Source organism: Myodes glareolus, chromosome X, assembly GCF_982192425.1.
Source record: "Myodes glareolus chromosome X, mMyoGla1.1, whole genome shotgun sequence".
NCBI lineage: Eukaryota > Metazoa > Chordata > Mammalia > Rodentia > Cricetidae > Myodes > Myodes glareolus.
In genome coordinates this window covers 32045602-32117690 of record NC_142053.1, presented here as the reverse complement: position 1 = coordinate 32117690, position 72089 = coordinate 32045602, and the positions used below count along the sequence as shown (strand labels likewise).

Below are 72089 nucleotides of genomic sequence, written 5' to 3'. Positions count from 1 at the left end.
TAGTGTTAGGTATGGATTCCATCTCGAGGAGTGGTCTTTAAGTCAAATCAGACTGGCTGGTTACTCTCACAGGCTTTGTGCCACCACCATCCTACCATATTTTGCAGGCAAGATAAATTGTGGTTCAAAGGTTTTGTGGCTGAGTTGATGTTTATATTTCTTTTACGGGAGTCTGCAAAGTTTCTTCTCATAGTGAAGACAATAGAACATAGGAGTGAAAGTACTATGCAGGTAACAACTTGCACTCTCCATATACAGTGAGTTGTGTGTGTGTTGTTTTCCTGTCAATTTGTGGAGAGCAAACGTTTGTCTTGGCAAGAGCCTGGGTTGTTTGGGAATTTCCATGGAACCCTTTTGGCCCCACAACTCAGTTGGATATAACTCAGTTCTAGTATTGGAAGCTTTGCTTGGTGAGAAGACATGACCAGCTGGGACTCATTGCCGCCATTATTTGGGGACTTCATTAGGCTCACCTTAATAGAAATTTCCACTGTACTAGGTTTCAATACCACCCCTCAGACACCCCTCAATTCTAGCTGTCTCTATCCATATTCCCTCACCCTCCCTACCATATCCTTCTGTTCTAGTATTCTTTCCCCTTGGTTCACCCATGAAATCTATTCTGTTTCTCCCTCCAGGGATATCCACCCTGTTGCTCTATAACTAACCTCTTTGGGTCTATGGGTTATAGCTAAATAGTTATCATTGCCTTCACAGATATTATCCACATATAAATGAATACATACCATATCTATCTTTCAGTTTATGCATTAGTGCACTCAGGGTGATTTTTTTCTAGTTATGTCCATTAGCCTAAAAATTTCATAATGTCCTTTTTTTGAACAACTGTGCAATCCTTCATTGTGTAAATGTACCTCATTCTCTCTATTCATGTTTCTGTTTAGGAACATCTAGGTTGTTTCTAGTTTCTGGCTATTTTGAATAGAGGAACAATAGACATACTAATCAAGTGTCCTTGTAGTAGGGGAAAGTTTCCTTTGGGTATATGACCAAGAGTGGTATAGATGGGTCTTGACGTAGATTCAGTCGCATCTTTCTGAGGAACTGCCAAAGATTTCCAAACTGGTTGTACAAGTTTACACTCCCACCAGTAGGGAAAGAGTGTTCTCCTTGCTCCACATCCTTGCTAGTATGAGCTGTCACATGTGTTATTGATCTTAGTCATTCTCGCAGGTATAAGTTTGGCACAAAAGAACACTCCCTGAACAGAATGCCATTAGTTCAGGCACTCAGATAAACAATTAATAAATGGGACCACATGAAACTCAAAAGCTTCTGTAAGTCAAAATACAACATTGTTTATTTTTTTTTATAATTTTTTACTAATTTTATTGATTCTATTAAAGGTTAGCTAATACTGATAATCTTTTTTTTATTTTTTTCCATTCAAAAATTTACACTTCCTCCCCTCCTCCCATTCCCCTCCAGCTCCCCCACTCACCTCCTCCCTCCCTCTCCCTCCTTAAGAGAGGGCAGGGAACCCTGCCCTGTGGGAAGTCCAAGGCCCTCTACTCATATCCATGCCTAGAAAGCTTTGCATTCAAATAGACTAGGGTCCCCAAAAGCCAGTACATGCAGTAGAAACAAGTCTCAGTGCCTTTATCAATGGCTTCTCAGTGAGCCCCCATTGTCAGCAACATTCAGAGAGTCTGGTTTGATCACATGCTCATTCACCCCAGTACAGCTGGATTTGATGAACTCCCATTAGACCAGGCACACTGTCTCAGTGGGTGGGACAACCCCTGGAGCTCCAGACTTCCTTGCTCATATTCTCCCTCCTTCTGCTCTTCAGCTGGACCTTGGAAGCTCAGTCTGTTGCTCTGATGAGGGTCTCTGTCTCTATCTCCATCCATCGCCAGATGAAGATTCTATGGTGATGTTCGAGTCAGCAGTGTGATAGTGGGGCAAGGCCAGGTCAGGTACCCTCTACTCTGCTGTCCAAGAACCTAGCTGAGGACATCCCCGTGGACACCTGGGATTCCTTCTAGAGTCAAGTCTCTTACCAACCCTAAAATGGCTCCCTTAATGTAGATATCTTCTTCCCTGCTCCTATATTTGCTCTTCCTCCATCTCCACCCTCCCATTCCCCCAAACTCTCTCCAGTCTTTCCTTTCTCCTTTCTCTCTCCCCTCTCCCCTTTCCCCAACCCCACCTCCACCCCCATGCTCCCAACTTTTGCCAAGCAATCTTGTTTGCTTCCAATTTCCAGGAGGATCCATATATGTTTTTTCTTTGGGTTCACCTTGTTATTTGGCTTCTTTAGGCTTGCGAACTATAAGCTTAATGTCCTTTGTTTATGGCTCGAATCCAATAATGAGTGAGTACATACCATATCCATCTTTTTCGGTCTGTGTTACCTCACTCAGTAAAGCGTTTTCTATTTCCATCCATTTGCATGCAAAGTTTAAGATGTCATTGTTTTTTACCGCTGAGTAAAATTCCAATGTGTATATGTTCCACACTTTCTTTATCCATTCTTCCATTGAGGGACATCTAGGTTGTTTCCAGGTTCTGGCTATTACAAGTAATGCTGCTATGAACATAGTTGAACAAATGCTTTTGTAATATGATTGGGCATCTCTTGGGTATATTCCCAAGAGTGATATTGCTGGATCCTGAGGTAGATTGATTCCCAATTTCCTGAGAAACCACCACACTGATTTCCAAAGTGGTTGCACAAGCAATGGATGAGTGTTCCCCTTACTCTGCATCCTCTCCAGCATAGGCTATCATTGGTGTTTTTGATTTTAGCCATTCTGACAGGTGTAAGATGGTATCTCAAAGTTGTTTTGACTTGCATTTCCCTGATTGTTAAGGAGGTTGAGCATGACCTTAAGTGTCTTTTGGCCATTTGAACTTCTTCAGTTGAGAATTCTCTGTTCAATTCAGTACCCCATTTTTAATTGGGTTAATTAGAATTTTCATGTCCAGTTTCATGAGTTCTTTATATATTTTGGAGATCAGACCTTTGTCTGATGTGGGTTTGGCAATGATCCTCTCCCATTCAGCAGGATGCCTTTTTGTCTTAATGACAATGTCCTTTGCTTTACAGAAGCTTCTCAGTTTTAGGAGGTCCCCTTTATTCAGTGTTGCTCTTGTTGTCTGTGCTACTGGGGTTATATGTAGGATGTGGTTTCCTGTGCTCATGTGTTGCAGACTACTTCCCACTTTCTCTTTTATAAGGTTCAGTGTGGTCAGATTAATATTGAGGTCTTTAATCCATTTGGACCTGAGTTTTGTGCATGGTGATAGATATGGATCTATTTTCATTCTTCTACAGGTTAACATCCAGTTATGCCAACACCATTTGTTAAAGATGCTTTCTTTCTTCCATTGTATACTTTTAGCTCCTTTGTCAAAAATCAGGTGTTCAAAGGTTTGTGGATTAATATCCGGGTCTTCGATATCTAAAGAACTAAAAAAGCTAGATATCAAAAACCCCACACATAATCCATTTAAAATTGGGATACAGATCCAAGCAGAGTTTCCTCGATAAAGGAAACTCAAGTGGCTTAGAAACACTGAAAAAAATGTTTGATGTCCTTAGCTATGAGGGAAATGCAAATCAAGACCAACTATTTGTATGCATTGTATCTGAAAACTCTTAGTTTTTCCTAACGGTAGTTTTACAGTTTGGCACTAGGAATCATAAAGGCCTTTTTACATATACAGAAGAAACAGATCTGAAAAAGAGGAAAGCCCTGTTCCAGAATAGAAAATAAATGAGAGCGAGCCAGCAAAATCAAGTAAACCCTGAATGCACGTACACATAAATTTCTTATATGAAAATACTTATTTTTCAGGAAAAGCCCATAGAACCCAGTAAAAGACCTTCAGAAAACAGCATCTAATCTTATGGTACCATAAAGTCAGGATCTATTGCAATGTATATGCTGAATTTCTCTTCTCCAAAGGACCATCTATCTAAATGTGCAAAAATGAACCTCAAAATTCTGCCTTTTGTTATTCAATCAACAAGCAGCTTCCTCCCTTTCTTCCTATAAATATTTTATAAAACAAACTAGTCAGTATCGTAGCAGTTTTTCTTATACTCTGGCTTTCATGCTGAGCATAATAAAATAAAGCTCTTTCTTCTTATAAAACCTGGTCCATCATGTAAGAAAGAGTACTTTGAAAATTGAGACTTAAGGGAGTTCCCAATCACTGCCCAAATGACTTCATTGTGCTCCTCAGGCCTACTTGGTCTATGAGTCACTTTTTCCCTGCTATCTCAGCTGCTAGGAACAGAGAGCCTTGTAAGTAGGTCTCCCTGATGGAAACTGAATGGTTCCCTTATAGTAATAAAAATTTCCTGGATGCCATTGGGGTCTCCTTATAGAACCAGATCTATGATAATGATCAACTGAAACAGTATTTTAAAGACTCTTTGTTCCCCTTTCATCCTTATCCATCCTCGCTATTATCCTTCCACTGTACAATACAGAAGCTCCCCTAAGTGCCTCTAGAACAGAATGTAAAATGCTGCTCAACCTGTTCTTTTGCAGTATAGTCACAATGAATACATTCTTTTTTTTTTACTTTAGTATGAACTGTCAATCTGACAGAACTCACAAGGTGGCAGGTAGTAGAATGTGGTGTAGAGATGCTGTAGGGGTGCCAAGAGTGAGGACTATGACCTAAAATTCTGGTAGTAACTTGTCCACAACTCCAGCCAAAGATGCTGGTTACAATCTTAGCTTCTATGCATGCCAGGAAGCAAGTCTGAGTTCAGTTTCATCAGTAGTACTGTACAGTCTTCATATATGACTAGTACACTGCTTCTTATATTAGGTGTTTCTAATCTGATAACCACATATAATCACTTTGTTAGACAAAGAGGACCCTAGGAAAATAGAAACATATTTGGAAACAATGAAAGGGGAACTGGTATTGCTCATATGATGAGCTCAATGACAGAAAGAAGAGAGTGAAAAGAGAATGTCTTGTCTAGAATATGGGGTTATTAGGAAGGGAAGACTTGTGAAGTCAGTCAACATTTTATAGTGAGTAGGTTTGGTTCAAGTAAGCAAACACACCCAGGGAGGTAGCTTTAATAAAAATAACCTTTTGAACTGTAGCAATGGCTCAGTGCTTAAAGACCTTATCATATAACTGTCAAGACCAAATTTTGAATCCACAGCACCCATGTAAATGCTAAATGCATGTAGCTGCCTGCCAGTGGTTTCCATTGTTTAAAATGTGGAGAGAAGTGATTCCTAGAGCCAGACGGTCAAGTACTTTTTACATATTGGAGAAATTTGGATTAAAGTCAGAGGTGCCAGTCAAATAACATGGTGGAAAACAATGGGAGAAGGCACCTGACATCAGCTTTGGGCTTTCCATGCATGCATGCCTGCAATTAGGTGTACATACCTGAACACATACCCATGCCCACAGGTGAGCCCATACATATTTAAATATGCTTACACATGTCACACAAACTTAAAACAAAGCTCCTTCCTGTGTTCATCTGTCCATATCATCTTGGGTCACTGAGTAGCTTGGCAGAGAATCTTTTAGGGAGTATGTTCACCAAAAGTGGACAGCCTCGGGATGGTAACCACCCGAGTTGAACTGACTGACAGGCTATACTTTATGGGCACTAAAGCAAGAAGAGTTCTGTCAGTTTGTACTTCCCCTGAATCTGGGTCCCATACTGAGAAGATCTGTGTCCAATGAACTGAGGCAAAATGCCAGAGGAGCTGGACTTGCGTTCTTTTCACAAAGGGAGCCAAACATGGGTGTCACAGTTCATTTACATCTGAAGAACAAGTCACCAGTGGAGTAAATGTAATCACTGTTATTTAGAGTGGGCCTAATTAGCACATTTGTTAGTAACTAAAGGAACTTTACAATTACGTCTAAATTAATGAATAATATCCTTCGTATTCATAGGGAGGCTGTGAATAAAATCCAAGCTGCTGCTAATGGATAACCAGGACTCCAACTGCACATGAATCTTGCTGATAAACAAACAGCCCATCCTTTCACCAGGGTAAAGCCAGTGTGGTTCATATCTTATTAAACATCTTTCTTGAAGTCTAGGGAATGATACATGCTTTCAAACTAAGTCAGCGACAAGGCAACAGTAGCAGGTTTATATTATTAACAATGTTTACTGTGGCACTTTAAACAACCATAACTACAGAAAAATATAAAACAGTCACAAATTTTATAATCATAAAGGATTTAATGGGTTTCCCTTAAAAGCAATATTATCTGGGATTCTCAAGGCACTTACTATATAAGGATACGCTATTTTTTTTATTATGATTGTCTATTGGGAAATGACCCATTTTTAAAGCTAATGGCAGAATGCAATAGATTTGGTTTGACACATGAGAAGGGTATAATATTTAAGTAGAAAGAAATAATTTTCTATTTGCAGATGAAAGAATAACGTAAGGGAAGGGCTAATATTTTTATAGATTTAGAAATAGTACATTCCAAGTCTTTTGTGTCATATCTGGAAGGTTAAAATACATTTAATCTCTGAAATATTTTGCAGCATATTTATGAGGACAATATCATGCTTATTTAGCTGGAAATAGGGAAGGGAAAGAAGGGATCATTGTTTCACTACAACAAAGGCAAGGATTGAAGAATGTGGAGGATCTGTTGGAGAAGCTTGGGGAGGCAGTAAAAAGGCTGTGATTAGTACTGTGAGTTGTTTTCCTGTCTACTGTGCAAAGGATTTAGACAGATCTCAGCTCACTGGAACAAGTCCCGAAGTGACAAGTGCTGCTATTGTCACCTGCATTTCGTTTCCAAGCAGCATGCGCATTTCCAACCTCTTCTTTTATGTAAAATCTTTTGATATCTCATAAAATGATTTCTTTCTTTGTTGTTTTATTCTTTGTTAGTTTATTTGAATTCATTTGTATTAGTTCTTTGAGCGTTTTGGGCAATGCAGTTTGATCATATTCACCATCTCCACAAACTTTTCCCAGATCCATTCATCTTCCTGACCCACCCCCATCTTTATGTCCTTTTCTTTCTTTTGAAATCTTTTAATAACAATCTCCACTGTCCCAAATCTTTTCCAGTTTACCCCTATTCCCTCCTTACCCAAATTTCTGTCCTTTACCCCCTCAAGCCCTTCAAGACTCGTTTCGTGCTGCCCAAATATTGTTGGATGCACAGGCTTCCTTTGGCACACTGTTCATTTATCAGGAAAGATTCTTAGAGGAAACTGTCCCTTCTTCTCTCGGTAGGTAACAATTGTTGGTAACGTCACAGCTATGGTAAGATTTTGTGCTTTAGTTCCCTGCTGCATGCTAGGATTTGGTCAGGCTCAGACTTACACAGCTTTAGTGCATGCTTTAAGAATTGCTGTGAGTTTATATGTGCAGCTGCCCTGTTGTGTCCGGAAAATGTTTCCTTGTAATCAGCACATCTGCCTCTTAACACTCTTTCTGGCCTCTCTCCTGCAATGATCACCGAGCCATGGGAAAGGTGTGTGTATGTGTGTGCTATATATGTTCTCTTTATGGCTAAGCATTCTGTGGTTCCTATTCTTTGCACTTTGGCCAATTTTGAGTCTCTATGTTAATTACCAGCTACTACAAATATAAGCTTCTAGGATGAGAGCTGAGTAATGCTTTTTTCTTTGAATTTCAGAAATTATATTATTTGAATTTTTATTAATTTTATATTTTAAAAACTCCATAAATGAATACTGTATCTCCATCACTCATGCGCCTGACCCTTCCAGCCCCTCCCTTCCCACTCCCAAATTTATGACCTCTTTTATTACTATTGTTACCTGTATATACATATGCCTCTGTAAATTTGTACCTGCTGTGTCCATTTAGCTTTTCTGATATGTTCAGGGATGATCAGTTTGGATTGGACAGTTTATGTGGGAGTTCCTTGGAGGTGACTGATTTTTTTCTTCGATCAGCAGCCATTGACCTTCTGTAGATTTTCATCTAAGGGTTGGACCGTGCAAAATTGTCTGGCATGTGATCAGTGCTTCCATTGTGCTGGCTGTGCTGGTCTTGTTCATATTGCTGAGAATTTATGGGTGCATGTTCTCTGTTAAGTTTAGGGAACATGATTTATCCACAAGTGCCATGGCTTTCTGGATTTTAGAATTCGTTTTTTTGTTTGTTTTGTTTTGTTTTGTTTTATTTTGTTTTGAAGACAAGATTTCTCTGTATAACAGCCCTAGATGTCCTGGAACTAGCTAGCTCTTTAAACAAGGCTGGCCTCAAACTCACAGAGATCATTCTTCCTCTGCTTTCCAAGTGCTGGGATTAAAAAGGCATGCACCATCACTGACTGTAATGGATTTTAGAATCTAGAATCTTCACACCTCATCTTGCATGATTTTCTCAGAGCATTTGATTTGGGGATTACATTATAGATGGAGATCAACACCACAGAGTTACAAGTTCTTTGCATTTTGACTACCTGTGTATCTCTTTAGTAACCTCAATCTGTTGAAAAAGAAGCTTCTCTGATGAGGGGTGAGAAGTACATTTATCTGTGAGCATAAGGATAGATATTTAGAAAAAATGCATTGCTTTAAAAAGTAGCAGTAGCAGATTCTCTTCTCAGTGACCTCATCAGCCACAAGCAGTTGTCTGGATTTACATTGATATACACAAATTTCTTTCAAATGAATGAGCTGTAAGTCCAATTAGAGGGATGTTATTTACCCATGATATAAGAATCACTGTTCCACACTTGGAACTATCTTGGCATGCTGCTCATTTTGGTTTGTAGGCTTTACAACTAGATAAGACAATTGAAGACTTTTTGTGTCACATTTTCTGACACTATGAAAACAATTGCTTAGGAAAGAGGCTTCCAGATCAGTTTGAGCTTGGCACCTGGAAGTCACGTGTCTAAAGAGTATGGTAATGTGGGATTCCCCTCTGTATGCTGTGATTACTATTGATTAATAAAGAAACTGCTTTGGACCTATAGCAAGGCAGAACACAGGTAGGTGGAAAAATTAAACTGAATGCTGGGAGGAAGAAAGCAGAGTCAGGGGATGCCATGTAGCCCTGCCAGAGACAGACACCAGATGGAACTTTGCCAGTAAACCACAGTTACGTGGTGATACACAGATTAAGAGAGATGGGTTAATTCTAAATGTAAGGGCTAGCTAGCAATATGTTTAAGTGATTGGCCAAGTAGTGATTTAAAAATATAGTTTCTGAGAAATAATTTTGGTAGTCTGGGCAGTGGGAAATGAACAAGTAGCCTCCTACAACAAATTGGTTGGAACATGGCTGCCTATATCCATATAAAACTTGAGAAAACTTAAGAAGAAATTCTAGACACAAAAGAACAGAGTTAGGCAGAGCTTCTTGGTAGCCAGCATTTTTCTGGCTGCTTGTATATGCCACAGCTCCTTTAAGATCAGTCTTCCTGATTCAGTGATAGCAAAAATAGAAAAAAAAAACTGAAATGGATACAAAATAGAGATCCAGCTATGGAGCATTTAAATGGGTTTTGTGAGCAGAGTGCTGCAGCTTGCTTAATGGCAACATAGATATGCTGTGTACCTGAAAAAGGGGCTGTGAGCCTGGCTCACACCAAAAAGACCTCCTCACTGCCATTTTGGACTGGGAAGAGCCAAAAAAGCAAAGCATTCTTAGTCTTAGCAAGAATGTTTACCTGCTTAACAAATTAAGAAGTAATCCTGGAAAGAAAAGGATTTCAGATACACAATAGGACAGATTCAGACATAAATAAGGCACATTGTGTTCAAAAAATATTTATAGGCTTGAAAGAGAGAAAAAAGAATATAGAGGGTTATAAAAAGAAGTAAATTGTTTTAAAAATAAAACAAAGTATTTAGAGACAGAGTAAGACAGTCATGAATGAATTGAGTAAAGATAATAAAATAAATATTAAAAAGTAATAGAGTAAAAACAAACAAGTCATGTAAATATTGAATATACACAGAGAGATTGGATTGTGTATATTATTGTCATTTTTTAATTTTTTTTTACTGCAGAGAAATATTTGTTTCTTGAAGCTCCTAAGCTAAATCCACAAAAAGGTGTCTTGACTTCAAAATTTGGGTCTAAGGATATGTTGCTTTGAAAAAGATGTTCTTTTGTTTCCACAGAGAATGATAACCTGTGGATCTTTTCCAGACTAATGTGGTTTTATGGACCAAGAGCCCCTGAAAGGTCACTGTGAATACCCCTCAAAATACTTTGCCCAACAAAAAGCAGGAAGCAGCTTGGAGAGAGCTATGCCCATATTCCCAAATATTGTGTATAAATGTCTGTTTGCATTTAAAGGGGGATATGATAAAGAGATTTTCATTGATATGGATCTTTGTGTATTCATACAAATTTCAGGTCAATTTTGTTTTATGTATATTTCTGCTCTTGATTAAGGTATTGTGTTTGTGCAGCTCATTTAAAAATGTAACGTAGAATTAAGAAATACAGGTTAATAGATAGTCATAATAGTCAAGCTTTTAATCATGTTAAGTTTTCTAGATATACAAAGATATATTTCAGTTAGGTAGGTATTCTTCAAATCATTCAGAGATCTTCAGAACATGACATTTAAAACATTTTAATAACTTAGGACTTTTCATGATAATGAGATACATCTGCTTATGGCAGCACCAATTACTTCAAGAGGATGATAGGCATTGAAGAGACTCCTTATGGCATTGGTTAGTCATTTGGGTAAGAAACTGCTCTTGCCTGGACTGCTCGATGTTATTCTGTATAAACTGGACTCGCAGGACCCACTGAAAAATGTCTGCTGAAGTTTCTTAAAGAAGATGAGACAGTCCTTCAGGGTTCCTGCTTTATGAAAGAGTCTGCAAGACATTCTGCAGGACACAGAAGAAAATGACTGAAAAACTGCCAATATAGGTGGAACTGTCTTTGAAATTTCCTGCTTTTATGGAAAAGTCTGCTGGATATTATGGGTCAGTAGACTGAAGATGGATGCTCCAATGATACAGAAGAACTTTGGGTGACTGTCCAGGAAATGAGATGTCTCTGTCTATTCTAGAGTTTGGAAGTTGCCTACAATGCACTTCCTGTTTACTTAGATAATATTATATCCTTCTAGGGTCTTTGAAGGAGTTGAAGAAGTTGAAGAATAGATAGTTATAATTATAGATTTCCTTAGCCATGTTAAAAGATATAGTAGATATACATATTATAACTGTAATTCTTGCTTGACACCTGTCTTATTATATGTGATTTTACTATGTTAAATTAAAAACCTTTCTGTTTATTTAAACAGAGAAGGGGAAGTAATGTAGGATTCCCCTCTGTCTGCTGTGATTATCAATGATTAATAAAGAAACTGCTTTGGACCTATAGCAGGGCAGAACAGAGGTAGGCAGGAAAGCTAAACTGAATGATGAGAGGAAGAAGGCAGAGTCTGGGGATGCCATGTAGCCCAGCCAGAGACAGACACTTGATGGAATCTTGCTTCCAGATGAAACCTTGCTGGTAAGCCATAGTCATGTGGCAATGCACAGATTAAGAGAGATGGGTTAATTCTAGATGTAAGAGCTATCTTTCCATATGCTTAAGTGATTGGCCAAGCAGTGATATAAATAATATAGCTTCTTTGTGATTATTTTGGGAGTCTAGGCCACTGGGAAATGAACAGATTCCCTGCAAGGGTATGGTGTTGTAACACGAATAATAAAAACACGGAGACTGATAGTGGGGCTCAACCCGAAGATCAGAAAAGCAAGCAACCAGTCACTGGCTCTTACCTCTACCTCAGACTGAAAATGGGTGATTCTGCTTCCATGAATCCTCAGAATGAAACTGAGCCTGAGACCTCCTGTTTTATATTTCTCTCTAGTGTTGGGATTAAAGGTGTGTATAACTACTCCCTGGCCTGTATGGCTGACTAGTGTGACTGCTTTGCACTAATTCTTGGTGTGACTGCTTTGCACTAATTATTGAGCAAGATTGCTTTCTTAAGATCCAAATAATATACCACTATATTTCCCTGTTTTGTCTAAAATAAAAAGAAGGCTATAACTAACATAGCAAAAACTATAAAGAATAAGATATATATATATATATATATATACTATAAACAGGCAATAAATACATCAACAATATCTACTCCATTTTTATTTGACCAATTCAGAGAAAATACACCATATCTATCCTGTCTTGGTGAGTCCAAAGTCTTGTGCCTAATTTATTTTCTATCGTAACTTGTTTTCTGTATCTGATAAACAAATAAAACTGCAACTATCTCGTCTTCAACTACATCAGAGAACCAAGAAGGAAATATTATTAACTGAGTAAGCAGGAAGGGAGAGAAAGGGACTTTCAAAACTGTGAGAAATGACAAAACAAATGGCTACTTGGACAATCACTCAAAGTTCCTCTGCAATGTTGGAGCATCCATCTTATGTCACAAGCTTAGCATATTTGAAAGACTTCTGTGAAGCAGGATGTTCTGAATGGCTATCCCTCTTAGTCTTGACAATGTTTGGCAATCACCTTTTTTTGGTGTCCTGCTTGTATTAGGACAGCATACTGTCAATAGTCGAGGCAAGGGCATTTTCTTGCCCAGTTGCTTACTTTTGTTATAAAGAAAGTAAACTCTATATGGAGTTTATTTGATGCCCATTATCTTCTCTGACGTAGATTGGTGCTTCCAGGAGTAAATATGTCTCATTGTCAGAAAAAGGCCTATATTATTAAAACATTTTAAATGCCATGTTCTATAGATCTGTAAAGTATTTGAAAATGACCTGTTTAAAATACATCTTTGACATTGAAAACATAACTAATGTGACTACAAGTTCAATTATGATAGACAATTAACTTCTAATCTGCAATTCCTTATTATCCTAAACAGTAGGTAATAATAATTTTCAAGGACTAGAAAGTTGATTTATGTTGTTAAATGAGTTGTATAGATACAATATCTTGAATAAGATTAGAAATATATGTACAGTATAGTCAAACAAACTTAATCTCATATTTGTATTAATATATAAAATTTGCATACAGTATTAAAAGTCCAATACAATGTAAAACATTTAAAATTAGTAGTTATTTTTAAAATGTAGGTTCAATAATTTACACTTCTATCTTATCATATCTATATGCTTCCTTATTTCTTTTCAGAGTAGATTCATTAGACTACCCTTTTATCTATCATATCTGTAGCTCCCATTTTCCTTTTCAAAACAAGAATGTTGAATCTCATTTCCTTTGTTTAGCTTATTTCCTGACCATTACCAACAGTAACTTGTAACCAGTTTGATCCCTAAACAATGGCAAATATCCATAACCCAGTGAAAGACCAAAAACCCCACCTCATATCTTGAGAATGTGGGCATTGTATTCTTAAATTGCTTCCCATTGTCTGGGGTGAAGGAATCTTTAGGGGATCCTGAAAAGAGAAGTTAATTGTCAAGTCCTGGGAGAGGTAGCTATTTTATTTGTTGTCCAGTCTCTCTGTAATGGGAAAGGTCAGGGCTTGTCTCAAGTCATGACTCAAGTAGTCTGTTAGGCTGGATCATCTAAACTAGTCACCTTAAAATTGCTAGTAATTCAAAGTTGATCTTTAGATAGTGTTTTTTTCAAGTTTTTTTTGTTACTATTATTATTATTAAAAAATTTTTCACCTCCTCCCATTTCCCTCTCCCTCCCTCCATTCCTCCTCCCGCTCCCTCTCCAGTCCAAAGAGCAGTCAGGGTTCCCTGCCCTGTGGGAAGCCCAAGGTCCTCCCCCCTCCATCCAGATCTAGGAAGGTGAGCATTCAAACAGACTAGGTTCTAACAAAGCGAGTACATGCAGTAGGATCAAATACCAGTGCCATTGTCCTTGGCTTCTCAGTCAGCCCTCCTTGTCATCCACGTTCAGAGAGTCCGGTTTGATCACATGCTCCATCAGTCCCAGTCCAGCTGGCCTTGGTGAGTTCACATTAGATCAGTTCCACCATCACAGTGAGTGGGCTCACCCCTTGCGGTCCTGACTTCCTTGCTCATGTTCTCCCTCTTTCTGCTCCTCATAAGGACCTTGGGAGCTCAGTCCAGTGCCCCAATGTGGGTCTCTGTCTCTATCTCCATCCATCGCCAGATGAGAGTACTATGGTGATATGCAAGATATTCATCAGTGTGGCTACAGGATAGGGCCATTTCAGGTGCCCTCTCCTCAGCTGCTCAAGGAACAAACTGGGGACAAATCCTTGGACACCTGTGAACCCCTCTAGAGTCCAGTCTCTTGCAAACCCTAAAATGGCACCCTTAATCAATGAAACAAAGAGCTGGTTCTTTGAGAAAGTCAACAAGATTGACAAACCTTTATCCAAATTAATCAAAAGGCAGAAAGAGAACATGCAAATTAACAAGATCAGAAATGAAAAGGGGGACATAACAACAGACATGGAGGAAATTCAGAGAATCATTAGGTCTTACTACAAAAGCTTATATGCCACAAATTCAGAAAATGTAAAAGAAATTGACTTGTTTCTAGATAAATACCATTTACCAAAATTAAATCAAGACCAGGTGAACAATTTAAATAGACCTATAAATCATGAGGAAATAGAAGCTGTCATAAAAAACCTCCCAACCAAAAAAGCCCAGGACTAGATGGTTTTAATGCAGAATTTTATCAGAATTCCCAAGGAGAGCTGATACCTATATTCCTTAATGTTTTTCACATAATAGAAACAGAAGAGTCATTGCTAAACTCCTTTTATGAAGCTACAGTCACCCTGATTCCAAAACCACACAAAGACCCAACCAAAAAAGAGAATTATATAGCAATCTAACTCATGAACATCGATGCAAAATTTCTCAATAAAATTCTGGCAAACAGAATCCAAGAACACATCAAAAAAAAATTATCCATTATGATCAAGTAGGCTTCATCCCAGAGATGCAGGGCTCGTTCAACATATGAAAAAGCTATCAATGTAATCCATCATATAAATAAACTGAAGGAAAAACACATATGATCATTTCATTAGATGCTGAAAAAGCATTTGACAAAATTCAACACCTCTTTATGATAATAAAGGTTTTGGAGAGGTTAGGGATACAAGGATCATACATAAATATAATAAAAGCAATATATAACAGGCCAACAGTTAATATCAAATTAATTGGAGAGAAATTCAAAGCCATTCCACTAAAATCAGGAACAATAAAAGGCTGTCTATTCTCACCATATCCCTTCAACATGGTGCTTGAAGTTCTAGAAATAGCAATAAGACAACATAAGGAGATCAAGGGGATTTGAATCGGAAAGGAAGAAGTCAAACTTTTGTTATTTACAGATGATATGGCAGTGTACATTAGTGACCCCAAAAACTCTATCAAAGAACTCCTACAGCTGATAAATACCTTCAGTGATGTGGGAGGATACAAGATCAACTCCAAAAAATCAGTAGCCATCCTATAGAGAAAGGATAAAGAAGCAGAGAGGGAAATCAGAGAAACTTCAGCTTTTACGATAGACATAAATAGCATAAAGTATCTTGGGGTAACTCTAACCAAGGAAGTGAAAGATCTATTTGACAAGAACTTTAAGGCATTGAAGAAAGAAATTGAAGAGGACACCAGAAAATGGAAAAACCTCCCCTGCTCTTGGATGGGTAGGATCAACATAGTAAAAATGACAATTCTACCAGAGGCAATCTATAAATTCAATGCAATTCCCCTTAAAATCCCAAGAAAATTCTTCACAGACCTTGAGAGAACAATAATCAACTTCATATGGAAAAATAAAAAACCCAGGATAGCCAAAACAATCTTATACAATAAAGGAACTTCTGGAGGCATTGCCATCCCCGACTTAAAACTCTATTACAGAGCTACAGTAATGAAAACAGCTTGGTATTGTCATAACAACAGAGAAGTCAACCAATGGAATCGAATAGTAGACCCAGATATTAACCCACAAACCTATGAATACCTGATTTTAGACAACGGAGCTAAAAGTATATAATGGAAATAAGAAAGCATCTTCAACAAATGGTGTTGGCAGAAGTGGATGTCAACCTGTAGAAGAATGAAAATAGATCCATATCTATCACCATGCACAAAACTCAAGTCCAAATGGATTAAAGACCTCAATATTATTCTGAACACACTGAACCTGATAGAAGAGAAAGTGGGAAGTAGTCTACAACATATTGGCACAGGAGACCACTTCCTAGGTAGAACCCCAGTAGCACAGACAATAAGGGCAACATTGAATTAAAGGAACCTCCTAAAACTGAGAAGCTTCTATAAAGCAAAGGATACTGTCATTAAGACAAAAAGGCAACCTACTGATTGGAAGAAGATCTTCACCAACTCTGCAACAGACAAAGGTCTGATCTCCAAAATACATAAAGAACTCAAAAAACTAGACTTTAAAATGCTAATTTACCCAATTAAAAATGGGGCTCTGAACTTAACAGAGAATTCTCAACTGAAGAAGTTCAAATGGCCAAAAGACACTTAAGGTCATGCTCAACCTCCTTAGCAATCAGGGAAATGCAAATCAAAACAACATTGATATACTATCTTACACCTTTCAGAATGGCTAAAATCAAAGACACCAATGATAGCTTTTGCTGGAGAGGATGTGAAGTAAGGGGAACACTCATCCATTGCTGGTGGGAATGCAAACTTGTGCAACCACTTTGGAAATCAGTGTGGCAGTTTCTCACGAAATTCGGGATCAACCTACCCCAGGATCCAGCAATACCACTCTTGGGAATATACCCAAGAGATATCCTGTCATACTACAAAAGCATTTATTCAACTATGTTCATAGCAGCATTACTTGTAATAGCCAGAACCTGGAAACAACCTAGATGCCCCTCAATGGAAGAATGGATAAAGAAAGTGTGGAGTATATGCACATTAGAGTACTACTCAGTGGTAAAAAACAATGATACCTTGAATTTTGCATGCAAATGAATGGAAATAGAAACCATTATCCTGAGTGAGGTAACCCAGACCCAAAAAGATGAATATGGTATGTACTTACTCATTAGTGGATTCTAGACATTATAGTTGAGCCTATAATTCTTGATCTTAGAGAAGCTAAATAGGAAAGTGAATCCAAAGAAAAACATGTAGTTATCCTCCTGGATATTGGAAGTAGACAAGATTGCTAGTCAAATATTGAGAGCCTTGGGTGTGGGCATAAGGGGAGATGGGTAGAGAGAAGTGAGAAAGGGAGTATGGAGAGACCTTGGGGGAATGGGATGGTTGGGATAGAGGAAGAGTGGAGCAGTTTAGATAGTGTTTTTTAACTTAGTGGTGTTATTATAGCTGTTGAGGAATCATGTTTGTGGAAACCTATCTTCCTTTTGGAGACCTCAAATGTCACTGGTAGACATCCTCATAGTTCACTGCAGAAAATTAATACTCAAACCTGAAATTATGTACATGAAGGTAGATGAAACATTTTTTCTTGAATTAGTTAGTACTCTTTGTGACCATTAATATTATGACAAAAATTAAATATATATATATATATAGGTGTGTGTGCTTATGTTTGTATTAATCTTATAAAAATATTTAAGAAAAATTGTTCAAGATTCAATATAAAACCAAAGGATTATGAGATTAGTGGCAATAAAATAATCCTTACATATTTGTTTCTCTTCTGTTCCATATCAGGTGGCTCTTTGAACATGAGACAAAGATTATGCTTGAGTTTAGAGAAGGAGAGAGCCATACTCCAAATTCAAAACCAGCTTGATTTTTAATTAGACTGGAAATTTAAAAAGGCTACTTGAATTATATGTCTGTAGAGAACAGAAGAAACAAACATTTGGGAAGATTTTTGAAATATTATCCTGCTGAAAATGTGATATATCTATAGGTTAATTTACTATTTTTCTTGAGACATATTTTCTTGATGATTTGTCCTTTTCCTTCAGATGTATCATTTATCTAGTGGTCTTCAGATTCCTTAGCTGGGTATCTTTATCTTTCTGAAAAGACAGAAACAAACCCTTCCTCAACCCTAATTTTGGGGAGATTCCCTTTTGGCAAGTTATATCTCATCAAATGAAAAAAAAAAAACATTTGTTCATTTTATAGTATCATCTGGTATAAATTCTGTGGTTTCAATATGTTAAACTACTCTGTCTTCATATTGTGAATTGGTAACTATGTTGAAAGGTTCTTTAAAATCTCTTAGTACCATGAGAATAACATTATGACTTTTTGACAGAATAATAAGGGCTTTGATGTATTTTGCCTAAATTTTCTGATTTGTAACTTGCCTTTCTGATTTATTTTCATCATAATAAGGGCTTTGATCCACTTTACGTAAATTTTCTGATTTGTAACTTGCCTTTCCTGATTTTTTTGCATCAGTACAGGATGTAGGGGCTCCAGTTATTGGTGTGTCCCATATAATGCAAGTAAGGATCCAGTTAGTTCTCGTTATAAGTTAAATTTTCTTGCTTTTGGTATAGTTGTTGTTAATATCTTCCCTAAAATTACTACAAGCTCTTTTCAGGGTTCACTTTCTTCTCATAATTTTTCAATTTTATCATTATTAAAAGGAACCTATAATTTTTGCTGGATCTATTCCAGCTAATTGACAAAGTCTCAATTTTCCCTTTAGAATTAACTCAGAGATCTTTTTTGACCTAAGTTTTTAATTTTTTACTTGGTTTATGTCATAAAAAATCCATTCTAAGTTAATATCTTCTTTCTGCATTAAAATTCTCATAGGAGAATGATTGGAGTGTAATATGATCAGAGTGCAGTTAAGATGTGGATCCACATGATCCACAAGTGCCTTCTCTAATTTTTCTCTCAGCTTCAATTGATAATTCTCTGGGATTACTTAAGTCCTTTCTCACCATCTAAGGCTTTGTTTAAATTAATCAACTCATCAGGATCTATCATAATAATGTGTCCTAGATGGGAAATGTTTCTTTTCCTAGGAATGCTTAGAAGTCATTAAGAGTCTGTAATCCTTCTCTCCTAACTATAAGAGGCTATCTTTTAGTCAATAACGCAGGAAAGAGAATGCCAGACTGTTGAGAGCCCATTGGCTGAATTACATTGTTAACAACTCAGATGTGTAACCATTCTTCATTTTCCATATTTCTTTTAAACAACAAATACAGGAGAATTCCAAGGGCTGCTTAATTCATCAATATGCTAAGAATTTAGTTGCTTCTGCACCAGCTGTTCTAAAGCTTGTGATTTCTCTGTGGTTAAACGCCATTATACAACACATACAGGTTTGTCATTCAACCATATTAAAGGTAGGACTGTTGGTGCCTTTGTAAGATCAGCAGCCATTGTGCCCTGCTCTTGTACAACCTAAATGGTCAGTGACTGTTTTTTATAATATCTTGTAATATTTGTCTCAGAAATGTATGTCAATTTATGGTTTGCTTCTAAGACTGGGGGATTGTTAATTTGAGTATTCCATTGCTTTAACAAATCACATCCCCACAAATTCATTGCTATATTGGCCACATATGGTTTTAATATTCCTCTCTGTCCTTCTGGCCCCAAATATTTGACCCATTTCACACTCTGCTTTATCTGAGGTAAAGTTCTGATCCCTAAAACCTGAACATTTACATCCTGAAGAGATCAATTTGGATGCCAAGATTATGATGAAATTATTGTTATATTCACACCTGTATCTAGAAGAAATTCAATTACAATGAAATTTATTTGTATTTTTAATTTTGGTCTTTGCTCATTTATAGAAGTTTGCAAAAATACTTGCTTTATGTTTCTCCTGAATTTTTGTTCTCTCTTTTGTAACTGTTCTATTATCCAGAGGAGTATGGTTTCTCATAATAAGCATTAGGCTCTTTAATTACTCTGGGAAGGAGTTTCCCCAATGATGTCAGGAAATGACTGAACTAGATTTGAAATAGGGGCCTGCAAGAGGATCTTCACAGAGTTTCTTGACAGCAAAAGATTACATTGAATAACCCTTGTTGACCTACATTATTTAGCCCAATGCCTGCCTTTGCTATACCTTCTGCATAATCCAGAAGGGAGGGGCATTCTGAATGGATTATATTTAGGAAAAACATTATTTCTAGGAAGGCTCTGTTTACATTACAATCCCTTGAAAGGTGACCTTGTTTGCCACAATTGAAACACTTGACATTTCGATTTTTCTTCAAACCTCTGGAAATCACTTCTCCTATCCAGGCATCATCATGGTCTTGAGATTCAATAATAATTGTATCTCGAATCCATTTCTCCAAAGGTGCTGACCTTGCCTTTAATGGTCTGATTATCCTTTTCCATAGAGAATTCTCATTTTCAAGAGCCAGAGATTCAATTACTGTTTGTCTCACTTCTGAATCATTCTGAATCAATCTGAATGAACATTCTGAATCATTGGGATCATTCTTTTACAGCTTATATCAATTTTTGTAAAAAAAAAAAATCCATGCCGGTTTTTTTTTGGGGGGCCCTGTATGACTTTTGTAAATGAATCAATCTTTTTTCCTACTTCTTCTGTTCTGTCCCAAGCATTCATTGCTGTGGCATGGCAATAAAGCCAGGATGTGACCATCATTTAGAGATTGCTTTTCTCAGTAGCATAGTTTCCTTCTCCAAGACTTTGATCTTGGGAGATTTTCCTACCTCAAGCTTTACTTCATTGTTCAATAGTCATTGCCTCTTCTCTGGACCAGGTACTCCACTGTAACTGTGGACCAAGCTCTCAAACGACTTTAATCAACTCTATCCAGTTGTTAGGAATAATTCTATTACAAACTGACCATGAATTTAATATTTGCTTCACTAAAGATGAATGCATACCATATGAGACTATTGATTCTTTGAATATTCTTAAATCTAACATTGGCACAGGGGTTCATTCAGCTCTTAATCATTTGGCAATTCCTGTAAAGCTACAGGCAAATGTCTTGTTTTGTGAATTTATACCTCAAATGTTGGGCAAAATATAGCATGAATAATAAAAACTCAGACATAGATATTGGGTTTCAACCTAAATATCAGAAAGTAAATCAGCCAGTCCCTGGCTCTTACCTCTACCAGAGAGTGAAAATGGGCAATCTTGCTCCCAAGAATCTTCAGAATGAGACTGAAAATGAAAATGAGATCACTATATGTTGTTGTCAATAACAGATCCTTACATTCATTATAGCAGGCAAAAACTATGAACTTCCTTTTCCAAATACTCAAGAGTAGACTTTTTATGCATGATACCAGGGTATTTACTCTTGTAGAGAAAATTATTATGCCAAGTGATGTAACTTCTATACACTATACATGAATCTATCTATACAAATAACTAAATAAACACATTTTATATGGACTTTTAAGCATAAAATAACATGATTCCTTATATATTTTCAAACTTCTCAGTATCATTATTTATACCTCCTTCCCTATCTCTCAGTGTTACCATCTATTTCCTTTCAACAAATAATACTTGCATCCATGTTTCCCATTTTTTACTTCATATCACCTGTGTCCTGTTGTCAGCTACCCTTGAACTCCCCTATCCTTTGTCCCTTTTTACTCTCCTGCTTTCTATGGTTCTCTAGGTAATATATTCACACCTAAAGATTTGGATTTGAGAGCCACAACAGAATAGAACATGGGGCATTTGTCTTTCCAAGTCTATGTTATTGTACTTCATACAATATGTTCAAGTTCCACTCATTTACCTGCAAATTTGATCATTTCATTATTCTTTTTTTTAACAGATGTGCAAAACACCACTGTGTATAGGCACCATATTTTCATTGTCCATAAATCACTTGGTGAACATTTAAGTTGTTTACATTTCCAAACTATTGTGAATAGAGCATTAATGAACATGGATGAACAAATATGCATAAAGAAGAAAACTGAGTCTTTCAGCAAATGTCAAACAGTCATATAGTTGGGCCATATGGCAGATTTACTTTTAGGTTTTTGACAAATCCCAATTCTAATTTTAATACAAGCATCAGCTTGCAATCCTACCAACTATGAAATAAAGTTCCCTTTGCCTCACAACCTTCCCAGGAAATATACATTGTTAATTGTTTTTCTGATCTTAGCAATTCTAATTAGGTCACAGTGAACACTCTGAGTAGTTTTAATCTGTATTTCCATAATAGAGGTTATTTCTACTTTGTACCCATATTTGACTTAAAATAAAGAGGGAAGCAAGAAGCTACTTTAAACTATCATGTTAAGTCCTTATAGACATGTATACAACCACAGAAAGTACTACATAATCTTACTTTTATATGGGCTATAAAAAGATTGCTTTAATAAAACTTGACAGTAGAATGGTGATTACCAGAGGCTGAACAGCATGGAACGGGGAAAAATTTATTAATGGATACCAAGTTAGTTAGATTAGGCAATAAACTCTGGTATGCTATTGCAGATTAATGTGATTGAGTAGAGATGACTATATTGTACCATTAATTGAAAAACAAGCCTATAATGACTATGGAGATGCTTTGTTTTATGTCAACTTGATGCAAGTTAGAGCCATCTGAACCAGGGAATCTCAAGTGAGAAAGTGCTTCCATCAGATTGACCTGTAGATAAGTCTGTACAGCATTCTCTTGATTAATGATTGATGTGACATGATCCAGCCCACTGTGAAAGGTTCTAACCCTGGAGAGGTAATACAATTCCAAATTGTATATATAGTAAAGCAAGTTGAGCAAGTCATATAAGAGGTTTTATTGCATGCCTTCTGATCAGTTCCTGTCTCCATGTACCTGCTTGATATTTTTGCCTTGAGTTCCCTCAAGGGATATGTAAGCCAAATAAATCTCCTTTATCCCCAGTTTGCCTTTGGTTTTCATCTTTGTTATAACAATAGAAATCAAACAGAGATAGAGATAGCATAAATGGTGAAGTGCCCTCTTGTAGACTATTGTTTTAACTGGGCAAAGATATGTTACATTTGTTTATGTTGTGAAGTATTTTTTAACTGTATAAAGGTGTGTTATATTCTATTTGTTTAATGATGTAAACTGTGTAGTGCATTTGTTTCATCTTTCCTGCCTAAGGCATCTGATTGGTCTAATAAAAAAGCTGAATGGCAAATAGCTAGTTAGAGAAAGAATAGGTGGGGCTGACAGTGAGAGAGAATAAGTAAGAGGAGAAATCTAGGGCCCCGAAGAAGAATGAGAGAATAAGAGACACACCAAGGACAAGAAGCCAAGCAAGAAGCCAGCCAGATGTGAGAAGTAGTTAAAGAAAGTTATACAAAAATAAAAAGTAAAATTACTCAAGGCAAAAGGTGAAGATAAATAGGTTAATTTACGTTGAAAGAAATAGTCAGAAATGAGCCTAAGCTAGGCCTAGCATTAATAACTAATAAGAAGTCTTCATCTCATCATTTGAGAGCTGGGTGGTGACCTGAAAGAAAATACCTGGTACAGTGCCCTATGTACATATAAGTTTGAGGACTTGAGTTTGGATCCCTAGTACCCACAAAACTTGTGTGTAGGAGCATGCATCTATCACTCCGGTGTATGGAAAAGGTGGAGACAAGACTCATAGAGAACATTAGCCCACAAGTCTAGTTGAATATGTGCTCCATATTTATGGCGAAACCCTTCCTCAAATAAATAATGTAAAGATCTATTAATGAAGACCACATGATATCTACCTGTGAGTTCCACTCAAACTGATACAGATTTACACACACCCAAGTGCAAACACCTACAAAACAAATGAATACCCCTCCTATCACACACACACACACACACACACACACACACACACACATACACACACATACACACCAAATGAATGTTGAAAAATTTAAGAATAGTTCCATTCTTGTACTTTCCATGGTATAGCTTTCTGAGTGTTTTCCTTTGCCTAAATCTGGGGGGAGATAAGACTGAAAGGTTTCCCCCCAAAAGGTGCATGTGTCTGCAATACTTTCAGTAGTTTTAAAGGGAGGCATCACAGGCTAGGTTGGTATAGATATTTCTAATGCTTTTGTGTGACCTTTCTAGCTAGTCATGATAGATTTTAAGTACTCAAATCCAAAAGCTAAACTAAATGGACTCCCTTTTGTTATTCGAAGGATTTATAAAACAATGTGGGTTTCAACCACTTTCTTTTTTTTTGTTTGTTTTTTTTTTTTTGTAAATTTTATTAAATTATAAAAGTTTCCATTTCCGCCCCCCCTCCCAACACCCTCCCACTCCCCTCACTCCCCCCCTCCTTCCCCTCCGTCCCCCAGGGCAGTCAGGGTTTCCTGCCCTGTGGGAAGCTCCAGCTCCCTCCCCCTCCCTCCAGGTCCAGGAAGGCGAGCGTCCAAACAGACTGGATCCCCAAAATCCAGCATATGCAGAGGAAACAGGTCCCAGTGTCATAGTCAATGGCTTTTCAGAAAGACCCCGGGCCAGCCACAGTCAGAGAATCCAGCCAAATTCCGAGAATCTGGCTAGATCACGTCCTTGTTCAGTCCCAGTCCGACTGGCCCTGGTAAATTCTCATCAGATCCGTTCCCTTGTATCAGTGGGTGATAGCATCCCTCGCAGTACTGATTTCGTCTTTCATGTTCCTCCTCCTTCCGCTCCCCCTCCGGACCTCGGGGGGCTCAATCCGTTGCTCCAATGTGGGCCTCCGACTGCATAGCCGTCCTTCGCCAGACGAAGGATCTATGGTGATAAGCAAAATATACATCAGTATGGTCATGGGCCACGGCCGATTCAGGCACCCTCTCCTCTGTCCAGAGAGCAATCTGGGGGATTTCTCCTTGGACCTGGGATCCCATATATAATCAAGTCTCCTGTAAACCCTAAAATGGCTCCCTTAGTTGAAATATATTGTTCCCTGATCCCATATTCATCCTACCTCCCTCCCCCCCCCCATCCCCGGCCACCAAGCTTTCCCCATTCCTCCCCTACTCCCTTCTCTCTAGCCCTCTCCCCCTCCATCGACCCTCCCACCCCCCCATGCACCCGAGGTTACCTGGGACTCTTGTCTATTTCCTACCTCCTGGTGGATAGCTAAATAATCTTTATCAGGTTCATCTTCTTATTTAGCTTCTCTAGGATCACGAATAATAGGCTCAAAGACCTTTAATTATGTTTCAACCACTTTCTAATGTGACTTAGAGTTAAGCAGTGAAAGGAGGGAAGAAGAGATAAAGAGATTACAAAATATGTCCAACTGAAGATAGTGCTTAAAACTTACTTCAACTTATTATCTCATTCTTATTCTCTCATTAATCAGTTGCAAAAGTTAACTCTGATTTTTTTTCACATTATATACTGCTGTGTGAATAAATAGTATTGGGATAATATGTTAATTCAAAGCTTTATATATTCTTTTAAGTTAAGTAAATAATGTGGTAATTGGAGAAAACATCAGTTGAGTTGTAGAATGGGAAAATGAAATGAAGAAGGTTTGATTTATAACTAGCAAAGAAATAATAGATGTATTTATATCAATAAAGTATATGAGCTTAATGACTACCTAATTTATCTAAAACTACTACACCTAATTTATGGCTACTGAGTGTTTATGAGGTATACTAAGATACTAAGGGTTTTGTTGTATGTTTGCTAAGGCAATATTAATAAACTAGTGCTAGCTGTTAATAGATATTGTTTTATAATACCATTTCATGAAAAAAGACAACCATTACCAGAAGTTAAAGGGAAGTATATGGTACCATTGTCAGAAGCCAAAGTGAAGTATATAGTAGTCCCTATGTTTATAATGACAAGTCTCTGCTCCATATGATAAACTCTGGTCTTCCATGATATGAGAATTTAAGTTTATCAATACAAAGTTATATTATCAGGAAACATACTAACTGTTCACTTAACCTTTGAATATGTAATATGAATGCTTTGAAAAGTAACACATTTCACTCTAAATGTGTTTCAGTGTATCTGGGTAGAAGGAAAATTTAGACAAGATTTCATGCTTAAATCCAACTATATAGTTTTGTAACTGTCACCTATCTTTAATTGAACACAAAGAAATGCCATATTATTGAATATTTTCCTGTTCTTCAAAGCAACATCTCCTCTCTAGTCTTCCCCACATAAGAAAACAGCATCAGATGCCATTAAAATCCTGAATATTGAGTCTGGTGAGATGGCTAAGTGAGTATACATGCTTGTTGTCAAGGTTTAACAGCCTGAGTTCCATCCCCCAATCATGTGTAAAAGGTAATAGAGAGAAACATTTTTACAAACTTGTTCTCTGACCTTTTCATACATTTTGTGGCACACATTAGACACATACACATGCACACACACACATGTGCACACACATGCATGAACATATGCATGCAAACACACAGTACAAAAAGAATAAAACATTTTTAATTAAATATAACCTAGATGACAACTCACTTAATACATAATCTACCAACAGGTCCTGTTTATCCAAGTCAGTAATATATATTCAGTCTGACTGTTTATCTTGATCTCCACCATCTAATCCAAGCCATATTCATTTCTCATTTGGGTGATTAAATGAATAAAACCTAAATAATCTCCTCAACTTCATTTTAAGTCCATTTATTCTATTTATGGAGTGAAACTAATATGATGTTTAAAATATTAAATTACACTAGTTTGATTTAATATATAAATATAAAAATATTCTTATAGACTACTCTAGGATATTTCAATCTATATGTCTATTTTATTATATTTCAATAAGCTTGAAAATATTCATCTCTTCGATTATATGCAATTTTATTATGGTACAAAAGTTCACAATCTTATTTTAATGTGTGTTTATGTGTATATGTGTGTATGTTCAAGCACACATGCATTCACGAGCATGTGTGTGCATGCATGGAGGTGCATGTAGAAGTCAAAAAACAGTTGCAAATCTCTTTAACCACATTAGTTTTAGGGATTGAACTCAGCTTGTCAGACTTAACATCAAACACCTTTACATTCTTGAGTCATTTTGCCTTTCCAAGAATGGAATTGTTAACAAGCAATTGCCACATGTCTGTAAATAAAAGTTGAGCATTTCACATTTGGGCTTGGCTTGTGAAGGATGTAATTTTGAATTAAAAATAAACATACTGGAACATACATCCAGATCAGAAACATTCATATGCACAGCTGGAAACAGATACTGCAATCTGAAAGTATAATTAAGATTTACCATCTCTATTTATAGGGTATGAGCTTTGCAAATTTATTGTCTTTAAATATGAAGGTTTAGAAAGTATTAGATAGAGGAAGATAAAATATTCACTGAGTACAATGTAATTTGATATATAAAGAGGTATGTTTAAATTCAGTATTGAGGATGGCAACATGAGAGGGAAACAGAAATATAAATTAAAATAACACACTCAGAAAAAAATGCATAGCATTTCAATGAAAGACACAAAACACTCCATATTCCTTGAAAATAAAGCTTCTCTTGAGTTCAGTAGATATGCCTGCTAATGCACACATTATTAATGTGTAAATGTACGAAACAAGCAACTATGCTAATGGAAGGTTGGATGGTGTCTTGCAAATGGGTGATTTGTGACAGCAATGAAGCCCCTTTCCATGGGAAATCTTGTCATTTAATCATGAAGTAAAAGATTCCTACAAATAAGACAGTCAGGCCAAACTGAAGCTGTTGATAGGCAAAGCTTTCCAAGTGAACACATTGCTGTTCTGACAGAGTTAAAGGAATGTAAATGCTTCATATTCTTAATCCTTTTATTGCAGCATTAATACTAATCAGATAAAGTAAATTTAAGTGATTCAGCAAATCCACTTACCTTTAAAATGTAGGAATTATACGGCTGAACTACTGGGATCAGATAGCTATAAGATTAGTGCTTTGGAATGTCTCTGGAGGAGATAGTAACTTCTTATGTTTTGTGTGTGCTGTATAAGATTTGTTTGTCTGTGAGTAGGCTATCTCCATATTTATGTTCTATAGGCAGTTCATAAAAATGTAGAAGAAAAAAATAAATTATAGAGGTATATCAAAAGAGATAAATTGGAGCTTTTAAGTAGTTCCTTCTTTAACAAACGGCTTTACAAAGAGCACTATAGTGCAATCACTATCTTCTTCCATAAAAGGGCCTGGCATGTGAATTTGTTATTAAAGGAGGTGATCACTTGCGGTCAGGATTACAGGAAATGGTAAACATAAATATCTCCTTCCCACTCACCTTCAGTGGCACAGGTGTTCAGCTTACAACAGTTACTTGTCTTTCTAATGTGTCTAGCTCAAGGAGAATCACAAGATTTATTTGATATTGTCCCTTTTCTCTTTTTATTTAAAAAAGAGCTGCATATTTATTTTGCTTTCTGACTCTGTACTTGTGCCTTCAACACTTTCACAACATTTTTATGCTCCTCAATAAGGAAAGGCCTTTTGATCCTGCCATGACACAGTTGGCACTCATGGAACCACCATAGACCCTGCTGACATGCTTCTTTGTCTTAGACAATATCATAAAAACTTTCCGTCTTATAACATGAACCCCTAAAGTCTGCCTTGGCACACACCCCATGCCAGGTTAGGTGCTTTCCCAACATTCTTGATATCAAGGTAAACAATCCTGTTGCCAGGGGTTTAAGATAGCCTAGCTTTGTTAGAGGCTGGACTGTAGGAATGCCTATGATAGTATGTCAAAGGCTGGACTGTTCTACGAACCTCTAAAGCACTATCCCTGGAAGACAAAATTGTCACATGCCTAACCAAACACTGTTACCAGAATTGAATGAAATAAGAAAGTATTAGCATAGTCATTTACAGTTAAGCACTAACACTCTTTAATAATTTGAGTACTTTAGGGTAATTTGATGCTTAATTGGCATTCAGTATTTGCTTCCCACGTTGAGTTCCATTATGGCAAATGGAGCCCTACAAGGTCCTATTTACTTTCCCTTCTCATTCATTAAGATCTTCAAGCATATAAGAAAGCAGTAAAAACAAAGGGCAGCAGATATCCTGGTAGAGGCTGCCCAATACATGGTGTTAGGGTGCATCTAAATTGAAAGCTTACTGTAGGCAGAACTCTTGCTTCCAAGATTTTCCTCAATTTCTAGAACTGTTGTATGTACCTTATATACATACCTTTCACAACTAGACAACATGGACTTGGCTGTAGCTGTTCGTTGAACAAAACAAGGGGTTTTATTATGACATATCTATGCACACATTTAATATATTGTTTTCATATTCATCTCCTCCATTACCCTGCTCTGTTCTCCCTCATTTGTCCCTTTCTATATGTCTAATAATACCAGTTTTACTTCTCTGTATTTAAAAAATACCTAACAGCTATATTCTATATATTACATTGCTGTGTGAGAGTATATATTATTTGCATTATCTGTGGTTAGTATGTATTATGTGCATCTTTGAAATGGTCATGGAAATTTAATATATAAAAATTTAACTGCTATTTGTTGCATCCATGAAAGAAAAATTTTGAAAGACCATATTGACACTAGTCCCAAATAGACTTGTTATCAGTCACAAGTTATATGGTCTACCCCCCTGTCTAATGCTTTTTCTTTGTCTGATAAGGGTAAACCTATGCAATGAATATCAGAGTATGGGTTTCTGCTTCTCCATCATACTTGGTATTTTTTCAGGGATACTTCTTACCTAGCTACAGCACTTTCTCATGATGTAGTATATGATGTTGATGTGTCAGGTAAATGTATTACATTCATTTACCACATCTGTTCCCAGCCTCTCTTTATGACCATTAGTTTAGTATACAACAAATAAAATTACTTCTCCATGATATTTAAAGGAAAGCTCTGAATTTATTTTTAAAAGTATTATCTCAGTTTTGTTTTTAATTTAAGAATTTTATTCTGAAACATCTTTAGACTTTTTAGAAAAGCTATAAAGATGGTATCATTAGTGGATCATTTAGAAATGGATTTTGAAGACTGATTAAGCATTTAAGTGTTGGCTGATCAGTTGGACTCAGATCACAAAAATCAACTGACTCCCGCTACTAATAAACTATTAGCTGACCTAGAGTGAATGAACAGAAAAGTATGCTGTTTCACTTCCATAAGCTGTTTCCATAGCACTAACAGAATTACCCTCACTTGCACACTGTTATTCCGTGCAACAGAGCATTAAAGACAAGATTAGGAAGGGAAAACAAAGCAACCTCAGGTTGCTTAAAATGTAAATTAAAAAGGAAAAGCAGATAAGATACCTAAGCACACAGATTTAACTCTCTTAAGTAGATGGAAAGAAGTCTTTGTTTCTGTAATTATTTTCAAACTGCCATTCATAATATATGAGGTTCTATCATCTGGGCATACTGACAAATCGATGAAATTCCATTTGTTGAGATGGAGAAATGCTAATATAGAATTCAGGCAAGCAGATACCTTTAGATGCTTTAATAACAACAATTATCCTGGTCATTTTTAACCTAAAGAATGGCACTACTGCCTCTGATACCTTCCTTGCAGGCAGAAGTAAGAGGGAGTTAGTTCTTCTATCTCAGAGACAGACATTCTTCTCATTCTCACAATCAGAGCAAGAATGAGATGCTGGTAAAGAGGTGGTTTTTGACTTTAGCGTGGGGAATGGAAAAGAAAGAGAAACTCAGGTTATAAAGATGGAAGGATGATGAAGGGACACAAACACTGAATTTCCAACTTGTACGAGGGGGATTTATAGGCTATGTCCAGGATAAGAATTTTTTTCTGCTAAGTTAACAAGAAAGATCTATTGTGTTATTTGTGATCCTGTTGCTTTCATTTGAAAAAAAAATGTTCTGTCTAGAGGATGAACTTGAATATTGTCTAAGAATAGGGGATTAGTATTAATAAATTTATGATCTGCTAATATCTTATATGCAGTTCTTTTAAGGTAAGATAACTATTTTTCTAAAGTGACTCAGAAACTATACTCTTACCTTCTTGTTTGGTTTTTGAGACAGAGTTGTGTAGTCTTGACTTTCCTGGAACTCTCTCTGTAGACTAAGCTGCAGGCTCAAATTTACAAAGATCTGCTTATCTCTGCCTCCTAGTTCTGTGATTAAAGGCATGCATCACCACTGCCTAGCTTATATTCTTACTTTTTAAGACCTTTAATTCTATGAATATACTAAGGCTAGATGTTCCTGAAGAAATGGAAGTAAGCAAGTGCCTTTATTTAGTTTAATCAATGCTTTTGAAAATGATGGGCTATATAATGGTCATACATTGTGAAAGGTCATAAATTCAAACACATCATTAAGCTAAGGAATAAAAATATGAACAGAACTCCAATGAATCAAATTTTTTCTCTCTCTTAATGTATCTTTTTAATTTTATTTAGGTTTATTTGTTAATGCATTTTTAGATATGATTGTTCTGTCTGCTTAGATGCATGCACACCAAAATAGGCATCAGATAGCATTATAGATGGTTATAAGCCACTATGTTGTTGCTGGGAATTGAATTCAAGACCTCAAGACCTCTAGAAGAGCAGAGGAGTCAGTGCTCTTAACTGCTAAGATACCTTCCCAGACCCATGAATACATCTCTTAATAGTTCCTATATTGATCTTTTCTGGGCTTCCGTTGATCTCAGATAACTATGCATCCAGATACAGCAGATTGCAAATGTTCAATTTCATCTGTTATTTCCCTGGTGATTTGAAGGTTGTTTCCCCACCTTGTCACTTGGCCTCTCTACTTGTTAATTGGTTTAAACAAATGCGACCCACTGGTAATGGAGGAAGAAGTTTGACAAATTCCTTTCTTCTAGGCAGAAAGAGATGTTTCTTCACTATTTCCTTAAACTGTACCTTAAATACAAGTGTATTGGGTCTACAGGGACAGTTGCATAGGTAGTTCAACTCAGGAAATTGAGATATACAATAAGAGCTTCAATTGAGCCATGTAATCTTTAACTACCTTGTTAGCTTTTGTCCTGAAAGGGGATCTTGACAAGATATCATTGTTTATTTTGAATTTTCAGATATTTATAGGTGGGCTAGAAATGTGCTTTAAAAGTACACCCAAAAGTCCTCTTTCCAATTAGGAACAGTTTGAAAATGTTCCTAAATGTTTTAGTTTGATCAAAGTTGCATTCCTGAGTCACTTCCTTGCTCAGGCACATTGTTAATTTTAGATTTACTTAGTATAAATAACATTGCTATTTTGTGTCTCACTATTCCCATGATATAACATATTAGCTTACATGGCCAGAATGTAAGAAGGGACAAATGGACCTTGAAATCTAATGAACAATAAAAAATACAAAAAAATTATTTCCCTCCTTTGTAAGGAAATTGATGGAAAAGCCAACAAATTAGTGAAAAGAGAAGAGTTGGGAGAATAATTGTGCTCTGGGAGTTGCCCATTTGTAGGTTGCCTACACCCAAGTGTATAACCCATGCAAATAGGGGCAACAACAACTGGACACAGTGGACTGAAAAAAAATAAAACAAAAGGACAAGAAGTTGAGAGGGAAATGTTATAGGGTTTCCTGGTGGCAATTGGTGGGGGATAAAAGGGGGTGTTTATGATCTACATACCTCATAAACATTTATGTAATTTTCAAGCGATAAATAAAAATATTATGTTGAAAAAGGTAAACAAGCTGTTCAGTGATACCACAGGCTTTTAATCCTAGCACTCAAGTATAGTGAGGAGGCCACTTGCTGGTTGCTGGCTGCTCAACTCCAAAATAATCACACAGACACTGCTTAACCCATTAGCTCTAGCTTCTTTTTGGCTAACTCTTATATCTTAATTTAACTCATTTCTAGTAATCTGTGTATTGTCAAGTGGCTCTGGCTTACCGGATAAAGTTCCCAGCATCTGTCTTTGGTGGGGCTACACGGCTTCTCTCTTACTCGCCTTCTCTCTCCCACTACTCAGTTTAGTTTTCCTCACCTAGCTAAGTTCTGCCTTGCTATAGGTCCAAAGCAGTTTCTTTATTCATTAATGATAATGACAGCATAGAGAGGGAAATCCCACATCACTCAGGAGGCTGAGGCAGGTGGATCTTTGTGAGTTTGAGATCAGCCTGGTCCAGGATAGGCCCCAAGGCTATAGAGAAAACCTGTCTTGAAAAACCAAAAAAAAGTAACCAAAAGCAGATTGCTTATATGTTATATAAATTGTAAGCTCTGGCCTTATATGCTGCTGTTTTTGTTCCCTACTGTGTACCTGATAAGTGATATGTTGTTAACACTAGAAGTGCAGCCATTAAAACAGACTGAAGTAAGCAGGTCTGGTTGATAGAGTAGTGAAAAGTTAGAACGGAAGGCACATGAATTAAATAAACAAACGAAACAAAAGAAGTTAGATAATTCCATATTCTGCTAAAGAAATAAAAATGTTAACATTTAAACTATAGTCATAGATCCTGAGAGTAAGACACACCTCAGTTAACTGCACAAGGCAATCTAGGTGAAGCAACTGGTAAAAGTGCTTCACTAGTGGTTTTGAAACAGGACTGATTTGAGAGCTAAGTGTGTTTGTTTTGTTTTACTTCCTTCTTGAATTCACTTGACTTCAACATCATCCTTAGGACACTTCCCTATAGCCAATGACAGCTAGTTAATCCAGTAAACAAGTTCACACTTATGGAGGAAACATGTCGTAAAAAGAACACAGATTTTAGTGTCATGTGATCTTCGGCTTAGGTTCAATTCTGGCTTTTATCTAGTTAATTTCTACATTGTGTAGTGTGATGGGTAGCTCTTTTGAAATAGTATACTTTTTATACTTTTGAAATGAGGATAATGATATTCCCTACTCCACAATGCTATGATTATTAAAATTCTTTAAATTATCTAGGAAAGTGTTTCCAATGTTGTAGCTGCTTGATAGATGAAGATTTTTTGTTCATTCTCTGTATGTTCTCATTCATTTTGTATCAGTTTTCAATTCATTATACATAGGGAGTATCAAGAAGATCTCAAGGGCCAAGTCAATTGTGCCCCTATTACTGTTGACTTTCTGATAAGTTTATACATTGTTTCAGGTTCGGATTAAGACCTATAATGAACAGTTTCATTTAACCGCGCATCAACCCTATGAGATGATGATGACATTTTATCAAAGTTGAAGCTAAAACATAAAGCGTCTGCCATAGAGCTATAACGTTAAATAGCCAAGGCTCTAGTTACTAAATAGGACCATGTAAAAGCCTTTCAAAACTACTTATGAAAAACCACTCTCCTACAAAAAAGTCACCAATGTGCTAAGGGATATATTTATCAAGTGCAGCTATACTCATGTATGGATATATCAACAACTTAAGATCTCAAGAGTTATAACTCACAATAACTAAAAAAGGTACCTATTTTTTAGTCACATGTGTCAGACAGTATGTCATGAATTCTATGTGTGGAACTTTAATTCTTACAAAAATTCTTCAGCATTTAGTTGATTTCCTCTACATTTTACAAATGAAAACACAGAAGCTTACTCAGCATTATAAGATTAAAAAGGTACAGTACTAGAATGTAACCCCTTGGTCATGTCATGTCAATGATTAGGCATATTTATCATGCATACCTGTGCAAAGGAAAGAATACTTGCATAACTGAGAAGTCAAAATCTAAGTCCCAAAGCCATTTTACATTGTTAGTTTGTACTTATCATTGAAGATGCTCATTTGAAAGTAGCACTTTGGAAGTATTCTCTCTTATAGTAGTGTTGGAGAAAGGAAAGGAAAGGAGGAAATGGTGTAATTATACTATAATCTCAAAAAATAAAATAATAATTAAAATAAATTAAAACCTCATCAAAAAGTCAATAGGAATTTTGTGATGACTTATTTTCCTTTTGTCTTTCAGCTTCACTAAAAATCAAGTATCCTATTACACTACCCTTGGGGATCTGAAAATACCTAATCGTAGAATGGATTATATAGAACTACTTGGGCACTACAATTTTAAATAATTTAGTAGTTTTCTTATTGAAGAATTTTATTGACTAAAATTCTCTGTAATAAACCTAATCACAACTCTTTCTTTAATGAGTTCTTGTGATTTATAAGGATTAAAGAATGACACAAGGTCTGAAACTATCACATTAAATTCAGGAATTATGAGTATATGTTACATTTACACTCTCACAGACGCTACTCATTAGCAGTAATTCTACTCCACCTTAACTAATTTACTCATAAGATATTTATTTGATTTTATGAAGCAATAGCAGATTTCAACAAGATAAGATTTTAATACAGATTTAAGGTGTGAGGGGAAGGGATCAAGAGGTGGGGCTTAAAGGAGGATAATAGTAGGGATTCAAGAGAAAGTACAGGATTTTGTCTAAGATCATTGATTCAAAGCAGCATCCGAGTCAGTGGAGGAATAACGTTAAGAAAAGAAGAGTTGGAGTGTTCCACCACTGTGTCTGTCTTGTCCTGTGGACTTTCCTACACACCAGTTAGAATTAGGTGTACATGTCAATGAATGCCTTCCACTGATAAACCAGGCTGCCAGATGACAGTGCCCACCTAGGAAGCCACTGCTACCACCAAAGTTACTATGGCTATTAACCTGTGTTAACTGTAGTCATCAATAAGATGCTCAGTACTGGAACTGGAAGAGTCAGAAGAAAATCTGAGCTGTTGAAAACCGAAGAGAGAACACTGGAGCAAGATAAACACGGTATTGCGTAGTCGAACTGTGGCCATGAAAGCTGCAACTGAGATAACCAGCTGTGGAAAATGACTCTGTCTCACTTGCCACTGCTGGGTAATTCTACATGGAATAATGAGAATTGTGTAGTGCAACCCTACTGAGTTGTCCAACAGTACACAAAGCTCTCAGGTGGATGGATCTTCCAAACCTTCCTGAATCAGAAAGCAGTACCTATGGCAATGTCAATCTCTCTTTCACTAGAAGAAAAGTTTTAACTGGCTGGGAGGTAGGGTATTCAGGATAAAGAATTCTAAGGGAGGCAAATCTTATCTGGATTGTTCCCATCATGTTCCTTTTCTGAGATAAACAGACACAAGCAGTCTTCTTAGTCACCTATGCAGACTGGTACCAATGACAATCCAAAGGCACAAATTGTTACATCACAGTGAAGAAGGAATAATAAGTACACAACATCTTCTTTTTCATGATATTTCTTATCTTCATTTTTAATATTTTTGGTGTTTTCTTGTTTTTACATATTTATTTTGATTAAACGTATAACTTTGAACTTTAGTTGTTAAGTTTCTTCTGTATTTTAGTTTCCATATCACAAGAAAATTTCTCTATGGCTGTCCCTTGCTTCCCTACACTTAACAAAAATCCTCTTTTAACATATTCACAACTACAGTAGTATCTTTACTATCTCTTATGCCTCTTATCTATATACTTTGGTTCTTACCTTTCCATCTCCTTTCCCCTTTCTTCACTCCTTCCTCATTCCACTACTTGAATATTGATTCCACTAGATCTAAAAATATCTACAAACTGCATTTCCCGCACACCAGTATTCCAAAGCAGTGGTCACTGAACTTCATGAGCACATAAGTGAAGTGTACATGTATCCTTATTGCCACTCATTAGTGGGACTTCTGGTAAATGATTAGGGATAATTGTAGCCATCTACCCACCACATAGAAGCAAGAAGGATAACACATTGTAATGGTAGTCCTTCAGATTGAGTCAGAAGAGGGGAGAAATTATTTAAAAAAAAAACAAATGACATATGGAGGACTTAAATAAACAGAGGAGCAAATCAATGAATAAAATTATAAAACAACCTCAAGGAAAAAACCCAAATTATTCAAAGATACTGGAAAAAACATACTTAAAGAGGTAGGTAATTGACTATTCCAAGAGGAAATGAACAAATACTCCAAAATGAATGAAAGCGACAATACTTATCAGAATGTTTGGAGTATGGTCAAAGATATCCTAAGAGGAAAAGTTATAGCTATAAGTTCTCACATTTAAAAAATTAGAAAATTCTCCAATAAAAAGAACCTGTTTTTGTTCTAAAAAACAAATTGAGACTAAATTCAATTGAAAAATATATCTATAATAATAAAATTTGGGTGAAGAAATTAGTGAAACACAAACTAAAAGCCAACACATAAAATTATTTAGTTTTCTATGAAAGCTTAACATGATTGACATATTACTAGATAACTACCAAGGGAAGAGAGATCACATAATAAATTTAAAAGTGGGTTGTTATAACACACTCCAATAAATTTCAGAAGATCATTAAGAAATATTGTGAACAGATAAAAGACACAGAGGAGATGCAGAAATTTCTAAATGCTCATGATCTACTAGAATTAAATCTAGAAGACAAAGGGAATTTGAAAGAACCAGAAAAAGAAATGAGATAGAAGCAGTGATTAAAATTTACTTCGGAAAGAAATGCCAATCTAGAGATATATGGGATCACTGTTAAAGTTAACCATACTTTCAGGAAAGATTTAATACCAATATTTCCTAAACTTTTCCACAAAATATAAAGTGAAGGAATATACTGAACTCATTCTGTGAAGCCAGTATTACCCTAATATCCAACTGACAAAACTCATAATAAACATAAATATAAACCAAACTGATAGGATGGATAAATACTGCAAAAATTCTCAACAAAATACTTAAAAATTCTACTAAATGATGCATTTTGAATATTCTGCACCATGGATAAAATGGTTTTATCCCAGGCATGCAAGGTTAGTTTGATGTGCCTGTATCACTCTCATTTTGTTACTTTAGCTCTGAGGTATAGCTTGACATCTGGATCAATAAAAGTAATCCACAATTTAAATAGATTTGAGAACAGAAGGAACCTCATCGTGATATTTAGAGCACATTTGACAATATTGTACCTGCCTTCAGGTAGTCCTGAAGAACTTAGGAATGGATGAGCCACATCTCAACATAATAAAGGCCATATAACAAACATGAGGAAATGAGGAAAAACTGAGCATTTCATCTAAATGTGAAATGGTACAAGAGAGGCCATATTTTCCACTCGTATTAAAAGCCTTAGGAAGAGCAATAGACAAGAAAGAGACATAAGACCTTTGTTGGAAGGGGGAAAAATCAAATCATCTCTAATATCAGATGGCCTGAATATAAGCTTAGAAGTTGCTACAGACTATACTAGAACTTTATTTTTTTAAAATATCTGTTAAGGATTTTCAACAAAGTTTCAAGATATAAAGTCAAAATGCAAGATGAGCAGATTTTCTATATATCAATAACAAACTTGCTCAGATAAAAATTAGGGAAATGGTCTTCATGAAAGACACTTTTAATTTAGATCCAGATTGATTCCTCCAAGTCTTCTGACCAAAGTGTGTGGTGTCATCAGTAATAGGAAATTAACTTCAACCTCTGGGAGGCAAACAAATTCAATAGCCATATTCTATATTGTTTTGAGTCCTTCTTGAACCCCTGACCAACAACAATAAAGGAGGTTTCTCATTCCTGGTACTGGAATTTTTGTTAGCTAGTCTATAACACTTTGAGAAGCATTATCCCACCAAGTGGCATAACTACACTTAAATTGCATACTATTTATAAAATGCAGTTATGTGTCTTATATGAAATTTTAGGTACATGTAAAATAGTATTACTTATGGATTTTTTCAAACACCCTTAGTGCTATTTATTCATATTTCCCCTTCCTCTCACTCTGTATTGACTTGCCTCCCTTTTCCTCAATTAAAGCCCCTTCCAACTTTTTCCCATTTCTCCCTTCATATAACCACATTCCTAGCAATTTTACCCCCTTCCCAATGTACCCCATTTATTTTCTTGGTTTCTTAGGTTACACATGTTGTGCACTCACATCTCCAATATTCGAAGGTAAGAACCACAGAGAACATCCACCATCTGTCTTCATTTCCTAGTGCTGGAAGGTGCTATTCAAGGCACCAAGGGAGGAACATACTCAAAAGTCTTTCCAGTTGTGACACCTATCAACTACAACAACAATAAGCACCGCAAGGTATCTCTAAGGGTGCAATAGGGGCACTAATATAAGTTGGTAGAGAGTATTTTGAAGCCAAATGGACATTTCAGGGCTAGCAGTATTAGCTATTGTATTACCCTGCTAAGAAAAGTGAAAAGAAACAGTTCTAACCTTTAGTGAGCTCATAATGTAGTAAAATTAGACTATGAATTTAAGTCAAGGAGTTGAAATGATTTATGTTCTATGATTAAGATCTGCAGAGTCATAAATGTATATATATCATAGGGCTATCATACATAGTACTTCCAAAGTAAACATGTAGTCAGAGACTTGAAAGATGAATATGAACTATCAGAAAAAGGGATAATAGGGTGAGTTTGTGGGTAGGGTGGGCTAAGAGACATATGTGGGAAGGTGCCTCAAGTAATGAGAACAACAAATGACAACTGAAAGTAATTTCTTATGACTGGCATATTGAGATTTGGGGGAGATTATGTTTGGGGAGGGTACAGAGTTAGTCATGTTTTAGAGCATGAAATGTGGTTTATGCCATATCAAGTAATTTTTTACTTGATCCAAATCATCATATGAATGCACTGAGTGGGCTAATACAAGCTAGAGGCTATAAACACTTTCCCATGTTTATATTTGTAGATGATTATTCTAGCAATAGTGTGAAGAATGGAATCATGGAGCTGGAAACATGGCTCTGCATTATATATTTTGGGAAGTATCTATAGTAATAGGCTTCCAAATGGCATCTTTTTCTGGTTTTTAGACAGGGTTTCTCTGTGAAACAGGCCTGGCTGTCCTGGAACTAGCTCTTGTAGACCAGACTGTCCTTGAACTCACAGAGTTCCACCTGCCTCTGCCTCAAAAGTGCTAAGATTAAAGGCATGTGCCACCACCACCTGGCTTTTCTTTTCTGTTTCTTTTGATTTTTTTGGTTTCCAAATGGCATTTTCAAGGTCTTTTCTGCAATTAAACCTTCCCCATAATTTCTCTATGCTTCCCCCCTCTCACTTTCACTCAATTTAAACCTCTTGTTCCATTATTCTCACTCCCTCTTCATATTGCCTATGTTATATTCTTTTACTTTTGAAATGCCCCATCCAATGGTCCCTTACTACTTTTCTGACTTCTAAATTGGGCACCAATTTAGATACTCACATGCAAAGTTTCAAATATTATCTGTATATGAGAAAGAAACTGCAGGGATTGTCTTTCTGGGTCTCAATTACCTCACATGGGATGGTTCTTTCCAACTCCATCCACTTACCTGACAATTTAATAATTTCAATTGTCATTATGGGAGAGTAATATTCCAATATATATCACCTCATTATTTGTTAATCAGTTGATAGATGTCTAAGCCCAGAATTTATCATTAGTGGGATATTTTGATATATATACTTATGCATACTTTATAATTAAAAGTATGCTTTTAATTATGAAAACATGCTGCATTTTTTACTGTAATACATCCGAACAAAGGAAGGAACTCATGAATATGTATAATTACATTGACTGACCTTAGAATTCAGAGTAAACACTTCCATAGACCAGAGAAAACCACTTGGTTTCTTACTTATCAGGAAAGAGTTGCAAAGGATGCTTTATACCCACTACTTTTTTTTTCCTAGCCATGTTTTGAGCCCACATAGGGACAAGGTCTCCTTTAAGAACAGTATAATTGCCCATGCTGCTCTGTGTTTAATCTAATCTTTGTGTCTCTGCCCTAGGAAACTTATCAGCACTGTACCAGATGGCAGAAGAGCCATGACAAAGATATAGAAGTAAGCTGTTCAGGAGAAATCATCAATTCAGCTTGTTCCCTGTACTTCCCCTTTTCCTCCTCCTTTACATCACATAAACTGAAGAGCTTAACACTTGTCTTTTTCTGATTCATACGTAGGAAGTGGCAAAGTATGAGAGAAAAATTGTCACATCCAGTCCTGCTTTTTCTCAGTGTGATACTCGGAAGTCACTCGCCTTATGGAGCCACAATTTCCAGTGTCTTTATATATAAAACAGAATAATGGGTATTGCACTCTGGGGTTATTCAAATATGGTAATATTTTGGAAAGTGGCTGTGAGACAGTTTCTTGATCTGGAAAATAAATGTATTGAAAAAGACGACGTTTGAAAATAGAACTCAAAATGCAATCATCCTAAATATCATATGGCTATTGTTTCTATAAAAAAAGATACACTGAAACTATTTTGCCTCAAAATGGAGCATACAAGAAAGTGATAATATGAGATGGTGGTCTAATGCTTTAGGGGAAAGTAGATCAGGAGTAGGAACATTTAATCAGATTTAAAAAAAAAAAAGGTGAAGAAGATGAAAACAATTGACTCCCGTATTGAAGCCCAAAGGGGTAGAAGTAATACATCCAAGAACAAGCAAATGAACAAGCAAAACCAACAAGCAAAACAGAAGCTTTTGCTTCTTAAGTGTTTGCTGTAAAAACTGATCAGGCGCATCCAGGAAAGGAATAGAAAGTGGCCTATAAATGTTGTGAAAATGGTTGTTATTCATTGGCCTCTATTACAGATCGGATGGGAGAATATTGAATAGAAGTTAGGGGTGATAGATTCTGCCAGGCCTAGGGACCTGCTGACAGACCTCAATCATCACATGTATTGCCTTTGACTATATCTGTGTAATGAATATAATCTCTAGTGGTATAGGAATTATCTGGTTACAATCATCTTTGTGAGTTCCTGGGTGATTTAGCTATGCCATGGAAACAGAAAGCTAGCACTGACTAGGACGCCTTCTTGCCCTAGTATTTGTCCATGAACCTGTGGATAGTGGAGGAAACTTCTGCTTGGCTCTGCTTGAAATAACTGTATGACACAAAATGCATTTTAAAAACTGAGGTCAATACACTTGTAAAAATTTCAAAAAGCAAGAAAGTAAGGGAGCAATTCACATTCAGGCTATGTAGTCTCATATGCTATTAATAGAAACAGCTTCCTTAAATATATATAATATTGTGGATTCTGGATGTTTCTATGCAAAATATTGATATTCATTTCACATTTGAAAAGAATAGCATTATTTTAAAGATGAATATATTTAATGGTTTCAAACAAGGAAGTTTTATAGAAAATTCAAATGCTACTGAAGTAATCCAGATAGTAGCTAATATTAGGACACTAAGACAACAATGATCAAAGTAGGAAGTGGTTAAATTTTATATATTATTTGAAAGAAAAGCCACTAAGGTTTAACAATAAGTTTAATATAATGACATTAAAAAATAGAAAGTGTTGAATTGGAGAGGAAGAAATGGTGGTGTATTTTATTCAAATACATTATATACATGTACAAACATTGAAAAGGATACTAAAACAGAGAATGCTTTGGATTTCTTATAAGATGGTGGAGCAATAAATGAGTTGGTAAAAGTAGTGTCAGGGATATTTATGGGGATAGTGAGGAAATCAGTTTTAGATATAGTAGGTTTTAATTCAAATAGAGAAACCTGATAAATATTTAATTATATAATTTTGATTTTCAGTTGGATATTCAAGTTAGAAATGCATTTGAGAGTAATCAGTTTATCATATGCATGATATTGAGAATTTTGCTTTTTATGTATATATATATATGTGTGTGTGCATGTATTTTGTATATATTCATGTGTGTATATCTAAAAAATTAGAAACACATGAGTGAATACTTAAAGAATTGTCACATGTAAGATTCAGTAAAGCACACATTTGCTGGAGGATGCCACTTGTTTCATTACCAGCTGCTTAGCCACGAATAATCATACAGAAGCTATTAGTTCTATTAGCCCAATTGCTCCAGCTTCTTATTGGCTAACTCTTACATCTTAATTTAATCCACTTCATTAATCTGCATATTGCCACATGGCTGTGGGTTACTGGCTAAATTCCGGGCATCTGCCTCTGGCAGGGCTACATGGCTTCCCCCTGACTCTGCCTCCCTTCTTCTAGCATTCAGTTTAGTTTTCCCCACTTATCTCTGTTCTGCTATAGTTCTGCTACATAGGCCCAAAGCCATTCCTTTATTAACCAATGATATTCACAGCATACAGAGGGTACTCCCACATCAACTCCCCTTTTCTGTTTAAATAAAAAAGAAAGGTTTTAACTTTAACATAGTCAAATTACATATAAAAAACAGGTATACATAAGGATTATAGTTACAATTTTTAAATATACTTTATCTTTTATCAAAACTAAGGAAAACTATAATTATAACTATTCTTTAACTCTATCAAAGACTCCAGAAAGATACAATATTACCTAAGTGCAACACTCTAGAATTGACAGAGACATCTCTCTGCCTGGACAGTCACCCAAAGTTTTTCTATACCATTGGGACATCCATTTTCAGCCTATTGGCTCATAGTATCCAGCAGACATTTCTATTAAGCAGAAAATTTCAAAGATAGTTTTGCCTATATTGACAGTTTATCAGTCACTTTTTTCTGTGTCCTGCAAAATGTCGGCAGACTCTTTCATGAAACAGGAACCCTGAAGGATTGTCTCACCTTTAGGCAAGTTCAGCAATCATTTTTTTTGTGGGTCCTGTCTGTCCAGTACATCAAGCATCAAGATCTGTTTCTTACCCAAATGGGTAACCAACTCCATAAGAAGACTCTTCAATGTCTGTCATCCTCTTGAAGTAGATTGGTGCTGCCAGGAGCAGATGTGTCTCATTGTCATAGAAAGTCCTAAGTTCTTAAACATTTTAAATGCCTTATCCTGTAGTCTTTGAAAGGTTTGAAGAATACCTATCCATCTGAAACACATCTCTGTATTTCTAGAAAATCTATCTAGCATGACTAGAAGCCTGACTATTATAGATGACTCTCTATTAAGCTATATTTCTTAATTATACATTATAATTTTAAATGATCTGCACACAATACCTTAATCAAGAGCAGAAATACACATATAATAAAATTGACCTTAAATTTGTCTCAATAAAGCAAGATCCAAACCAATGCAAATCTCTATAGAATATCCCCCTTTAAATGTAAACAAACATTTATGAACAGTATTTGGGAATATGGGCATAGTTTTCCTCCAAACTGCTTCCTGTCTTTTGTTGGGTGAAGTATTTTAGGAGTGTTCACAGTGACCTTTCAAGGGATCTTGGCCCATCATACCACATTAGTCTGGCAGCAATCCCCAAGTTCTCTTCTTTTGTAGAAGAAAAGAGCCTCTTTTCCAAAGCAAAGATCCTTAGATCCAAATTTTGAAGACAAGATACCTTTAAAGTATATATGTTGGTTGCTTCACTCCTTCACAGTCAAAAACTTCAAAGAAACCATATTGATATACATAATCCAGACTCTCTATGTATAGTCCATCTTTACATGGCTTATTTTTCTTACTCTATTACTCTTCATACAAGTTTAATATTTTGTTATCTTTACTCCTTTAATCTATTACTGACTATACTCTGTCTCTTTAAAGACTTTGTTTCATTTGTTCAAACCATCTGCTTATTTTCCAACACTCTATATTCTTTTTCTTCTCTCTCCTAAGCCTAATTACATTTATTTGTCATTGGGACCCATTTAGAGGTCTTTTACTTCTGAATTTGTCCTTATTGTGTATCTGTAAGCCTTTTCTGACCAGGACATCTTCTTAAAATGCTAAGCACTTATTAAAAACCTAAGCTTTGGCATTACACAGACATATATGGCAGTTCCTGCTTGCCCTACACAGTCTACCGTGGGGGAGCTGTTTTCTGCCTCTGAGAGTCATGCTCACAGCCTCATTTTTAGGCACACAGCCAGTCTATGTTGTCATTAAGCAAGTTGTAGCACTCTTCTCACAAAACCACATTTAAATGCTTGGCCTTTTTAAAGAGCCAGAGGTTGCTCTGGCAGTATGGCCCAGTAAGCCAACATTTCAAAATGATGTGGCTATTTCCCTGCTACTGATGAATCAGGAAAACCTCTCTGTGTATCACCACGTGACTATGGCTTACTGCCAAAAGTTCTGGCATCTGTCTCCAGTGGGGCTCCATGGTTTTTCCATGACTCCACCTCCTTTCTCCCAGCATTCAAGTAAGTTTTCCCTGGCTAGCTCTGTTCCCCTATAGCTCTGCTATAGGCCCAAAGCAATTCATTTATTAACCAATAATATTCACAGCATACAGAGGAGAATCCCACATCACACATTAGGTAAACATTAGTTTCTCTAATAAGCAAATGTTAAATATATTTTAGAAACAAAATATTTATGTCTTGCTTGTTTAAGTTTTAAAATTAGTGTTTCTGATTAGGTAAGATTTTTTGCTGAAGATTTATGCCTCATTAGTCCTTAATATGTGGGTTGGTGGATCATAGCATTAATGTTCATCATATCATATCATGCTGGTAGAAGAAAAATTATTTTGAACGATTATGAGTGGATGTATTTTACTGATGAATTTCAAAATTACTACATGTAGCTTCATGCCAACAGCTGAGGCTCCTCTCACCTTCTGGGCAGATGCTCAAGCAGGGAAAGGAATGGTCATGGGGAGAGGGAAGCGCCTGAGGCTTCGACACTTCTGGCTTCTCCTTCTCCTCACTCCTGTCCCTTTCTAGCACAGCCTTGCTACCGAGCTTGCCTGAGTCAGAGCAAAGGTCCAGGAGCAGTGGAAGGGTGGTGAATGGGAACAGAGCACAAAGGGAAGAGGCCCTCGGCCCAAGGGAGGTGGAAAATGGCCCTCCTCCGAACAACTCCCCACTGAATTCACAGCACAGAAAACACCTCTAGACCATCGACTCCACGTGGAGGTATACTGAGTCCAGGGTCCAAAAGGGTAGGCAGGTGAGATGGGCAGGGGCAATAAAGACAAGATGACCAGTGGCGACGTGCTGCCCAACTGCAAGATGTTCTATCTGTTCAAGACCGCCTTCCCCAACATGCAGATAAATACTGAGGAACATGTGGATGCATCTGACAAAGAGGTCAATGTATGGAATCGTTAGATTCCTGAGGACATCCTGAAGGAAATAGCTGCTTCTAAAGAAGTACCTGCAAGGGAAGTATATATCTTAATTAAGGGAGCCATTTTAGGGTTGGCAAGAGACTTGACTCTAGAGGGGTTCCCAGGTGTCCAAGGAGATGTCCCCAGTTTGTTCCTTGAGCAGCAGAGGAAAGGGTGCCTGAACTGGCCTTGTCCTATAGCCATACTGATGAATATCTTGCATATCACCATAGAACCTTCATCTGGTGATGGATGGAGATAGAGACAGAGACCCACACTGGAGCACTGGACTGAGCTCCCAAGGTCCTAATGAGGAGCCGAAGGAGGGAGAACATGAACAAGGAAGTCAGGACCACGAGAGGTGTGTTCACCCACTGAGATGGAGCATGTGATCAAACTAGACTCTCTGAATGTGGCTGACGGTGGGGAGACTGACTGAGAAGCCAAGGACAATGGTGCTGGGCTTTGATTCTCCTGCATGGACCGGCTTTGTGGGAGCCTTGTCTGTTTGGATGCTCACCTTCCTGGACCTGGGTGCAACGGGGAGTACCTTGGACTTCCCATAGGATATGGAACCCTGACTGCTCTTTGGCTTGGAGAAGGAGGGGGAGGAGGAGTAGGGGGAGGGGAGGGGAGGGAAGTAGGAGGAGAGCAGGAGGTAGAAATTTTTAATAAAAAAACAAAAAAACAAACAAACAAAAAACAAAAACAAGAACAACAACAAAAAAGAAGTACCTGCAGAAAGCGTGACTGGATTGACCCGCTTGTTGCTACACAGAAGTACACGGAGGATCTTCGGAAGTATGTCACTACCATGGTGTGAGTAGCTGTGAATGGCAAACTTGTGCTAGGAGTTATTCTCAAGCCGTTTTCTGAATATACAGCTTGGGCAATGGTAGATGGTGATTCAAATGTGAAAGCCTGTACCTCCTACAATGCGAAGACCCCAAAGATCATTGTGTCTTGCTCTCATGCAGGGCTAATCAACCATGGTTACCTGGAGTTCCCTGTCCTAGGTAGCAGAGCCAGCAGGCCACGCCAGGTGGAGGGGGCATGTTCCTCTAACCTGTGCCCCAGGGGATGTTACAGAGGACAGTGCATCTGAAGGGCGGGCCATACAGGGTGAACCATGTGGTAGTGGCTGTTGGGCACCCAGTATAGCCCTTTGGGGGTTACTGCTCTGGTGAAGACTACGAGACACTTTATCAGATAGATGTGCACATTTTCAATGCTGTGTTCTTGCGTTAGACAATGCTGCCCCCAGTGAGGCCTGCCGTTGGAGGGCAGGTTTCTATTGTGCCCTATTTGCGGTATGGACACTTAACCGTCCTCATTGATGGCACCGTCTTCCTTTGGGGTGGGTGCAATGACACTGAAGCGGCCTGCAATGTACTCTATGCCTTTGATGTCAATACTCACAAGTGGTCCACACCCCAAGTGTCAGGAACAGTTCTTGGGGACTGGAATAAACCTTCAGCCTGTGTCTTGGGCAAGATCATTTACATTTTGGGGGGGATATGAGCAGTTGGCAGGCTACTTTTCCAATGACATTCACAGCTGTACATCTTTGGTGGCTATAATGTAAGGCTGAACCGGCACTTCCATGATCTCTGGAAGTTTAACCCTGGGTACTTTACCTGGAAAAAGATTGAACCAAAGGGGAAAGGACCATGTCCCTGCCGGTGCCAGTGTTGCTGCATTGTTGCTGATAAAATTGTCGTCTTTGGGGATACCAGCCCCTCTCCTGAGGAAGGCCTGGGAGATGAATTTGACCTCATATATCTTTCTGACTTACATATCTTGGACTTTAGCTCTAGTATGAAGACTCTGCAAACTGGCCGTGATTCAGTATAACCTGGACCAGTCCTGTTTGCCCCACGATATCAGGTCGGAGCTCAATGCCATGACCACCACCAACACTATCAGCCTTCCCTTTGTAGCCAAAGGCTGAATGGGCTCCTGCTCCCCCTCAGGCAGCACTGGAGTATGTGGACAGTCGAGCCAGGCCTCGGTTCTGGTGTCAAAGACTCAAATTCGGTTGCAATAAATCTGACTGTTAAAATGAAATGGCCCAAAGCAGTCAGCATGGCCCCCAAAGACATACTTATGATTGCCAAGCATTGTGGCTGAATGGAAGTCCCTCCAATGTGCAGGGCTACCCTTTGTGCACACAAGGGTCCATGTCATGGTGGTAGTATCCAGCTTGTGAATGTCATTGGAAAAGCAGTCTGCCAGCTACTCATATTCCCCCAAAATGTACATGATCTTGCTCAAGACACAGGCTGAATGTCCATTCCAGGCCCCAGGAACTGTTGCTGACACTTGGGGTGTAGACCACTTGTGAGTATTGACATCAAAGGCATAGAGTACATTGCAGGCCGCTTCAGTGTCATTGTGCCCACCCCAAAGGAAGACGGTGTCATCGATGAGGACAGTTGAGTGTCCATACCGCATATAGGGCACAACAGGAGCCTGCCCACGGACAGCAGGCCCCACGTTGGGCACCAGGTAAAGGAGTAAATCACAAAACAATCTCACACCAATTTGGAATTATGATTAATAAAAGGGTTATTTATTTAAACGGAAAAACTTGCAGATCACTGTCCTACACAACAGTCCTCTGCATGACAAGGAAACGAGTCTGGTAGCCAGAAGTGGAGTCCAAAGCAAGAGAGAGAGCAAGGCTTCAGCTGCTTTTTCAAGCCAAAGAGACCACGCCCAAGTGGGCTGGTATCTTAAAGATTATTGGCTGAAGGAGCAGAAGGAACTCCTGCAGCAGTAACTAATGTTTTCGATTAAAAATCATTGCCTGCAATAAGTTGCAGAACATCCTGCAAAATGTAGTAAAACTATATGCCAAGGACAGTGTTTTTAATTTTTTTTATTTTTGAGAATATAAACACATAATTTTCTCTGTCCCTTTCTTCCAACTAAGTTCTCCAATATAACCCCTTGCTATATTTCAAATGCATGTCTTGCTTTTTTATTACTTTTATATACATATATGTACATATATTCTTATCCACATAAACACAACTTTCTCAGTGGGTACAATGTCACTTATATGTATACACATCTCTCTCTCTCTCTCTCTCTCTCTCTCTCTCTCTCCTATTATCTCTCTCTCTTCCTTTTTCTTTTTGACATATGTATCTCAGGCTGCCCTTGAATTTGTGATCCTTTTGACTTTGCCTCTTAAATGTTTAGAGATGTATACTACCAAACTTCCTAAGAAAACAGGGGTTTCTTTAGTTTTTAGCCAAATATTTGACTACTTTCTGCCCAAGGAGAAATTACCTAAGCACAGAAGGTGACTGGATAATGAAACAGGGAAATGTAGTAGCTATAAACTATAAGACAGAGTGATGGATTAAGTACAATGATCCATTGCCATTAGCCAGTGGATCTGGCAAGGCATAAGCAACTAAGAGTCTTTTGAAGAGCAGAGAGATAAGTTGAATAGAAATAGATCAATGCAAAGTTGGGCATTCAAGATAGTATATTTGAGCCTCCTGCCTGCCATCCCAGCTCCCATCCAGGGCCATAAAATTTCCCCAGCTCAGCTGCCTTGCCAGCTGGGCCTGGGCTGCAGGCGCATCCCGGCTGGAGGAAGTTGCTGGGTCTTAAAGGCCTCCCTGAGGACAGGTGGACCAGGGACCAGCTCAGCCACATTCCTGACCAGCAGGGGCCCTGACTTCTAGCAGAGGGCCATCAGAGGGGTGAGTTTCCTTCGGGCCGGGGCAGGGTCCTGGTGAGGAGGAGCTTGGGCGTTCCCTGACCCCATAGACGCCCAGGTCGCCCTGCAGTGCTGGCTACCCCCTCCCGCCTGCCATCCCAGCTCCCATCCAGGTACGAATTCCTATATTTCTCCCTTCCCCCTGGGGCCATAAAATTTCCCCAGCTCAGCTGCCTTGCAAGCTGGGCCTGCATTGTAAGCACATCCCGGAAAGAGGGAGTGCCTGTGCTTCAATAGCCTGCCTGAGGAAAGGTAGACATTCTGTCAGTGAAGTCCCTGCCCAAGAAGGGAACCTGACTCGGTAACAGAAGTTCCAATAGAGAACATTTGAAGTAAGAGATGGGCAGATGCCAAGGCAGGACCTCATCCAACAATCTGAAAAACAACATGAAAACACCAGATACCAAGGACCCTACAATAGAAGGACTTGAACACCTTAACCCAGAAGAAGTGGAAAAAAGTGCCATTATGAAAGCAATAGAGTCCCTAAAACAGGATATGAATAACTCCCTTAAAGAATTGGATGAGAAATATAACAAAAAGTTTGAAGAAATGAGTATAGAATTAGATGAGAAATATAACAAAAAGTTTGAAGAAATAAGTAAATCCGTGAATGAGACCCTGAGAAACCAAGAAAAAACAATCAAACAAGTAAAGGAAACAGTCCAAGAATTGAAAACTGAAATGGAGGCAATGAAGAAAACACAAACCGAGAACCGGCTGGATATGGAAAACCTAGGTAAACGAACGGAGACTACAGAATCAAGCATAACCAATAGAATACAAGAGATAGAAGAACGAATCTCAGATTCTGAAGATAGCATAGAGAAAATAAATGCTCTGGTCAAAGAAAATGGCAAATCCAACAAATTCTCTACACAAAACATTCAGGAAATCTGGGACACAATAAAAAAACCAAATCTAAGAATAATAGGGATTGAAGAAGGACAAGAACTGCAGATCAAAGGCCCAGAAAATATATTCAACAAAATTATAGAAGAAAACTTTCCCAACCGAAAGAACAATATTCCTATGAAGGTTCAAGAAGCATACAGAACACAGAATAGACTGGATCAGAAAAAAACATCCCCTCGCCATATAATAATCAAAACACAAAACATACATATTAAAGAAAAAATTTTAAGAGCTGCAAAGGAAAAAGGTCAAGTAACTTATAAAGGTAAACCTATCAGGCTTACACCGGATTTCTCTATGGAAACCATGAAAGCCAGAAGATCCTGGATAGAGGTACTGCAGAAACTAAGAGAACATGGATGCAGACCCAGACTACTATACCCAGCCAAGCTATCATTCACTATCAACGGAGAAAACAAAATATTCCAGGATAAAAACAAATTTAAACAATACGTAGCTACTAATCCAGCCTTACAGAGAATATTAGAAGGAAAATCACTACCAAAGGAATCCAACATTCCCAACACGGCCTACAATAACTTGAACATCTAGCGACCATTCACAAGCACAAATCAAAGAAGAAAAACACACACACTCTACTACCTAAAAAAAAAAAAATGACCGGAGTCAACAACCACTGGTCATTAATATCACTTAATATCAATGGACTCAATTCACCTATAAAGAGGCACAGACTTAGAGATTGGATACGAAAACAGGATCCAACATTCTGCTGTTTACAAGAAACACACCTCAACCACAAAGACAGACACCTACTCAGAGTAAAGGGTTGGGAAAAGGTTTTCCAAGCAAATGGACCTAAGAAACAAGCGGGTGTGGGCATTCTAATATCTAACAAAATCGACTTCAAACTAAAATCAATCAGAAGAAATGGAGATGGACATTTCATACTCATAACTGGAACAATTCATCGGGAGGAAGTCTCAATCCAGAATATCTATGCTCCTAATATAAAGGCACCCACATATGTAAAAGAAACTCTTCTAGAACTCAAGGCAGTCATCAAACCACACACACTAATAGTAGGAGACTTCAAAACTCCTCTCTCACCAATGGACAGGTCAATCAGACAGAAACCAAACAGAGAATTGAGAGATTTATTGGAGGTATTGAATCAAATGGACTTAACAGACATCTATAGAACACTCCACCCAAATAGGAAAGAATATACCTTTTTCTCTGCAGCTCATGGAACCTGCTCGAAAATTGACCACATACTCGGTAACAAAGCAAACTTCCACAGATACAAAAAAATATTAGTAACTACCTGTGTCTTGTCTGATCACCATGGACTAAAATTAGAATTCAACAACAATGCTTCCCCCAGGAAGCCAACAAACTCATGGAAGCTGAACAGTCAACTACTAAATCACCCCTGGGTCAAGGAAGAAATAAAGAAAGAAATTAAACTCTTCCTTGAATTTAATGAAAACAAAGACACAACATACTCAAACCTATGGGACACTATGAAAGCAGTGCTAAGAGGAAAGTTCATAGCACTCAGTGCCCAATTAAAGAAAGCAGAGAAAGCACACATTGGAGACTTAAAAGCACACTTGAAAGATCTAGAAAAAAAAAGAAGCTGATTCACCCAGGAGGTCTAGAAGACTGGAAATAATCAAACTGAGGGCTGAAATCAACAAAATAGAAACAGAGAAAACAATCCAAAGAATCAATGAATCAAAAAGCTGGTTCTTGGAGAAAATCAACAAGATTGACAAACCCCTATCCAAATTAATCAAACGGCAGAGAGAGAACATGCAAATTAATAAGATCAGAAATGAACAGGGGGACATAACCACAGACACAGAGGAAATTCAGAGAATCATTAGATCTTACTATGAAAGTTTATATGCCACAAAGTTGTAAAATGTAAAAGAAATGGACATTTTTTTAGGTAAGTACCATATACCAAAGTTTAACCAAGAACAAGCGAACAATCTAAATAGACCTATTAGTCCTGAAGAATTAGAAGCTGTTATCAAAAATCTCCCTACCAAAAAAAGCCCAGGACCAGATGGATTCAATGCAGAATTCTACCAGAACTTCCAGGAAGAGCTAATACCTATACTCCTTAACGTATTTCACAATATAGAAACAGAAGAGTCATTGCCTAACTCCTTTTATGAAGCTACAGTTACCCTAATAACAAAACCATACAAAGACACAACCAAGAAGGAGAATTACAGGCCAATCTCACTCATGAACATCGACGCGAAAATTCTCAATAAAATACTGGCAAACAGAATCCAAGAAAACATTAGAAAAATTATCCATTATGATGAAGTAGGCTTCATTCCAGAGATGCAGGGCTGGTTCAACATACGCAAATCTATCAATGTAATCCATCATATAAATAAACTGAAAGAAAAAAACCATATGATCATCTCACTAGATGCTGAAAAAGCATTTGACAAAATTCAACACCCATTTATGATAAAGGTGTTGGAGAGACTGGGGATACAAGGATCATACCTAAATATAATAAAAGCAATATACAACAAGCCGACAGCTAACATCAAACTGAATGGAGAGAAACTCAAAGCCTTTCCACTAAAATCAGGAACGCGACAAGGCTGTCCACTCTCTCCATACCTCTTGAATATAGTGCTTGAAGTTCTAGCAATAGCAATAAGACAACATAAGGAGATCAAGGGGATTCGAATTGGAAAGGAAGAAATTAAACTTTCGTTATTTGCAGACGATATGATAGTGTACATAAGTGACCCCAAAAACTCTACCAAAGAACTCCTACTGCTGATAAACACCTTTAGTAACGTGGCAGGATACAAAATCAACTCCAAAAAATCAGTGGCCCTCCTATACACAAAGGATAAAGAAGCAGAGAGGGAAATCAGAGAAACAACACCTTTCATGATAGCCACAAATAGCATAAAATATCTTGGGGTTACTCTAACCAAGGAAGTGAAAGACCTATTTGACAAAAACTTTAAGTCTTTGAAGAAAGAAATTGAGGAGGATGCCAGAAAATGGAACGACCTCCCCTGCTCTTGGTTTGGGAGAATCAACATAGTAAAAATGGCAATTCTACCAAAAGCAATCAATAGATTCAATGCAATTCCCATCAAAATCCCATCAAACTTCTTCACAGACCTTGAGAGAACAATAATCAAGTTTATATGGCAAAACAAAAAACCCAGGATAGCCAAAACAATCTTATACAATAAAAGAACTTCTGGAGGCATTACCATCCCTGACTTCAAACTCTATTACAGAGCTACGGTATTGAAAACAGCTTGGTATTGGCATAAGAACAGAGAAGTCGACCTATGGAATCGAATAGAAGACCCAGATATTAACCCACAAACTTATGAAGACCTAATTTTCGACAAGGGAGCTAAAGGTATACAATGGAAGAAGAAGAGCATCTTTAACAAATGGTGCTGGCATAACTGGATGTCAACCTGTAAAAAAATGAAAGTAGATCCATATCTATCACCATGCACAAAAATCAAGTCCAAATGAATTAAAGACATCAACATTAATCCGTCCACTTTGAACCTGATAGAAGAGAAAGTGGGAAGTAGTCTACAAGATATAGGCACAGGAGGCCTCTTCCTAAGTAGGACCCCAGTAGCACAGACAATAAGAGAAACAATGAAAAAATGGGATCTACTGAAACTGAGAAGCTTCTGTAAAGCAAAGGACACTGTCAGTAGGACAAAAAGGCTGCCTTCTGACTGGGAGAAGATCTTCACCAACCCCTCATCAGACAAAGGTCTGATCTCCAAAATATACAAAGAACTCAAGAAACTAGACACTAAAACTCTAATTAACCCAATTAAAAAATGGGGTACTGAACTTAACAGAGAATTCACAACAGATGAACTTCTAATGGACAGAAGACACTTAAGGTCATGCTCAACCTCCTTAGCGATCAGGGAAATGCAAATCAAAACCACTTTGAAATACCATCTTACACCTGTCAGAATAGCTAAAGTCAAAAACACCAATGATAGCCTATGCTGGAGAGGATGTGAAGTGAGGGGAACACTCATTCATTGTTGGTGGGAATGCAAACTCGTGCAGCCACTGTGGAAATCAGTGTGGTGGTTTCTCAGGAAACTGGGAGTCAACCTCCCTCAGAACCCAGCAATTCCACTCTTGGGAATATACCCTAGAGATTCCCTGACATACTACAAAAGCATTTGTTCTACTATGTTCATAGCAGCACTATTTGTAATAGCCAGAACCTGGAAACAGCCTAGGTGCCCCTCAATAGAAGAATGGTTAAAAAAGGTGTGGAACATATACACATTAAAGTTTTACTCAGCAGTAAAAAACAATGACATCTTGAATTTTGCATGCAAATGGATGGAAATAGAAAATGCTTTACTGAGTGAGGTAAGCCAGACCCAAAAAGAGGAACACGGTATGTATTCACTCATAAGTGGATTCTAACCATAATTAAAGGTCTTTGAGCCTATTATTCGTGATCCTAGAGAATCTAAATAAGAAGATGAACCTGATGAAGATTATTTAGCTATCCGCCAGGAGGTAGGAAATAGACAAGAGTCCCAGGTAACCTCGGGTGCATGGGGGGGGGGTCGATGGAAGGGGAGAGGGTTAGATAGAAGGGAGTAGGGGAGGAATGGGGAAAGCTCGGTGGCCTGGGATGGGGTCGGGAGGGAGGAAGGATGAATATGGGATCAGGGAAGAATATATTTCAACTAAGGGAGTCATTTTAGGGTTTACAGGAGACTTGATTATATATGGGATCCCAGGTCCAAGGAGAGATCCCCCAGATTGTTCTCTGGACAGAGGAGAGGGTGCCTGAACCGGCCGTGGCCCATAACCATACTGATGTATATTTTGCTTATCACCATAGATCCTTCATCTGGCGAAGGACGGCAATACAGACGGAGACCCACATTGGAGCACTGGACTGAGCCCCCCAAGGTCCAAATGAGGATCAGAAGGAGGAAGAACATGAAAAAGGAAATCAGGACTGCGAGGGATGCTATCACCCACTGATACAAGGGAACGGATCTAATGAGAGTTTACCAAGGTCAGTTGGACTGGTACTGAACGAGGACGTGATCTAACCAGATTCTCGGAATTTGGCCGGATTCTCTGAATGTGGCTGGCCCGAAGTCTTTCTGAAAAGCCTTTGACTATGATACTAGGACTTGTTTCCTCTGCATATACTGGATTTTGGGGATCCAGTCTGTTTGGATACTCACCTTCCTGGACCTGGAGGGAGGGGGGAGGAACTTGAACTTCCCACAGGGCAGGAAACCCTGACTGCCCTAAGGGACGAAGAGGGAGGAGGAGAGGAAGTGGGGGGAGTGGGAGGGTGTTGGGAAGAGGGGCGGAAATGGAAACTTTTATAATTTAATAAAATTTACTTTTAAAAAAAGATAGTATATTTGAACATTTATTTCCTGAATTTCATTTGCATTTTCAACTAAGCAAGCCTGCTTGCCTTCTGAATTTTTTTATAAATAGATCTACCATAGAAAATATATTCCAGAGCCTTGCATATAAAATTATATATGTACTTTTCTTAGCTTTTAATAGACAACATTGTGCCCATTCAAACTTTCAAGTCTGAATTAATACTATTGCCATAATGACTTCAGAATAAAAGATTTACAGATTATAGGTTACCTTATGACATTGATGAATATATTCTTGAAATAGTTCAAGAAAACCATCTGATTGTAAATCATAAAAAGTTCCATATCATCTTCATATTCATGAGTATGACTTGAACCAAAGTTTATTATTAAACGAATTCTATAAATCTGAGGTCAACTGAAAAATGGAAAATATGTTTTAATAGTGACATTGAATAACACCTTTTCTTATTTGTTCAGATATTCAGTTCCTGAGAGTTGAAATTATATGTTACCAAGAAATGATAAATATTATCACCAATAAATGAAAAGATTTTAATATAGGAACTCAGATTTTTAGGCCAAGGTTCCTATTCACCCAACAATAGCATCACTTTTTAACTATCATGCATGTTCATTTCCTGTTACTCCAGCAAAATGTTTAAGATTTTCAACTTATCATGAAAAAGAGTTATTTTGGCTCACAGGTTCAGTGATCACAGTGAACGATTATGTGTCTTTACTGATTTTAATCTGTGGAACAATTGTTCATTATTGGAGTTGGAAATGCTGGAGGAAGCTTATTCACCCCCATTAAGTCAGGAAGCAAACTGTGAGGAAAAGGACAGGGCTCAGTGTCAATATGTCCATCAAGAGCATATACAAGTTACTTGTATTTCTCCCAATAGGTACCACCCTTAAAGATTTAATACCCTCCAAGTTATACCACAGTCTGGCAATGTATGTGCCTTTGTAATACAATTAAAGTCCAAAGAATAGAGAAGCCTTATAATATAATCAATAATGGTGATATTTATGTATTTCAAGTGGACACCGTAAATATAAAAATTCCCTTCATTCCTGGTCATAGTTCTTTCCCATAAATTCCAGTGTAATTAAGAAATAATAAAGAACTCAAGTTGAATTAACTGACTTTATAAAAAGAATAGTTTAAAAGAACTTCTACATTAGCTATTTGTAAACCATATAACATTTCTCACATTAGCTTTGAAATCTGCTTGGTACAGCTTATTTCAACATGCCTTTTGTTAATTAAAAAAAACCACAAAAATAGAACAGCAGCAGTTTTTCAATAATTGTAAGTCATTTTAAATCATCACTTTTCTTCAATATTCTGAATGTATCTTTTACTTATTCAGAAATAGTTTGAACATTGGGTTTAAATTTACCCAGTAGTCTGGAAACAGTGTGCTCTCAGAATATTCCTCAGCTTTGGATATGAAGGCATTGTCTCTTGTGGAAAAGAAAGGCCCAAAATAATCAACATGGTAGTGAAATATATGAATATATGTAAAACATAGGTCAAGAATAGCATTGTGAATTTGAGAATAACCGTTGTTAAATCTACCTTAAAGAAAGGAGACTTAACACAACGCCTCTTTGGATGAACAAGTTGAAACACTCATTGTCTCCTAATAGTGCAGGGTCCAATGAGAACTTTTTACTATATGGTTCATATAAGGGACTGGGAAATAAATTATTGACTGATAAACAGAAATAATAAAGTATTCATTAATTTTTAAGCATTCCAAAATGCTAAAATTATATATAATATTGTTGCACCCCAGAAAAGGATGTAGCGTATGAAAAATTTAATATGGTGCATAACAGTAGTATATGTTTCAAATCAGGCTACTTGGCTTTGTGTATTTTTAGGATGCTTATAAAGAGTTCATCAAGGACAAAACAGGTCATTTCAGGTGGTTATTGAAAAGAAGACTAAATTTCTTCATGTTAACTGCATTTAGACTGATAAAAAATATATCATGATAAGTCATTGAGTATATAATGTACTGAAAATTTTTCCTGAATGTGTTATCAAAAATAAAAATGTCAACACTCTTTAAAAAATAATTTGACAATAAACAGAAAGGGACATCAGGAAGCTACTATTTAGTGAAGATTGATTCGATTTATAGATTGAGCATCATTTGACAACAGTATGTGGAAGAACTTAAAGAAATAGGTTAGTTGGAAATGAGTGGGTAGAAAATAAATCATGTAAATTATATAAATAATTTTCTTACTTCAGTAATAGTTTCAGTGGTGAATAAGAATTATAGGATATTAAAAATCCTGATATGGACTTGGATCAGGGGACATCAGTGTGATGATCTCTATCCTTGTGTTTTCTCAATTTGAAAAATGGGAGCACTACAGAAGAGAAAATACTAGATTAATCACTTTAAAATTCTACCAAAAATTCAAGCAATGAAAGAAAAACATCTATTGCCAGAATAAGAAATGTGGCAAGCTACAGAGTTCTTAATTAATATTTATAGGAGAAGATAGTAGAGACAGAACTTTGACATGAAAGTTATAAATTGCTTGCTTTGGCTACGATAAGTATGACTAGGCCCAGAGGCCTGTTTATATTAGCCTATAAGAATGACAAAATATCCAAACAAAAGTCTTTGTCTGACATCTGTAATTGTAGCATTGGAATAAGGAGATGGGAAGGTCCCTGTAAGGTTGGCATTCATCAAGTCTCAGTAAAATTGCAAGTTCAGGTGCATTGAGAAATCCTGTTTCAAATAGCACTGTGGGTGGAAAGCTGTAGAGGATATACCTGACCTCTGTATTTGGCCTCCGTATGAACATGCATACAAGAGTGTTCATAAATATTTTGCATTTTGACACAACAAATCAATGAATTATTTTCAATATATCTCACTTATACGTGCCTAAAATGACTTGGAGAGTAGACTCAACTACTCAAATCAGTCCTACTGTCTGCAAGTGGTTACTCAAATTTTATTCACTAGGTTGAAGATGATCTTGAGTGAGTAGGGAGATCACTCAGTGATAAAGTGCTTGCCACACAATTATAGTGAGCTGAATTTGTGTAATTAACCCCAAGAAAAGAAGTTAAACATGATGGCATCTTTAATCCTAGCATCAGGACATGGAGACAAGATGGTCTTGGATGTCTTGAGGGTCATCATATCTAGCTGAAATGGCAACTTTCAGGCCCTGTCTCAAAAACTATGGTAGAAAACTCTAGAGGATGGCACCTTGTTACAACATATTATACATACATTTCTAATCTTGTTCAAGTAATTGTATCTATACAGCTCATGTAACAATGTAATGCAACTTTCTAGTCCTTGAAAATTATTATTATCAACTGTTGAGGATAGTAAAGAAATAAAAGTTAGTAGTTAATCAACTAGTATAATCAAATTTGTGTCACATTAGGTATGTTTTCAAGGTCAAACAAAGATATAATTTAGATATATAGGTCATCTTCAAACACTTCAGAGATCTACAGAATATGGCATGTAAGATGCTTTGGTAACTTATGTTCTTCTTTTTTATGACAATGATTCATGTCTACTCTTGGTAGCACCAATCTACTTCAGAGAAGATAATGGGCATTGAAGATACTCTACATGGAGTTTACTTTCTTTGCCACTGGGCAAGAAAATGCCCCTGCCTTGACTGCTGACATTATGCTGTCCTAATTAAACAAGAAGGACACAAAACATCCTGCTTTACAGAAAAGTTTATAGAGTATGCTAGGCCTGTAGGCTGAAGATGGATGCCCTGAAGTTGCAGAGGAACTTTGGGTGACTGTCCAGGCAGCTAGCCGTTTCTGTCATTACTCATTTTTGGAAGTTGCTTGCTTGCTCTTTCTGCTTACTCAGTTAATATTATTTCCTTCTTGGATCTCTGAGGTGTTTGAAGATTAGATAGCTATAGCTATAGTTTCCCAGATAAAGAAAGCAAGATATGATAGAAAGTAAATTTGATATAAGACTTTGGACTCACCAAGATAGGATAAGTATAAAATTTTTTTTTCTGAATTTGTCAAATGCAAATGGCCTAGACATTGTTGATGTAGTTTTTCCTGTATATATTGCATATGGTCATTTTACTTATTGTATATAGCTTTCTTATATTAGTTATAGCCTTTTTTATTTCAGACAAAAGGGAAATGTAGTGGCATTTCAATTGTATTTCAATAAATAAAGACAGCCTTCAGATCTGAGAGTAACCACAATGACATGCACCTTTAATTCCAATAGCTACACTACTTGCCATAGAAATAGGGTAATGCATGCCTTTAATCACAGTGGTACATGATTTTAATCCCAGCCCTAGAGAGGATTATAAAATGGGAGGAAACAGCTCTCAAACCACAGTCTCATTCTGAGATCCTTGAGGCAAGATCACCATTTCAGACTGAGGTTGAGGTAAGAGCCAGTAGTTGATTGTTTTGCTTTTCAGATGTTCAAGTTGAACCTCAAGTTCTAACCTAGAGTTTTTTGTTAATCATGCTTCAGTACCTGGCCTTAACTTTTGGCCTCCACATGTACTTCCTTACCACCACACATGTATACAAATAAAAACTCCCAGGAGAAGAAGTCCTAAATATTTAAACCCTTGACACCATGTTCCCTAGTATTATTTCTAGATGAGCCTCAAATAAATTGTATAAGTTTTAATGGTTCCCAGGACCTACAATAGATTAGCTAAAATTTTTAAAAAGAAGCACATGTGCTCTAGAACAATATGCACTGCTAACAACAATAATAAAACTTATCACATTCAAAGACCTTTGAACACATTAAAGAATACAAGTGTGTGTATGTCTGTAATGTAATATCTAATCTGTGGTACCATCTTTTTTTCATATCCTTATTTAATTCTGGTAAATGCATCTCCATGGTTGGTATAAGTTCCTCCAAACTTTGTGTGCTGGATTATTGATCCCCAGTTTGATGGTGTTAGGTCATTGAGGACACTGCTCTCAGGGTAGATTACTAGAGCTTATGGATGACCTCAATTCCCTCCAGGGAGAGTTAATTGTTATAGTGAGAGGGCTCCCAGACTCTGAATCCCTTTGGCTTCTTGTTTTGCCATTTGATTTGATCTTTTCTATTGACCTCTGTTCCCACCATGATTCTTCATGCTGAGCTATAATATAACAAGAAGGCCCTCAGCAGTGTCAAGAAGATGCTGATGCCATGTTCCTGAATCTCTGAGACCACAAACTAAATAAAGCTCTTCTTTTAGTGTATCTAGCTCCAAGGTTGTTTTATATAATAGAAAAAGGACTCATAATTATTTCAAAATAGGTTTCAGTATGTACTATAATACAAGAAAAAATTGTATTCTAAAACTTATTATTTAAATGTCCCAAAGATATTTCCAGATTTGAACAGTTTTTCATGTTTTAATATTTTTGTTGTTGTTGTTGTTTATTTTGGTTTGTTTTTGTTTTTTGAGACAATGTTTCTCTGTGTAGAACAGGCTAGCTTCAAATTCACAAATATCTACCTGCTTCTGTCTCCCAAGTGCTGGCATTAAAGGTGTGTGCTGCAGCTGCCTGGACAATTCTTGTTTCTCATCTCAGTTAAATTAGTTATTGACTAAATGGTGAATACTATTTTTACAAAAATGAATGCTGCTGTGAAACATGCAAACAGCGAAAGAACATCAACATTATTTGAAATGTTCCTTTTACAATTTGCAGAACAGCTTATTTCAGTGTTTTCTTAAGTAATTTTTAATTAAAAACCTTGTGTGTGTATGTTCTCCAAAGACCTTATAAAAGCCTGTCCCTCTACCCATTCCCCTGCTGTTTCTGCTCTCAGTTGGAGGAAACTGCTATTACGGATTTTTCCCTAATAAATCTCTTGTGTGAGATTTGTTATGTGGTGTGTCTTTCTGGAATTCCTTGTTTCCTGAATGTCAAGATACCCTTGCACCAGAAAAACCCTTACACTGATACTGTGATTCTTATAGGTTCTCTTAGTGTCTGTTATTCCTCTCAAGTCTGAGCTGCACTGGAACCCTATCTCTCATCTACAATTTACCCATAACAGACTAACCTTCTAGCACACCAGTCTCTGACCATTCCCTCCATCAGTGGTAATTCAGTAAGTTTCCCCTTCACGTGGTATAAATGTTTCCCTGAATATAAAAACCTGACCATTGAATACTTCTCTGATACTCTTGGAGGTAGAGGTATCCCAGTCATGGTCTTTAAGACAACTGATAGCTCTTTTCACTGATTGTGATAGCTAGTCATAGGTGAACTTGATACAAGCTAGACTTATCCAAAATGATGGTATCCCAGTTGAGAAAATACCTCTCTAATATCAAGCTGTAAGGCATTTTTAAATTAGCAATTAATAGGGGAGGACCTAGCTCATTGTGGGTGGTATATTTCTGGACTGATGGTACTGGGTTCTATAACAAAGCAGATTGAGCAAGCCATTGAAAGCAAGCCAGTAAGCAGCACGCCTCCATGGTTTATGCACTAATCCCTGCCTCCAATTTACTGCCCTGCTTGAGTTCCTGTCCTGACTTCCTTCAGTGAGAAATAGCAATGTGGTTGTGTAAGCCAAACAATCCCTTTCCTCCTCAGTTTTCTTTTTGGTAATGGTGTTTTGTTGTAGCAATAGAAACCCTAACTAAGACAATGTTCTTGTCACCAGCCCTAGCTGGTTGTACTGGCAGCCATGATCTTTTTGTAGCTATGGCTGTCCCTCTTCATGTTGAACCTAATCCCCTCCCAACCTGCAATACTGCAGCTTCATTATGCCAGATTCAGCTATTGTGACCCTTTCCTGCCTTCTTCATTTTTTTTCACCTCCCCATTTATCTTCTTGAACACTTCATGGTGCTACTTTTCTCTTCAAATTGTATATTTTGTGTTTTATTTGCGCAGATTGCTCGTTTTCATTATAAATCTGTGTAAGAGTAACCACTAATAGCCCCAAAATATAATCAATATTGGGCTATTTTGAGATTTTTGTTTGCCAGTTGAATTAATCCCAAACTCTTCCTTTTTGTTTTAGGCCAGCCCTAATTAAATGTTTTTCTTTATAAAGGTTCAGTGAACATGGTATCTTTTCACAGCAATAAAACCCTAAGATACTGAAATACCTTTTCCATTGCAAGTCTCCCACGTACAAATCTGAGTATAGAATATCCAAAACCCCTCTATAGCCAAATATTATCCCCTTCCCATCATCCAACTACAAAACCCTTTCACTCATGCCCAGCAAAAAAAAGAGAGATGTGACCCACTCACCTGGTTCTGGTTGCTTGGAAAGTTTTGTCTGTCTATTCTGTATGTACCAATAATTCTCTATTTTCTTATATGTCCAGAAATTGTATGACAAACATGAAGTCAGGACAGAAGAGGGTCAGGCTCAGTTGAATGTATGAATGATGGTTGCCACTACATGTTATTCAGACTTATCTTTTTTAAGCATGTGAGCCTTCTGTATTCTGTGTTTATTTATCTATATTTATTTATTTATTAAAAATTTCCACCTCCTCCCCTTCTCCCATTTCCCTCCCCCTCTCCCCATCTCTCCTCCCTCTCCAGTCCTAAGAGCAGTCAGGGTTCCTTACGCTGTGGGAAGTCCAAGGTTCTTCCCCTTCCATCCAGGTCTAGGAAGGTGAGCATCCAAACAGACTAGGCTCTCACTAGGCTGCCACTGCCAGCTGCCAGTCACCACTGCTAATACCACTATCCATAGCAGCTTTGATGGACAAGTCTAAGAATTCATCTCTAGGATTTCTGGTCACCAGATTCACTTTAGCAGGAATTCGAATGTCTTTTGAGTGTAGATAATATTGAAGTTGTTTTATGCTAGTCTACTTTATTGGAATTATATTTATTATTTATATGAAATTAATTTCATATAAATAATATTTATATTTATATTATTTATATGAAATTCCGGAGTTGTGTTATGGCTCCAACTTTTCTAGAACTAAGCATGTTTAAATGTTTCCTCCAAAATCTCTGTCATGAGTCATAATACTTGGGTCCATCTCTCACAACTCAAATGGACGTTAGATAAGTACAGCTTAAGTTTCACCTATCTGCCTATTCCTAAGGGTCTGATCCCTCTCTCCACTGGTATTGGGATTCTTCTCCTTCCCCAACTACTAGGACTATGAACCTGAAATTTCCAAATGCATGATTTTTCCTTTAAGTTCCTAAACTTTAACTTCTGTCACTAGTCTTTATCTGTTTCAGCGGATTTCCTTGCCTGACAGGCACCATCCAGGAATCAGCTGAGGACTACAATCTTCTCCAAAAGGACTTGCTGAAAGCTTATGGGAACCAGTCCAGCAGTATGATTGTTCCCTGTCTCTTCATCTGGGTCAGTGAACTAAACATTTCTGACCAGCATTACAGCCTTCCTAGGTCATGAAGACAATGTCCTAATTTTACCATGAAGTAGTTATGGAAGAAATTGCGTTGTTTCTTATCATTTACATAATACTAGAATTTTTAGTCAAAAGGAAACTTCCTGGCATAGGGGACAAGGAATTGTACCTACTAAAACTAAATAGATGCAAATCTGTTAATAGGTAGGTTCATTAGTTAAAATGGTTCTACAACATAATGTGGCATTTGATATGCTTTATGTAGGATAAGGAGGTTATTGTGCAGCTTTAAGAAAAAAAAGCCTTGTTTCTATGCAAACCACTTGAAAACCATTAGAGAAAATGGGTCATAAATAGATCTACTAACAGCAGAGTTTGCCTCTTCCTCACAGAGAAATGTTGCTTCTGTGTTCATCAGTTGAACAGTAACACAACACACATCTAATTAACCAAGATGAGGAACCTATTGGCAGACCAAAGATAACAGCAAAGTCCAACTTAGTGAACCATTGAATTTTATTGGAATGTTTACAGGAATGTAGGGAAGAGGTTACTTAAAGGAGAAGAAACAGATCAAGAACGTCTATATCACCAAAACCCATCACAACATAGCTGACATCTCACAAAAGCTTAAAACCTGAAGCACACTGGAAAGCCTGCAAGCAGTTCAACAGCTTGTCTTAAAAGTGGCTTTCAGCTACAGTTATTTTTTACTTTTGAAAGGAAGAGGTCTACTGACTCTGGTCAGTTTCAGGGACCTGATGTTATATTGAGTTATCTCCCTTCTGTCTTAAAGCCCACCCACACCAGATGGAATGTTTTAGTCTTGGAGGAAACTGTTGCGCAGAATTCTTTACTTTAAGGTGTTCCCAAGATACCAATGTCAACTGGTTACATTCATGCAACAGAAGTCATTTGGTTATCTTCAAAAGCCTAAATGCATAGGAATAAATGAATAAGTAAATAAAGAAATACATAAATAAACAAACAAATGAATAAGAATAAATAGAAAGGGACTTTGCCTTATACATTTTCTAAACCCACCAACATGAAGGAAACTGGTTAGTGGGAGTAGGAGTTAAATTGAGTGGGAGATACTTTCCAGTAGAAAGTTGAAATTGGGCAAGTTCTTTCTCTATAGTTTCAGATTTCTCATCTGTAAAAGGAGTGGGTTGAATTGATGAATATTAAGCTCTTTCCAGCTATCAAATTCCATGATTCATTCAATGATTCATTTACTTCCAGACCCCCATCAACACTATATATATGCATATATAAACATTATAGTATTTATAAACTCATTTTTAAAAAATAAATTCAAGCCTTCAAAATCGAAGGAATACAAGATTGGAGAGATTCTAAAAAGCATTCCCAAGGTCACCTAGTGAATTACTAAACAAAGATTGGGACCATTTGTTCCATGACACATAAAACAATGTGGGAATTTTTTTTTTTTTAGCAACAGTTCTGTAGTCAGTTGCCATTTGTTGGGTTGTTGAAGTATGGTGTTAGAAGATGAATATCTTTTTCTTAAAATGCATCACACATGAATGAGCAGCACCACACCATAACAAACAATGTCATAAGACATTGTGATTATGTTGTAGCCTTCGCTAGTTAATGAAAGTAGAACATCTTCCCTAAAATTATTCAACTGTATGTTCCCTTCTTCCTGGATCATTTCTTTCAAGTGAGGGGCACCTTTACTGTATTTAACAGTCTAGTGCTTTTCTTCTTCCTCATAATTGCTAACACTCATCACTTTGTACAGTTCTTCCAGAAGGAAGTATGAATTAACTATTGATAACAGTTGACATTATGTGCAACATGACTACTTTCAAAAGGCTGCATCGATGGCTGAGAGGAAACTAGTAAAGGTTCTTGAGTTGGTTCTATTCCGTAAGTTGTTAATTAGGTATAAAAGTTGAAAAATAAATGCATGTTGATGATTTCATGCCTAAAGGGGCTCTACTTTGTCTTAGGAAAAATTTAAGCTCTGTATGTAAGAGATTATTACATTTTTTTTTTGCTAAAAGTAGCTGACTTTCTAGGTAATTAATTCTATCTTCAACTAAAAATTTTGCTAAGGGGGGCAGAGTGAACTGTAATGCAGAGACATGCTGTCATTAGGAATAATTTCCTCTTTAATTTAAAACTTTATTGTCATTGTCACAGTGTATATGTTTGCTACTACTCATGTAAGAGGACCAATTTGCTTACTATCAAATTTCAAGAGTTAATAATAATAGGGAAAGAAGATATATTATTGAGAGTGATCACTAGTTCTTAGTTGCTCCTTAATATTGCAATGGGTCCTGCTCAGAAAACAAGAGCCTGTATATTCCAATGTCCTGTGTGCATGAGGATTTGCTACTGATCAATCTTATTTTTTTGCTTATCAAATTTAAGGTACCAGACCTTATACTGAGGTCTTTAATCCATTTGGAGTTTATATTTGTGTAGGGTTACAGATTATTGATCTTCTACATGTAGCTGTCCAGTTTAATGAGCATTAATTGTTGAAAATGTTGCATTTTTCCAATATGTTATTAGCCTCTTTTATAAAAAAATCAGATAGGAGTGTCAGCTTATTGATTGGCACAATTTCTCTTCCTTTGAACAGTGTATCTTATTTTATGGCACTACTATTTTATTTTGGTACTATAGCTCTTTTGTATAATCTCAAATCTAGACTACTGATACCCTCAACAGGTCCTTTATTAGTCTAGGTTATTTTATATATCTTTTTTTGTGAAATTTATAATTGTTTTGCACATGTTTTTGTGAATAACTATGGTGTGTTTTATGATTATTACATTGAATCTGTACATTGCATTTTGTATTATGGTTATTTTCACAATATTAGTCCTAAATCTCCATGAGTTTGGATGGTCTTCCAATCTTCCAGTATTTTCTTCAATTTCACTTTTTTTCATTGTCTTAAAGTATTTTTTGTACAAGTCTCTCATTTTTCACTTCCTTGGATAGATTCTTTCAAAGATTTTCTTTTTTTTCTTTTATGTCATTGTGAAAGAATGTTTCCTTGATTTCCTTTTTAGTATGTTTGTCACTTGACTATAGAAAGGCTACTGATTTTGAGTATTACTTTTTTATTTTGAATATGTTTATTAATTGTAGGAATTTCCTGGTACAGTCTTTAGTTTCATGTGTATGCAATCATACAATCTTCAAAAAAGGATATTTGAATTGTTTTCCTATTTGAATGTCCTTTATCCCCTACACTTACCTAATTGCTGTAACTAAGACTGCAAGAACCATACTGAACAGGAAGGGGGAGAATGAATATCTGTATCTTTTTCCTGATTTGGAGTTGGCAATCCCTGGTGAGCAGCTGTGGTGCTTAGATAGGCTGAATGGGCATGGTACTGAAAGGAAGTGTGAGTACCCTATCTGAATCTCTGGGCCACATATGGTGGCGAGAATGTCTCTGGTAGGAATTGGACTTGGATATGAGTCTCAAAGGGAAGAGAAGAGGGTCTAGGAGGGCAGGAGTTCTTGAACAAGCAGACTTAGTGCTTGGGCTACCTAAATTGAGGGGAGCAGGGATGGTGGGTACAGATTTTTCTTCCTTCCTCTTTTCCTAATGATAGCCATTCCTACAGAATCTCAGTGAAGTTTTATTTGCATGTTTCAGATGTCTAACAATGTTGAACATTATTTCTTGTATCCATTAGTCATCTTTACTTAATCTTTCCGGAAATAATCTGTTCATTTCTGACGAGGAATTCCCTTCTGTATGCTGTGAATATGTTTTATTAACATTGATAAATCAAGGACTTGCTTTGTCCTATGGCAGGGCAGAATAAAGCTAAGAGGGAAAACTAAACTGAATGCAAGGAGAAAGGCAGAATCAGGGATGTCATGTAGCTGCCAAAGGAGAAAGACTCGGGACCTTGCCAGTAAGCCACAGCCTCATGGTAATACAAAGATTAATAGAAATGGGTTAATTTAAGATGTAAGAGTTAGTTAATAAGAAGCCTGCATTAGTAGACTGAACAGTGTTGAAATTAATATAGTTTCTGTGTGATTATTTGAGTCTGGGTGGCCGGAAAATGAATACGCACTCTCTGATTAACACATTTCATTTGCACTTGGGTTTTAAATTTTATATTGTATTCTACATATGTATAATTGGCACAGATTTTTTTCCTATTCCTTCAATTGTCTCTTCATTCGCTATCATTTTCTTTGCTGCAAAGAGACTTTGTTCATGAAATCCTGTTTGTTTGTACTTGGAATTAATTCTTGAGCTGTTGGAGAACTTTCCAAAAAGCCCTCGCCTATGCCTGTGTCTTGAGTGTTTCCCTTGTTTTTTCCTAGCAGTTAGATGGAAATAGATGGAATAGTATAATACAAATGTAACCCCATACACACAAAATCTCAATGATTTCACAGTTACATAGAAAAAGCAGACAAACAAGGAAACAAAACACTCTGTGTTTCGTATGAAAGCAGCCCCTAATAGTCTAGGCAATTATGGTGGTTTAAATGAGAAAGGTCCTCCATAGGCTGTAGTATTTGAAGACTTGGATCCCAGTTGGTACTGCTATGATGTGGGAGGTCCATCTGTCAATGTGTTGCTTTTATTGGTTAATGAAAAAGAACTGCTTCGAGCCTATGGCAAGGGCAGAACAAAACTAGGCGGGAAAAACTAGGCTGTTGCTGGGCAAAAGAGGGCAGAATCAGAGAGAAGCCATGGAGCTGCCTGAGACAGATGCTAGGAACTTTACCCTGTAAGCCACAGCCACGCAGTGATATACAGATTAATAGAAATGGGTCAAATTAATATAAGACTCAGCCAATAAGAAGATAAAACTAATGGGCCAAGCAGTGATTTAAATAATACAGCTTCTATGTGTTAATTTTGGGTCTGAGCAGCCAGGAACTAACAAGTGGCCTCCTTACTACAATGCTGTTTAGGAAGGTTTACATGGTACATCCTTGTTAGATGAAGTACATCACTGGGAGCAGGCTTTGAGAGTATATAGCTGAGTCCTTCTTTCAGTTCCTTCACTTTGTTTTGTGCTTGCATTTGAAGAAAGGAGTTCTCAGTCTCCTGCTATGCTTCCCTCCATGATGAGCTTTTAGCAATAGGTTTTTGTTTTGTTTTTTGTTGTTGTTCTGGAAGTTACTCTGTAGACTAGGCTGGTGTTGTAGACCTGCCTCTGCCTCCTGAATGCTGGGATTAAAGACATGTGCAATTGTGCCTAGCCAATGATGAACTTTTATCACTGTGTAAGCCAAAATAAACTTTCTTCCATATTTCATGTTTCTTTTAAAAAAAATCACAACATCAGAAAAGTAACTGATGCAGTGATTCTGAGAAAAAAACAACAATCTTGGAGATATCACAATGCTTGATTTCAACTTGTACCATAGAGTGACAATAATCAAAACTACTTAATATTGACAGAAAAACAAAAAAAATGTAAGACAGTCAGATAGAATATATGTTCCAGACATAAACTTACATAGTTAGTGCCATCTTTTTTTCAAAAGAGTTAAAAATATACATTGAAATGAACATAGTCTCTTCAATACATAGTTCTGGGATATCTACAGTAGAAAAATGAATTTTGATCCCTCTGTCTTTCTATGGGCAGTCAATTCCCAATGATGTAAGATTTGAGACTGTAGTTGCCTAGGGCTTTTTCGACATTGTTTTAGTCCTTGTCCTAAGATTTATTTCTCCTTTTATACTGTATTCAGCCACTCTTCCCATGGGAACACTAACTTGGTTGTTTGGGTTGTTTTTCTTGTTCAGAATAGGAAAGAAAAAGGTTGAAGTCATGTGATTATCAAAATATTTGTTTCAGCCCCTAGTTAAAGAGACTTTCCTTTTTTTGACCCTGTGATGGCAAATGTCCATTACAAATGTAGGAATAAATGAAACAACTCCCTCTAATATTCTGAGAAACAATTATTGGTGTGTTATAAATTGATTAGCTACCAAAATGTTGAACCAGATATCTTGATTTGATTCTATCTTCCAGAAGCAGATACCTTTGATTAAAATTCTGATAATTTAGTTTTAAACTGCAACTCGTGTCAGTCATGAAGATGATAGCACAAAAATCTACTTGTGTTACTGACATTTTGGTTCAAAGTACATCCTCTCCAGGTTCTCATGACAAATCATCAGCTAATTGTTCCCACAGCAGTTCAATAGTCCATGAGCTATTTCACATAACAGGTAGTTTGGAGAAGAGGGAACAATCAGGTGCCATTGCATGCCTATAACACAGATGATTTCTCCCCTATTTCGGTTCCAATTACATAAAGGATCACTGCTGACTTTACTGTTTGTTCAGATGAGTTCTTTTCTCTAGAACATTAGGACAGCTTGGGACCTTTGCCAAGCTAGTCAAGCTTAAGATTTAGGCCACGTGTAGGAGGCAGTATTTGCAGAAGTAAAATAGCACAAGAATTAAAGTCAATATAGTGATGTTGATGTCAATGTTCATAACTAATTACTAATTCCTCTTCTGAGTTTTTTGTAGTGAACATCATCAAATTTAACTTTGCTTTACGTCTTATGAATTGTACAAACCAAATGGAAAGTGAAATGAAATACATAAAACAGTATCTTTTATGGTGACAAAGTATAGACACAGCTCCATGTATATGTACTTTAAGTTACAATTTAATAAAACACTTTTTATCAGTCTGAAACTACCCACAAACACAATTCCCATTGAATCCATAGTCAGATTATTTAAAATAATAATTTTAAATTATTTGCTATCATCCCAAAGCAGTTACTGAGAGACCAGACTGATTTCTCAGAGGAGACCTTAATCCCCCAAAGATGAGGGTGATTAATTATTCTGTGCCAAGACCCTTCTTCTACTTACTGTATCTGTTTCTTCCATAGGTATTTGTGAGAATACCTCACATCCTAGACACTGTAGTATTTTGTTGAAATTCTATGTACCATTATACCAAAACATACTTTGTATCATCGATTCCACCTTATGGTTATTGTTTACTAATTGATCTAATTAGAAGGAGGAAATACCATTCTGAAAAGATTTTACTTCTTTCTTCTTTGTCAGATACACAACAGGGAATAGACTATGGCTAAGTTCATGTAGGTCTTTTTATAAAGTAGAGATTTTCTCCTTTTTGTGGTCTGGTTTTGTTAAAGGTAGCAATCTTGAGTCTAGAAAGTGGCTTTGTTTATTCTTAGAGTCTATGATATAGTTTAACATTTCACATTTAATTAATTTTAAGACAGTTTTAAACATAAAAATCTTATGAAAATGGTATAGAATTACATATTCCTCTACCCAATCTTCTCTGTTTATATCTTACATTAGTATGACACATATGGCTAATGAACCAAAATTGGAAAGTTTTTACTTATCACTCTTATTTTATTAAAAAATGTTCAGCTTTTATGTAAACTTTTTTCTCCATTATAGGATCCAATCTAATAGTCATCTTTACATTTAATAGTTGTTTTGATTCATTTTATGATCGTCTTGACTGAAGCCATTCACACTACAATGTAAGATCACCGGAGAAACAAGCATTCACTCTTAACTAAACAGATATTTGTTCCCCTACAGCACGATATTCCAATAAAAGACATATCTGATTCCTTTCTTTAGTCCTCTGTAAATCTTTCCAGTTCCTTTGGATCTCTGCCAAAAATACAAGTAATAGGGAATAAATATCTTTCTAAAGCAAGTGTCTTTAAACAAATAACATTTACTTCTCATTTAAGTGGTAGATTGGGAAACTGAGATTGGGATGATGCTAGATATGCTCTTTGCTACTAATGTTAATCATTTGTAGATTTTTTTTAGTGAACAGAATTAGAAAATAAGTGTGTGTATACTACCCCATGAATATGCACAAAAGTCTAAGTATTACTTTAT

General features: G+C 37.0%; 3 pseudogenes; 1 reads left to right on the top strand and 2 right to left on the bottom strand.

The window, feature by feature from the left end:
* Positions 1–28224: 28224 nt before the first annotated feature.
* Positions 28225–46590, bottom strand: LOC146889281 (large ribosomal subunit protein eL34 pseudogene; annotated as a pseudogene).
* Positions 46591–46854: 264 nt separating this feature from the next.
* Positions 46855–47359, top strand: LOC125403690 (kelch domain-containing protein 3 pseudogene; annotated as a pseudogene).
* Positions 47360–47587: 228 nt separating this feature from the next.
* Positions 47588–67464, bottom strand: LOC125403691 (kelch domain-containing protein 3 pseudogene; annotated as a pseudogene).
* Between the last annotated feature and the right edge of the window lie 4625 nt (positions 67465–72089).